This window comes from Neltuma alba, unplaced genomic scaffold (genome assembly GCF_004799145.2).
Source record: "Neltuma alba isolate B1F8T4 unplaced genomic scaffold, ASM479914v2 tig00000327_pilon, whole genome shotgun sequence".
In the NCBI taxonomy this organism is placed as follows: Eukaryota; Viridiplantae; Streptophyta; class Magnoliopsida; order Fabales; family Fabaceae; genus Neltuma; species Neltuma alba.
In genome coordinates, this window is record NW_021632008.1 from 291,144 (window position 1) to 363,232 (window position 72,089).

The 72,089-nt window shown below is 33.0% G+C and overlaps 2 protein-coding genes and 1 pseudogene across 5 annotated transcripts in view; all 3 read right to left on the reverse strand.

The window, feature by feature from the left end:
* Nucleotides 1-15,791: 15,791 nt before the first annotated feature.
* On the reverse strand, nucleotides 15,792-24,638 carry LOC114723050 (cystathionine beta-lyase, chloroplastic-like; annotated as a pseudogene).
* Nucleotides 24,639-44,730: 20,092 nt separating this feature from the next.
* LOC114723834 (cystathionine beta-lyase, chloroplastic) lies at nucleotides 44,731-52,729 on the reverse strand. The gene is made up of 13 exons (XM_028910105.1): nucleotides 52,668-52,729; nucleotides 52,129-52,246; nucleotides 51,898-52,010; nucleotides 51,729-51,799; nucleotides 49,940-50,031; nucleotides 49,293-49,380; nucleotides 48,643-48,754; nucleotides 47,820-47,916; nucleotides 47,642-47,723; nucleotides 47,088-47,205; nucleotides 46,187-46,294; nucleotides 45,967-46,069; nucleotides 44,731-45,050 (listed from the first exon to the last, which is right to left on the reverse strand). Exons 1-13 carry the CDS (start codon nucleotides 52,722-52,724, stop codon nucleotides 44,875-44,877), a joined length of 1,335 nt encoding a protein of 444 aa, XP_028765938.1. The 5' UTR covers nucleotides 52,725-52,729; the 3' UTR covers nucleotides 44,731-44,874.
* Nucleotides 52,730-64,714: 11,985 nt separating this feature from the next.
* LOC114723561 (cystathionine beta-lyase, chloroplastic) overlaps nucleotides 64,715-72,089 on the reverse strand; it is a 10,041-nt gene continuing 2,666 nt past the window's right edge. For all 4 annotated transcript variants that reach the window (XM_028909939.1, XM_028909862.1, XM_028910008.1 and 1 more), the window contains 12 exons: nucleotides 71,922-72,087; nucleotides 71,724-71,836; nucleotides 71,543-71,613; nucleotides 71,367-71,458; nucleotides 70,425-70,512; nucleotides 70,174-70,285; nucleotides 69,146-69,242; nucleotides 68,756-68,837; nucleotides 68,221-68,338; nucleotides 66,782-66,889; nucleotides 66,584-66,686; nucleotides 64,715-65,255 (listed from right to left, as the gene is read on the reverse strand). In XM_028909939.1, coding sequence (XP_028765772.1) covers nucleotides 65,080-65,255; nucleotides 66,584-66,686; nucleotides 66,782-66,889; nucleotides 68,221-68,338; nucleotides 68,756-68,837; nucleotides 69,146-69,242; nucleotides 70,174-70,285; nucleotides 70,425-70,512; nucleotides 71,367-71,458; nucleotides 71,543-71,613; nucleotides 71,724-71,836; nucleotides 71,922-72,087 — 1,326 coding nt within the window. In that variant the 3' untranslated portion in view covers nucleotides 64,715-65,079. The remainder of the gene's footprint in view (nucleotides 65,256-66,583; nucleotides 66,687-66,781; nucleotides 66,890-68,220; nucleotides 68,339-68,755; nucleotides 68,838-69,145; nucleotides 69,243-70,173; nucleotides 70,286-70,424; nucleotides 70,513-71,366; nucleotides 71,459-71,542; nucleotides 71,614-71,723; nucleotides 71,837-71,921; nucleotides 72,088-72,089) is intronic.

Below are 72,089 nucleotides of genomic sequence, written 5' to 3' on the forward strand. Positions count from 1 at the left end.
TTAGCTGCAGCACAAAGACCCAGCCAGGGGATCTTCTGTAATATAATAATATCCTTCCATACGATATTATAATTATAATATGAATGAAATAGTATCAAATCATATCACAAGGAGAGATACGAAGAGCTCTGGAGGAGTAGCAGCATATCATGTCATATATTTTCAAGTTCGATTTGGCACCCCTTGTAGAATAAGGCCTAATGGTATGAGGCATGATACGATATAAGGTCAATTAGGATAAGGCTTGATAAAAATTTTAATATTCTGGCAAAAGAAAAAGCATAAAAATTTTAAAATTATGTTTTTTAAAAAAACTTATTTATAAAATATTTTTAAAACTCCTTCGTTCTTTTTGAAATTACATTTTAATAGTTTGTATTTTATTATTTATTTATTTTTATAATTTAAAATTAATAAGTCTTTTTAAAACTAACCATTAAAATATTGATCTAAGAATTAGAAAAGAAAGAGAGAAGAAAATGAGAAGGGAAGAGGAAAGGTCCATAATTGGCGTGGAATATGCGTTATGACAAATATATATATATATATATATAAAATGCATTGTATAAATCAATAATATCATATGTTTGGTGATATTATGATGTGACATATTTGATAAAAATATTTTTTGAAAAAAAATTTAGATAAAATATAAATAAAGTTAGTTAGAATTATTATTATTAAATACCAATATTTAAAAAATAAGATACGACCATGATTGAAAAATTTAACATAACATATATAAGTAACTTAATATAAGTATTGTCTTTAATAGAAAAACTTCTTTCAATGTTTTAATAATGACAGTGGCTTGTTGATTAAAAAATAATGATAGTGGCTCACAATGACGGTGGTGACTGGATGCAGAATAAGATGGGGAAACGGAAAGAGAGGGGAGCATAGGAGAGAGAACATGAGGGAAGGGGGGGAATAAATACTAGTACCAGATAAGGGAGATATTTTGGAAGCATCCGGGGGGAAAAAAAAAAACTTTTGTGATTTACAAGACTAAATAGGCACCGTGAATTCTTGAAACCTTGTAGATATCTTAGTGTGGAATTGGTTAAAAATGTGTTGCCTAATGGGTATGGTTAATAGTTGATAAAGTTTATGTAGTAAATAACCAATAATAAAGTATTGTAAATATTCTAAAATAATAGTTTTTTAAATTAAATTACCCAATTATGGAATTTCCTAAAAACGTATTGTCATTTGCTAAGTGGTGGTATAGTGAATAGCTAATGAAGTGTAGTAACTATTTAATAAAGTATTGTTAATAATTTTTATTTGAATGGTTCAATCTGTTTTATCCCAAAAAAGAAAAGAAAAGAAAAGAATAGTTCAACGTGATAGAGATTGTAAGGATCATAGTAAGATACTTTCCATGGTGGTTACTAAGGCTAACTGCTGTGGAAAGTCCTCAACATATCGTTCCGGGCTCAAAACGACGTGTCATGATGAGACTTTTATCAGCGGTCCGGTTACTACCAATAACGGGTTATTCATTTAATCGCTATGAAAAGTTATATAAAAATATATATATATATTCTCATTTCTTATACAACCTTTCTGCATCGAAACAGTTCAAATAAATAGCAATTTTCAGCAACTAGAATGCACTAAGCAGTCAAACTATCGTAAACATTCAATTTTATTTTAAAAACCGATAAGAATATCATTTGGTAACATTAATTAACAACCAAAACCAACAATAAAATAACCAAAATTTCTAATCCTAATTCAAGTAAAGCCTAATCAGCAATTAAAACTAAATCTATTGACCCTAATTCAACTAAACTCCGACTCAATAGTCAATATTAAGCTAAACTAATTGTCCATCAATTCAATTACAGTTTTGTTCCAAATCATCCCTTACTTGGTTGATGTCATTTGGTTAAAATTCATCTTTATTTTGAAATGTCTGCCAGAAGGAACAAAATAATTAACCAAGAATAAAAAAATGTGAAAAAAACTTGAAGAATAAACTTCAACACAATTGTTAACAATTGGAGCAATTCTGTAAAACTAATATCAATCCAAATCATTTCTTACTTTCAAGTTCATCAACTTTAATATAGTTATCAATTTTGTGTAATTGTCTTTACATTCCTAGGCACAAAGGCTTCTCTGAATCATTACGCAAGTTTTTACATGCTGAAGAGAACTATGCGAAGGACTATGCTCTCACATTACAAAAATATCTAGAACTCAAATCACCAAAGTTATCATTCACAACTTTATCCTTTTGGGACAAAGAAATCCTTCTAATTTCACCATACAATAACTAATTAGTACACATCAAATTTATGTCATCACAAATAAGATGCTCTCTTAGCTCAGGAATACTTAGTTGGCTCTTGTTTAAGCAGTTGACACACGGAGAACAATACGACCCATCACTTTTGTTAAGCGCATTTCTTTAAGCAAATTCAATAAATCTTTCAACCCCATCATGATATTCTTTATTAATTCTCCTAACTTTCATTCAACTATGATCAATTGTTTTACATTGTCAAAGAGTATAGTTGTGAAGCTTAATTCTAACAACTTAATTCAAATATTACTTTATTTAATTCAAATAATTAAGTATTAGTTAATAAATGGACTTGACTTGTATTAAAAAAATTAACCTTGTATAAAAAAATAAATGGACTTGACTAGCATTTAGTTACCAATTAAAAGAGTTGCCCTTTTATTTATAAAAAAAATTTAGCAGAGTTCCCCTAAAAGTATAAGAAATCCTAAAATTTCAAGACATTCATTATACAATCAATGGCATCAAGCAGCAAACTAATTTCAACAATTTAAAACTAAATACATATTGACCATATAAAATTTCTTTTTATAAAATTATTAGTTATCTATGAAACTTGACATGCAAGCAAGTTTCTTTTTAACCAAAGTTTTTAACTTAATTTAAAACCTTCCAGATAATTTTCACAATGTTCAAACCAAAAATAACTCAAATTCCAATTATATCTCAAAAATGAAAAAATAAATATAACATGAAAAAAAATCTCATAATCAAGGTTCTAAAACTATTTTAACGATATCCATGACAAATAAATAAGCTATTCACGTCAATTAACAACAAAAAGTTTCAGTCCCAATGATATATTACTCAAAATTCGCTTAAAAATAACACAACATACTTAAACATATAAAATCGTCAAATACATTATCAAAATCATGTCTTAAACTCGATAAAGCATAGCTCATATCATCCATTCAAAGTTTCAAAGCATTAATCAACCCCAAAAAACAAAAGTCAATGTACAAGAAGAATCAAGAAAGAAAAACGGGAAGGAGGGGAGGTTGGTTGGAAACTAAGTAGAAACGCTGATAATAGGTAGATGAATGAGTTTGGAGTGGGGGACCACCATGGCAAAACAAAACAAGAAAGTAGTAAAAATGAATCGCGGTAAAACTTATTAAGGCTTTTTCAAAAGATTTTTTTAATGGGGTTCACAAAGGAATCGCCATTAAAACTACTCACTATGGTGTTTTATGCATTAACCAACGTGGTAAGTGGAAACCATGTAGTCTAAGGAAACATCGTCGTAGCTTGTTGATAAAACTAAATTATTTTTATCTTATACAAGAACTTTTCATGGCAGTTTCTAAGAGAACCATAGTAAAAACTCAAGTGTACAGCTTTATAGTTATAAAGGTCATGGATTGATGACATTAAATGGCTATTTTGTCGTAGTGCTTCCTCATAGAATTTCCTAGATATAAGGGACTAAAGCTAGGGTTTTAAGACTTAAATTAGGGCTTCTTAAGAAAACCTAACTATATGCCTTTCAAGATGAAATTTATTGTTCTTACATGTTATTAAGGGTTAATCTAACACTTTGTTAGTTTCTGTTTATAGCTAAGGTTGATTTCATAGTTTGCCTCAGTTTCACATAAAAACCCTTTTTGAGTAACCTTTGAGTAATAATTTGGAAACCTTGGAGGGAGAGTTACAAGTTGAAATTTAGTACGTAACTTACCCATTAGGTACTTTAGTAACATATATCTTTTTTTTTTGTATATTTGACTTTGGGTTTGATGACTTCCAAATTTAGGGTCTTGATTTGTGACTTATAAGCACTAGTTGGACACTAAGTAACTCTAATTTTCCTATCGTGGCTCTAATAAGTTCATAAGTAATTTCATAAATAACAATAAATTATAATTGACGCACTATGAAGTGAAATATACTTTCAAATTGTAAGGTGTAGGTGGACTTAACCTTTAGAATTATGTAAATGACAAATATTGATGTGAGAGAATGACTGATACATGCTCTAAAACGAACACCGGTGGAGGAGCTGATGACAGAGATCCACGCAAAACTACCAGGATGAGAGGGAAACATGTCAAAGCCTTCGACTTGGTGGAGCAAATATTGGTGGACAAAATTGGTGACGAGCCATCATTTAAGGACAAATTGATGGGGCTCGAGCCCAGCCCTCTTCTGAAGGATAGTAAAGGGTGGGGTGTCTTTGATGATGCATGGAACGAATATATGTTAGAGTTACAGTGCTATTTTAGTGATGCTAAAAACTCCTCTGCCCAGAATGAGGGTGGCAATATTGAGGAAGATGATGAGGACTACCCTACCCTAAGGTTCTCTAAGGAGGAATATGAGCTATGGTGTGCCCTTTGGCGGAAATCGCTAATCGTCCACTTCTTGGTAAGTCTGTACCCCATTGGGTGATGAAACTGAATCTAGAACGCCTTTAGAAAACAAGCAAACCTTTCACAGTATGAGACGTCGACAATAGCTTCTTTGTGGTCTCTTTTGAAGAGGAAGACGACATGAACTACATTTATCAAGAGGGACCATGGATGCTAGATGACCGATATATTGTGATACAATATTGGCAGCCAAACTTTGATCCATGGAACGTAGAGACACAGAGGAAAATAGCTGTGTGGGTACACATTTCCATTCTACCCCTTGAGTTTTTCAATCTGGCAAGCTCAAGAAAGATTGTTTCTCTCGTTCGGAAAACCTTGAAGGTGGATTGCATCACCTACGCAAGTGAACAGGGGCGGTATACACATATATACGTGGAGATCAATCTGCAGAAACGTTTAAAATCAGGCATTAGGATCTTAGGGAAGAGACGCTGCGTGGAATATGAAGGTTTTAATTTGATCTACTTTTGTTGCGAGATATACGGTCATCACAGGGATGTTTGTCCAGATAAAACAATTGCACAGGGCACCAAAAACAAGGATGAAGCTTTGACGAAGACGTAAGACCATGAAAACGTTTCTGCATAGACTCAGAAGGGCACTAAGAAATCACCCACACTTGAAGAGACAACCAAAGGTATTGATGTGAACCATATGGGAGAGGCACAGAAGACATGCAGGGATCACTTGGCTGAATGGAATATTATCGGCAATGGCTCCCCGGTGGTGGCAAAAGCTTTTGTTGTTTGGAACCTGGTGCAACGGCACTAAAGACACCCTTCAAGAAACTCCATAAAATCAGGCACAATAAATCAAGGAAGGGAGTAAATCTCATGATCTAACAAGAGCATTAAAGCACCCTGAGATCCCCACTCATATTTTCAAGGTAGAGCAAAAAGAGGAATTAAATATGAGCTTAAAGTTAGCGAACTAGGAGATTCCCAACAATTTTGGAAAGGCACCGAGAGTCTTTAGGAAGTGGGTCCTAGTAGGGTATGACCACACAATAGATAGGTCTATAACTCATAATATTAATGCGAGCAACGTGGACCCACAGAAAACTTCCTCTTCTAGAACAGGTCCTTCTAACACCAACGTCACCACAGGCAGCCAGCACTTTTTGGAATCGTCGAATCCTTTCCATGCTCTCTCACATGTGAGCACCAATACCTTAATGGAGGAGGAACGTGAGACAAATAATAACTCTGTTTTGAATATCAGTGGAGATAAAACCAGCACGAAGGTATCCCTCCCTAATGTAGCCAATAATACTTAGAGCAACAGTACTCAGGAAATAGCTAAAATAGGAAACATCAACATGGGAAATCAATCTAATTCTGTGTCTGCAAATAACATAAGGGGGTCTATAAGTACTATTACCCCCTATTCAGGTGTCCAATGAAATGCTTATTTTGGAATTGTAGAGGAATTGGGGCAGGAGCTTTCCCAGGTCTAATAAAGGAAGTTAGCAAATGTTACTCGGTGGACTTCTTGGTGCTCTTTGAAACTAAATGAAGTGGCAAGCTAGCCATTAAACGATGCAGAAACTTGAGTTTTGATAAATTTGAATTAATTGATGCCGAGGGCCAATGAGGAGGTATTTGGATTGCATGGAATGAAAGGAACTTTAAAATTTTGATTGAGAAAAAATCAAACCAGTATATACATGTGATGGCTACACACGGACAAGATAAAATATATATTACCTTATTTACGCAAGCACAAATATCAACAATCATAGACTTTTGTGGGCGAAACTTCAGGATCTCAAATCGACAAAGGTTGGCCTTATTGGTGGGAGGAGACTTTAATGCAACTCTGTACCATCATGAACGTCGTTCCACTACTCCTCATCCTACTTTAGTTTACTAGGACTTTATTAGCTGGTATGAAGACTTGGAGCTCGGTGACTTGGGTTGTGTTGGACCTTTCTTTACTTGGCAAAGAGAAGGGTGTGAGAGCCGGATTGATCATGTTGTGGCAAACAATATATTCAAGGACCTGTTCAAGGATGCTTCAATAAAAAACCTTCCTTGGTTTAAATTCGATCATAGACCCCTCCTGCTGAATATGACTATAGTGGCACCAAGATACAAACAAGAGCGGCCTTTTCGAGTAGTTGCTTCTTGGGTCTTATATGATGACTTTCTGAGGATGGTTCAAGAGGCTTGGGATCCTGAAGCCAGCTGGGAGGCGAAGGTTAGCAACTTTACATCTGAGGTGGATTCTTGGCGCTTTAACATTTACAGCCACTTGGGCAAACAAAAGAGTAGAATTCTGGGTAGACTTGAAGGAGTCAACAAAAACGTTAACTTGTATGGATCTTCTTCTTCCATAAATCAACTCCAAAAAAAGCTTTGGCTTGAGTTGGAAGAGATACTTATCCAAAAAAACCTTATGTGGGTTCAGAAAGCTAAGAGCGACTGGTACTTGTTATGTGACAAAAACTCTAAATACTTCCATGCCAGAGCTAATGACAGAAGGAAAAGAAATAAAATTGAAGCCATTAAAAATGAGGCAGATAAATGGATTGATGATGTTACATTGATCAAAGGCATCGCTATTGAATTCATCAAGTCTCTCTTTAGAAGTGACGATAATGCTCCAATGCCTACATGTAGTCTCTACTCTTTCACCTCCTTTGGTGATGCTTGCATTGCAAATCTTGCAAGAGATGTTTCTAGTGATGAAATTAAGTCTGCTATTTTTAGTATGGGTGCTCTAAAGTCTCCTGGTTCGGATGGTTTGAATGCCTTGTTCTTTCAAAAACAATAGAATGTTTAAGGGCCTTTGGTTATTAAAGTGGTTAAAGATATGTTTAGGGACCTAAGTACCATTTGAAGACTTAATCATACCTTTATAGTGCTCATTCCTAAGAGGGAGTATCCGAAAACCATTTGTGATTTCCGGCCTATTAGCCTTTGTAATATGATTTATAAAACTGTTACTAAAGTTATTTCTAATAGACTTGAAACTTTTCTTCCACAGGTTGTTTCTCCTAATCAATGCAGCTTCATTCCTGGTAGAACCAGCTCAGATAATATCATTGTTGCCCAGGAAGTGATCTACTCTATGAGGAACATGCAAGGGAAAAGAGGATTTATGGTGATCAAGATTGATCGTGAGAAAGCTTATGATCGGGTTCATTGGGAGTTGTGATAGAATTCCTTGATAAATTTAATCTCACTCCTTCCATTACTAGTATAACAAGAGAATGCATCTCTTCCCCTTTGATGCAAATACTATGAGAAGGAAGCAAGGCAGACGTCTTCTACCCGCTTCGAGGATTGCGATAGGGAGACCTAATTTCACCTTATCTCTTTGTTATATGCATGGAGAAATTAGCTCTCCTAATTCAAAAGGAAATTGACGCGAAATACTGGAAGCTAATCAGGCTCGATAAGAATGGCCCTCCTATTTCTCACTTATTTTTTGCTAATGATCTGCTACTGTTTACAGAAGCTAGCATGGACTAAGTGGAGACTATCAAATGCTGCTTGGATAATTTCTGCCAAATGTCTAGATAAAAAGTCAACACCAATAAAACAAGGGTCTTCTTTTCTAAAAATATCAACCATGTCAAAGCTAATCAAATGAGTGAGGAGTTGGGATATGCTAGTACGATGAACCTAGGCAAATACCTTGGAGTCCCTTTATACCAAGATAGAGTGACCTTAGGTACATACCAATTTGTGCTTGACAGGGTCAAAAACAGATTGAGTAGATGGAACCTTTCAAGGATTTCCTTTGCGAGATGTAACACTCTTGCTAAGTCTGTTATAGTAGCCATGCCTATCTATACCATACAGACAGCAAATATTCCCTCAACAACTTGCGAGAACATTGAGAAGAAAGCCCTAGATTTCTTATGGGGTTCTTCAGACGAGAAAAGAAGAATGCACCTTATTTTGTGGGATACAGTTTGTACAAAGAAACGTGCTAGTGGTCTTGGCATGAAACATATGAAACAACAGAACTGTACCTTTATGATGAAGCTAGGATGGGGCCTTGTTAATGACCGAAACTCTCTCTAGCCCACAGTAATCAGAGGTAAATATGGATGTGAAAATGACTTAATGCCAAAAATCAATCCGCTTAGAGCGGGCTCCAATATGTGGAATGGGATTAAACAAAACTGGAGCAAAGTTGAAGCAGGTATTCAACAAGTACATAATCAAAACGGCAATGTGAAAGTACAATAGAAATGGGAGAAAAGTGGCTTTTTTCGGTATGCTCAGCTTATCAGTCTCTTGAACCTGATATTAAGGACATAACTGTTCGTTGGAAGGATATTTGGAGATTGAAGATCCCCCAACGATGCAAAACCTTCGATTGATTATGTTACATGATAGATTTACGACAAATAAGGTTAAGCATCATAGAAATCTTTATCCAACTGGTCTTTGTGACAGATGCAAGAAGTGTATAGAGGATAATCTACACACTCTCAGAGATTGTGTTGATATTAAGAACTTTTGGAGGGCTCTCATTAAACAATCCTTATACAACATATTCTTCTTTAGTACTTTAATAGTTTGATTTAAACTGAATATGAAGGCCTAAGTGAGTTACCAGACAAGCTATTAGAAAGGACTCTTCGTCATTATTTGTTGGCTGATTTGGCAAGATCATAACAATCGGATCCATACCATCTCCCATGTGGATCTGTCTAGCATACAAGCTAGAGCTACAATGATTCTGAGTAGTTTGGCAAGCGCTAGGACTAAGTTGAAAGGAACTAGTCTGTCAAATAAACTGCCTCTTAAAAGTCATTGTCATACTTAGCGTAACGATCATGAGGTGATTATTAAAGTGGACGATGCTTACTCTCGGCTTAACCAAAGTGCTGCTTGTGGTGGCATACTAAAAGACAAGAATGGGCTTGTTACTGAAGGATTTCAGTTCAAATGCCAAATGCAAGACTCACTTTCTGCAAAAATTTGTGGTTGTCTTATTGGCGTTGAGCGCGCATGGGATAGCAGCTTCAGGAGTGTTCTTCTGAGGAGTGATTCACAAGAAGCTTTGCAACTGGTTCAATAGGAACCACTAGAGCTACATGAAGATCTCCAACTGATTGGAGAAGTCAGAAGCATGCTGTGATGGAACTGGGGAGTGGACCTGGTGCATATAGACAGATATGAGAATGGATTTGTTGATCAATTAGCAAAGGTTGCCTTGTTGAATAGTTCTGGTCTCCAAATTCTTGCCCCAGAGGCTGCCGCTTTCCTAACACAAGCGGGCACTGGGGCCTAGTTTCATTTTGTATTTCATCTTTTTTCCTTCCAGAATATCAAAAAAAAAAAAGAAGACAAATATTGATATGAGTTGGCTTAAGACTGGATACTTATAGCTGAAAATGATAAATCCTAACCTGAGATTGGATTTATGCTTGAATTTGATTTGGTTAGGTGACAAAAAAATTAATTTACCGTTTCTATATCCTTTGTTGTGGTGAAGGATGTGATTTGTAACGGTAAATGACCCAAGTTGTGGAATGTTGAGTCTGTTGTTTTCCATGATATGCTGAAATATGATATTTGACTATTCTATGGATTCCTTATATCGCTTGGGGGTTATTAAAGGAGTTGGAGATATTGTGATATTTTATGACCACATGGCATGACTGCCATCTAAAGCTTAATAGTTGGCCTTTTTTTGTCCTATATAGGAGTATTCTATAGGGACTATAATAACTCAGGGGCAGTATTCCCTTTTATGGGGGCCATGGCCCTTATGTTGTCTATATGACTCTAGGTGGTTTACGTCCCATGAGGAAGGAGTTTATCATGGTGGTCACTGGCATGACAAACACTTAGCCTATAGGTTTAGTCGGTAAAGATCAAAAGGGATTGGGATTAGGCACCATGTTATAGTACAGTGAGCTACATCTCCTAATTTTTGACTATACTTATTGTGTGGTTTATGGTATTATAAAATGTTTCATGTATAATTGATATTGCACATATTGCTGTCAGTTCTATTATACTATTCTATATGTGCTAAACTATTTTGTGAACCCTCATCTCCTAAACACATTATGGGTTGTACTAGTAAATACAATGGGTAGGATTAGGGTTACTAAGACATTTTTCTCACTCATTTCCTTTATGTACTTTTTAGGTGAGAGCTTTAAAGGAGAACTAGTAGGGGAGGCATTAGAGGTCTACAGGCTACTTGAAAAGTAGCTTCCCCTCCATTTGATTTTATGCTTTGTGTTTTATTATAGTATTACTACATTAATTAGGACCATTGGAATGTTGCATGACTTTTTATTTAAATTGGTTATAGGTTTTGTGTTCTTTATCATAGTGAACATTAATGAATATTGTTTTAGTTCCTTTATGTTCAAAAATGCATGTTAATATTCAGTTAGAGGTCTTATCGCTACTACAAAATTTATCATATTTGGTGCTTAATACTTGACGGTTAAAAAGTAAGTGTCAAATAAGATAAGGTTAAAGAGTTTATTTGACGGTTATTTATAAAAACCGTCAAATATTATATGCATATATTTGATAGTTGAATATAAGAAACGTCAAATATTTATTATGATGATTTTAAAACATTTATTTGACGGTTCAACTTACTAACCGTTAAATAAATTTATTAGTTTTATAATATATATATATATATATATACTTCTTATATTGTAACCGTTGATTTTATTCTCACTTTTACCACCTCCTCATCAAAGGTCCTCTTCTTCCTCGACCTTTAGTAGGAGCTCGATCATCTTCGGTCTCTGCCATCCTCCTCTTCTTTCTCCTTCACCATTTGCTCCCTTTCTCTGCTCTAGCGCTCCTCCGATATGGTCTCCAGTGTGTCCAATGCTTGCATGGTGTAGATTGTGGAAGTGCAAGGTGATTTTACAGAACTTAGAGTACTCCTAGGGGATGACGACAAAGAGAGGGGAGAAACTTGGGCCATGCCATTAACTACTTACTATGGTCAGGTTCTTATTCTCTTTCTTTCTTATCTTTGATTCAGTCTTCTATCTCATTCTAGGGTTTATTGAGGGATTTCCATCTCTCTTCTAGAACTGCTCTGTTTTGGTCTGCATAAGAACTTAAGGCTTGCTTTTCATTATCACTGAGGCTTCTTCGCTGAAACTCTTGGTGGATTTTAGCGAGGGCTTGCTTGGATTTGGCTTTCATGGCATCCACCATGATGAGAGCTAGTCCTGAGATGTCAGCGTCAGAGCTTTGAGGGTCTGATTTGAGACATTGCTGATAAAAGGCTCTGTTTGGGGTGTGCTTATAGGTTTGTTGTATGCATTTGGCATCGTTGAAAGAAGATGAAGTTGCAAAAAGAATGAAAAAGAAGAAAATGAGGGGGAGAAGGAGAGAAAGAGAGGTTGGAGGTTAAAGTTGGTCATTTATTTGTTTATGTGAAACTATATATTGTACTGAGAATTCAAAGATGATGAGTAGATTTTTATGAATGCGATGAGTTCTATATACAACAAGGAAGAATGGAACTATGGCGTGTAATTAAGGAGGGAGTGAGTTATAGTGGGCTTGTTTTGTTGGTTTGAGACTGATGAAATAAAACCCGATAAAAATGTTAGGAAATAGTAAAACTTCAGTTAGAAATTGTCTTATTAGCTGCATTATGATGATGAAAATAAAACCCTCAAATTTCATTAGGTTATTGTAATGATAAATAAATAAAAAGTTCAATGGCTTTTCATTCCCTTGCTGCTTTTGGCAGTCCTAAAGTTGAATAATTAAATAAATATATATTCACTTAAACTTGAGTAGTGTTGTAATGATCAGCTTTGCCCATATTGGAAGAAGATTTCTTATATGCTCATATTTCTGAGATTAATAAGAGCTAGGTGCTGTTAAATTTTATTGTTAATTGTAGTTTTGAAACTTTTTTTGATATGCTATTATAGGATTTTTGCATAAGTTTACTTGTTAACTCATGCTTGTAGTGTTTCCTTAGCTTTTCTTCACTTGATAGTATCTCTTATGTGCATGACCTTTATCAAATTAGTACTTTGGTGGGACTTGTTTGAGCTTGCCCTTTCATTTGCTGATGATGGGGAAGTGTTTTTAAGGTACCTAAATTCTTGTTTTAATATGAACTATTTTGTCATTTGGAGAACAATTGGATATCTATTATAAGAAGAGTTCTTATTAGCTAAATTCATTTTCTCCAGGCTTGCACGTTCAAGGGAGATGAGATGTTCTTTTGGTTTCCTTTCCTTTTTTTTCTTTTGATAGCTAATACATTGATTAGATTTAGATGTAATCTAAGAGGGATGAATGCCATAAGTATGATCATGCATGAGATATTGATGCACAAGAGAAAACTAGCTTGACATGAAAGTGCCTACCATGAATAGCTAATACGTTGTTGGTTTTGTACTTACTTAATATATTGCATCACCTATGCAGCAGTGTATCTGTTAAGAGTTGGCAAGAATGATGAACAAAAGTGGTACTGTATTTTTTTTTTTAATATCAAGTGATTTGTTTTTCTTTATTGTAATTGAGTGACAATTTTAATGATTTTCTTGTGTTTAGAGAAAGCACTTGTTGTACAATTTTCCTGGTCGCAATCTGTTCTAAAATTAATGATATTATTGTTTCTAATTTATTCGTGTGTTAGTGTTGGTTCGTACTTACAGTTGCTCATCGAGAATGGGAATTCAAGGAGCCAATGATTTAGAACAATGTTTAATGTTGCTATTTTGCAGTTGGACGATATGGAGGATTTGCGACTAGAAGCACTGATGCATGATCTATGGACAATCTATAATAAAGGCATCCAAGAATATTAGGTCTTACGCACCCTAAATGTGTTCTAGTTTAGTTTTTCACCGTTTGGCGTTCTAGCCCCGTTGTATAACCAAAAAAAAAAAAAAGGCATCCAAGAATATTGTGGCAATGTTTCTAGACAGAATTTTTTATTAGTAGAATTTCTTTTAGAATTCAAAAAATTTGTAAGACAATAATGTTCTATTGTATAGGAAGTGCTTAAGTGATTGATTTGTTCTAAATTGTATGATGTCCATGTGATGTATTGGATTTTGAGTTCCATAAATATAAATGCTTATTTAATATTATTCTTTTGGTATTATTCAATAATTACATTGTGTATTATAATAAATATTAACAGTAAAAAGTAAATAAAAATAAATAGCAGAAAATAATTATATGTAATAAAAAACAATAAGACCATTATATTTGACAGTTTTTACATGACCTTATTTGACAGTTGCAAAGAACTGTCAAATAAGGTGACTTTATTTGACAGTTATTGGTAAAGAACCGTCAAATATTCTCTAAATATTTGACAGTTCAAAACCGTCAAATATTCACCCAGATCTTATATGACGCCTTATTATTTGACGGTTCAGAACCATCAAATATGACTAAAAATAACCGTCAAATAAGCTCATTTTTGTAGTAGTGTATGTACTATTTGTGATTGAAGTTTATGTGGATTCACACGTACTATGACTTCTATTTCTTTTTAATAATGCAATTGATTGAATCTTTAAGTAAATAATGCTAAGGGTAAAGGGCCTACTTGAGTTATGATTATCTGTTTATATACATCATCAATCAGGGGCATGAAATCTCAAATAACCATCTTCGATAGGCAACATTCCTATCTAATTAACATGGTTTGCATTCGACTTGTTATATTTTTGTAATTTATCAAGTAGGTGAATTCTTTATATTCATGATAGGCCTTACATTGTATGTTCAGTCCTTTCCTATCATGGATATATTGTTGATGTGGTTAAGTCTTGATGATGTTATTAATTTCTAATATCTATGATAGTCCCTACCCCTATTAGTTTGATGTTTTCCTCCATCATAGGTAATGACTTGCGGACCAAGTTTGTTTCTTTTCTAATATGGATAGAGTATGTATATATGTACTGGTTATCTTTTCTATCAAAATTAGTCATTGAGTAGTTGTTGTAAAACCATGGTATGTCCTAATTAGTAGGAGTAGAGTTACAATTGCTAACCTATAAGTTTGTTATATTACATAATCGCATGCTTTGATTAGGAAGTTATGTGCTGATCTTTTGATTAGGTGATTACTCTTATGTGTTTATACCCTAACCATGAGTATGATATGATATGATCTATTTGATTTAAAGTTCTTGGCAATTATTTTGATTGGTTCTGTTTTAAGAATACCTTATGATCTAAGTTATGATTATGGATGAGAGATTATCAGATGAAAAGTATTAGCCTTTTTTTTCAAAATGAACTAGTATTTTTTTTCCATATAGAGGCTTTCAACAACTTTAATTAGAGACTTAATCACCCCAAACAATTTTTTTAAAATTAATAATGATTTTGTAAAGTCGAATAATACCAAATATAATGAAGACCCTTGAGTATGGATTACACTCCCAATACTCAAGCCAAGACAATAATGACCTTTACAAGGTGATAATTTGACTTAATTTATCTCTACATGCACTCAAAGACAAAGGCAATAAATTTGATGTTATTATATGTATGTGTTGTGTGCAAATGGAATGATGATGAGGGGTTTATATAACCATGAACTAATGCCATGAAGAGATACCTCTTTAATTAAAAGTCATAACCATATTAAATAACCAAAAACTATTTAATAACTTCTCCATGTTTTAATATATAAGGTTGTTTGTAGAAAACAACACAATTTTTCACCAGGTGTTAGTGAACATATCTTTCCATAGATGTCTTTCGAAATCAATCTTGATATCTTTTAGTGTTATAACTTCCTGCATAACCCTTCTTATAAATATATTAATTTATATGGGAACACAACCTTTCATATAAACATCTATATTAATTTATATAAAAACACAACATTTAATCTAAATATAATAATTTATATGAGAACACAACTCTTTATATCCAACACACATTATAAGATTAATTAACATCAAGTGATCATTATATAATTATCATTACAAAACCAAAAGGCATTGATTTACGCAAGCAAGTAGGTCGTGGAAGGTAAAGAGTAACGTCAAAAATGCTTTTCTTCATCAATAGAACCACCAAATCATCAACATCATCCTCGATCTTATTATTATTTGAAGCAAGCTAAATAAGTTGTACGTTTGGCATATGAAATTAGAGTGGTACAATTAAGAATGCATTCTCTAGATCTTTAATAAGATCTTTAACTTTGGTTAAACCCATGAGTAGTTTCTCTTGCTCAGGTGTGGTGGAATGGGATGTATATCAAGGTAAGCATATGGAAGAACCTATACCACCTATACCAAAATTAAAAGGATTAGCATTTTGTGGAAAAACATTCATAGCTAACTCTAACATATATATATCTGCAAACTTCTAATTATAAATTGTCACCACCACATTTATCCTTGGAACTTCTAGTAATTTATTACTTCTTCTAATTCTTATTATAAATTTCTTTCATGCTGCTTATAATATTAATTATAATTTGAATTATTATTTTTTCTTCCCTAATTGTCTTTTACTTTGATATTCCCTAAGTAAACAAAATTGTAACTAATCAAACAACACAATATCCTCCCATTAACACTTTAATGGGTGATTTTTAAATTTTGATAGCGTTAACTAATTTTAACCAAATTTCTTCGTCTATATAAAGTGATTAATAGATTCTCATAATTAAGACAACCTTAGAGAAAGGAACACTAGACCAATAATGATTGACATGCTAACTACTACGTCAAGTCTTTAATATAAAAGTTAGATAACTACTTTGAAGATATTAAAAAATTAGTTAATTTAGTTATTTGTAACAAATATGTGTTGACTTTCCTAAATTACTCTATTTAATTATATGCATTAAAACTACCTCTTGATGGAAATTCCTTACAATTAATAGGAATATTTTGAAAAAAAATTATAAATTTAGGAGATAAAATGGACTGAGGTCTTATATTTAGACCAAATTCAACCCTTTAACAAACTTTTATATTAAGGATCAAAGGTAGTACTAAATTTATCAATAGCAACAAGATTCTCTATCACACCCTACCTTTTTACCGGTTTGATTAAATGATATATAACTCAAATTAAAGTAAGGAAATATTTCTAAACGATAACAATTTACATGACAAGGTATATATATTCCCCAAAATACTCACCAAAACTAACAGTCATGCTAAAGTATTTAGTCTTTTCAGCAATCTGCTTTGAGAGTGGTAGTGAGCCTGTTTTAAAGCTAATCACAGATCCTGGCCCTGATGACTGCAAAATAGATAGGAACTCAATGAATGGATAAAATCATTTAGAACATATATAGAAGCAAATATTAATGTTCACGGTGTATATAGCAACGCAATGAGTGGATAAAATCATTTCAAACATATATATAAGCAAATATTAATATTCAATATAGATTATATACATGAGACCTGTGTAGATCGTATACTGGATGACTCTTAAGACCAGGATAGTTTACTTCGTTAACTTTAGGCAGCTGTTTGGTAAGAAAATCAGCAATAATTTATGCATTTTTCTGCAAAATATAACATGTTGGCTCTAAGTCATTGTTTTTTTAGAACTAAATAATATCAGTATAAAGGAGTTATTTAGCACTTAAATTTCAAATCGGAAGGTTATTAGCTGTAGAGATCCCATCTAATTCTAAAAAGCACAACTACACACACATGCAGTGTGTGTAAACAAATGGGTTAAGGTTAAATTTTTTTTCAAAAGTTATCATTCAGGATCTCTAAGCATGCGAAAGTTTTTTTTTTTAAGTGCAAATTTGTTTTAAAAGTTTACAATCATAACAATTTTGCCTCTTGCCGTTAAAAATGTTAATAATTAATATCACTATTTTAATAGTCAACTTTAATCTTTTAATGGTAAGGGGTAATTGCTACAATTTTAAACTTCTAGAATAAACTTGTATTCAAAAAAAAATTTTGGGCATCCAGAGCTCCTGGTTGAAAATTTTCGTGACAAATTTACATTTTAACCTTATAAACAAACCATAATTCATCAAAGGAATCTTACCCAAGTTGTATAAATTAGATGGAAAATATGGAATGTTTCGTTAGGCACCTGTTTCTCCTCAACTCGTTGTGCCATAGTTTTGATTCCTTCCAAACATATCCAAGAGTCCAATGGAGACAAACAGCAACCCGTCGTATTTTTAAAATCGTTTATGTGTTTTGCCAAGCTTTACGGGATGATGATCAAAGGCAAAAAAAGAGGGAAACACAAAGATGCACATTATTCATCAAATGAAAAAGTATAAAACAATTGGAAAATAAAGAAAAAATACCATAGAAAATAGACCACAACATGATAATATCCTTAGCACACGAAGAAAGGGGTTTGGACCCTTTAGTTTCCTAATAATCTAATTCTCCATCTTCTCATATTTATTATTAACACTTGATCATTGGCTTAGGTAGGGGAAAAAAAAGAAAAGGAAAAGACATTCTGGTGTCTAACATTCATAAAATCTTGCAGTTTCTTATTCCTTAAGATTTTTTAAAAGGAAAACAATAAAAATGCACAATTTCATGATATTTTTCCAATGTAAAATCCTTAAGAAACATAAAATTGTATGATTTCATAACTGCAAGATATCAAATGCTTCTCATTTGTCTATAAACCAATGATCAAAACCAAAAAACAATGTTGGGAATTTGTCGTATTATAAGAGGCATTGAGGGGTTGAGGCATCAGAAGCACTAATCCCTGAACCTAAGGTATTTCAAAAGAGAGAATAAAGTAAGTATGCTCAATAAGAGCCTTTTTTTTTTTTCCTTTTTCATTCTTAATAATACTAGAGATCACAAGCACATAAAATGTCATGCACCACATACCCGACAAAGAAAAAAAGTTTGCCATTGAATTTAAATTTAATTCAAAATTTCTGGACATATATGAAAATATTGGGTCACAAATCTTAAACATATCTTAAGTCTTTGAGACACAGAGAAAGAGCTCTTACTCTTCTCTATCCGTAGCAGGACTACCGGCCAGGCAACTACTGTTTCCAGCAACAAATTTTGTAGCTGAATGCATAACATTATTTGGAAACAAAAAAAGAAGTAAGTATTACTTAATAGAAATTTCTTTTTGCGCCCTTTCTTTTATCATTCTGGCTGAATCAAGAGAAGATATTAACTTTAAACTAGAGTCATGAAGAAGGACCTTGGAGTCAAAACATTTTCGCTATAAGACCAGCCATGTTATATGGTATTAAATGTTGAGCTGTAATAGAAAACTGAGCATAAAGTTGAGATAGCAGAACTGAAAATGTTAAGATAAATGTGTCGTCATATAAAAAAGATAAAATTCAAAATGATAATATCAGAGGAAGAGGCATGGCACTATTGAAAAAAAAATAGTTAAATATCATTTGAGGTGGTGAGCATGTGTAGAGAAGTTCATTGGATGCGCTAATTGTCACATCCCAAAAATTTTCACCCAGCTATAAAGGGTTAAGGATGAGGGTCAATGTAGAAACTAAATGGAAAGATGAAACAACTTTTAATGTGAAACCCTGAAAAGGTCTCGACTGGCAGTTTCATAATTATTGGTCTAGAAAGAGTAAAACGGGAAAATTTGAGAAAAATTCTAGAAAATTCTCAAAAAATGGAAAAATTATAAATTGGAAGTTTTGAAAATTTGGTTGAGGCCCAAAAGGTGAATTTACAGTTAAAGAAAATTATTACGGAATTTCCCGTAAACGGAAGTTTTTCGGGAAATTATTAGGAAATTAAAGGAAAATAATTATTTTAAGTAGTGGAGGCCTCAATAAATTTGGGAGAAAGATGGATAATTTGTATAAATATTTATTTGAATTTATAAAATTGGTTCTAGGCCTTGAAAGCTCAGAAATTAATTTTAGAGAATTTATTTTCCTTAGATTTACCGATAGAGGTCTAATCGGAGAAAATCCAAAATAAATACCTAGAGGTGGCAAAAAATTATGAAAAATTTCAGATAATATTATAATATTAAAATGTGAATTATCATGAAGAGAAATAAATTTTTGGAGGTCTGAAAAAATTATAGAATGTCACTAGTGAATAGTAACCGATAAAGTTTTAAATTGCTTTGAGATAGTGATTTGGTTTGTAAGCCATCTTTTTGGACCAGTCTAAACCTTTTTTGGGGCCCAAATTGAGCCCAATAAGGCCCAATTTTGTGCATTTTCTAGGTCCCTCTATTTTTATTAAAATAAATGTGAAATTAAGGGATATTTGTGTGGAATAATCTAGATTAAAGCCACTTGTGATGATCTGATTATTTTAACACTTGGTGACTGCCACATACCACCCTTGAGGTGTCCTAGTTCGGCCAAATCAAGAGGGAGGAGGGCAGATGGATTTTTTCTATAAATACCCCTTGGAAGATACAAATAAATGTTGGAAAAATAGGGAGATTCTGTCACTTTGTTTCCAGCACTCACCAAATGAAATATTAAGGGTTTTGTACAAAGAATCATTTAACTTACACCAAGAAAACATTAAGGTATGCTTATGCCTTCCTATTCCAAAGTTTTAAGCTTGGTTAGTTGAGGTTTTTAGCTTGAAAAATTAAGGAAAATGCTGCCAAAATTTTTCTGGACTTGGTGATACTTAGGAAAGGATAGAAACCTTGATAATCAAGTGGAATAAGGAAGATTAAGTGGTGTATGGATTGATTTTTGGATGAAATCAAAGTTAGGGTTTAAGGGGAGGAATTTCGGTCAGCACTGTTCATGCAGGAGCTGATTGTTTTGGCTTGATTTGATTATTTCAATGGCTTTAAAACATGTTCTTTTGTAGGGATATGTTGTTGGAAAGTGTTTAAAATCATTGGAATCAAAAATAGAATTTTTAGAAATATATAACCCGTTATTCGGCCAGTCACTGTTCACGGGGGAGGAGTTTGAATTTTAAAAATCTTATTGCACCATTGGATTCCTCATGAAAAATTGTGTAGGATTGAGCAATGAGGTTATTGATTCTAAAGGAGGAATCATTTTGTTAAAAATCAAAGAAAAAGTGGGAAATTGTTGAGTTAAAGTTTAAGAGTTGTAATTAAGTGTTTAGTTATTAATATGGCCTATGTTTATGCTTGGTTTAATAGCCATTGTGAGGAGGAACCAAGAGGAAGCTTTGCTCTTGAAGTAACCAATTGGACGAGGGTTAAAAAGGTAGCTTTGAATTATAATTTGATTGTTAATCTTGCTTGTTTAATGTGGTTTGTTGTTTGCTTGGATGGAGAAACTTGTGTTGTGGCATAGATTGGTTGAATAACATTGGTTTATGCTTTGGCTAAATGCATTGAATTATGCCCTTGTGGAAGTGTTAATGTTCCTCTTTTAGCATGGCATTAAGCATGATTTTATGTGGTTAATTATGCCTTGAGGTATGATAACATGTCACATGATAACTTGCTTGATTTGCATGATAATTGTAATTCAAATACTACTAAGATTTCATAGAAATCTCATTCCTCCTATTTCAAATTATGTCTCATTTAGGAAGTGGCTCAACTATGGATCAAGTCAAGGAATTGGTGTTGGGATAGAAGAGTTTGTGAATGTTATATTGTTTTGGAATATTATGTGATGTATTATCCAACTTTATGCCAAGTTTGTCATGGATTATAGATGATAATATGATATAACTATGTTTCTATGACATGCTTAAATGCCAAAATTTTGAATGGTGCAATGTTAAAAGAGTGTAGGAAAAAGGAAAAAGAGAAAAGAAATAAAGGAAATAGAGTTAGGGGATAAAAACTCCCTAAAAGAGGCCAAACTTGTGGCACATGAAATAATGAGCAATTGTTGGAATTTGGACATAAAATTTTACAAGCTTATAGATCTCATTTTTAGCTTTAAATCAAGTGGTAAACCATTAAATTTTGAATTTTTTGCTAAGAGTTATGTCCTTCCAAAATTGGGCAAAAATACTAGAAATTGGAAAAGTGACCAGATGAACAGTGTGCTTTGTCAAATTTTCTAGTTCTGTTCTGAATGGAATTAAGCCCAATGAATATTTTTCTCTATAGAAATCTTAGCGAGCTTCGTGTGAAAATTGGAACCACATCGTTTCAATTTTTCTAGAATTAGTTATAAATTTTCAAAGTTGGCCCATTTTTAGATGAACAGTGTACGGACAGAATTAAAGTCAAAATTTTAAAGCTGAAATTTTTTCATCCAGAAACACTGCGAAACACGTTATAATGGTTCCAATTGACTTATAATGGGTTATAAAGAGAGGTGTGACACTAATGAGGAGGGTGAATCAAATATTTTAGAGTCCTTTTAAAAAAGACAGGGAAAGACCGAGAAAAACACTTAATGAGGTCATTGAAATCTTTTTATTGACAACCTATCTTAAAATTTGATTATTAATAGAGCATAATGATATCCTGTGATTTATGTGGCTGACCCCCATCCAATAAAATAAGGCTTGCTGTCGTCGTTTGCATAATGCATTCTGAACAGATTGGGTGTTAAAATAATTTAATGTCCCTTGAAAATTCCTTCAATTGACACAGAAGAACTAAAAAGAAATTAAGAGCAAGAGACCAAATATTCGTTATTAAGTTGTCAAACCATTTGACCTTTTAAGTCCCTATTGCTATATAGCTCATGTAAACAAGCATGTTATTAAGTTGTCAAATCGCGTGTTTGGATGCTACCCAAAACTATATATATGGTTTTGGAAAGAAACCCATGATTTTATATAATTTCATCCAAACATCAAAAAAATTATCAAAAAGTATTTATTGGATTAGAAACCATTTCCCTATCCAAACATGAATCCATTATATATGCAAGCGCGATATGATGATACCTTCTCCAAGTTTCAATGGTTGACTCAACACAGGAGACATTACACTATTGTCAATAAATACAATAGCACTATGTGCATGAGCTATCCTCGATATTTCCTGGACATAAATCAACAAAATAAGATGAAAGAAGTTTTTTAATTATACATAGTTCATAAATATTTTTTGACGTTAGGTCCATGAAAGAACTTGATAAGAGTTTTATAGGCATGGACCCATAATTCTTCTTACTTATGCAAGAAGAGATCCAGGCTCAGAGAGTATTTACATAAGTATTTACAGACCGTTCACTATCAAGGTTCTCATATTAACAACATGATTCGAATTCACAATCGTGTGAGTTATGAGTCTACTCCTTACCAATTGGACCAACTGTTATTAATGAGAAAAGGAAAAACTGATGGGCCATTACAGAGTTGAAGAGAAGAATTAAAAAGAAATTCCACCCCGTAAAGAAATTAAAATTACTTACTCGGATATCAGATATTTTAAGCTGGGTATTGTGAGGAGTCTCTAGCCATACCAACTTAACCTTATCAGACATAGCTTCCTTAAACTTCTCTATATCACTTGTGTCTACTTTGCTGTCCTTGCAAGCAATAATATTACAACCACATTATCTTCTAGGAATCAATCCAACAATAATATTACTCCACAGGCCGAAAAAAAAAACACATCCGAAAATCTGAAAAAATCATACTTGACATTGATATTTTCCTTTCTTGCCATCAGATTGTTTATGAAGTTATATGAACCCCCATAGATATCCTCCACAGCAATGATTTCGTCACCTGCATTGGAACTTTATAAGTAAATGACAATAAAAGTGATGATGTAATAGCTTACATACATACATATATATAGGGTATCCAATTGAAAGCATTATGTGAAGAAATAAGCACCAGGATTAGGAAGTTCACAAACAGCAGTCACAGCAGACATTCCACTGCTGAAGCAATAAGCGTATTTTTCATTGTCAAGCTTTGCTAATAACCTGAGGAGAATACAAAATATTAAGCCAACAAGTAAAAGAGAATGCATAGAAAGAAGAAACAGGTATAGAAAAAAGCAGGACAGCAGATCAGAACATACATTTCCAAAGTGTTTCGGGTAGGATTTCCAAGTCTTGAATGCATATACTTATCACCAAAAACAGGTGTTGCAGAATACTGCATGAAAAACGAAAAAGCATAGAAGAAAATTACAATATAATTGAAAAGAAGATCATGGAAAAGAGATACTAACTATAAGATCCTAGTATGCGATGCGTAGATCAAATTCTCACCATTTCGAAAGTAGCAGTTTGGTAAATTGGTGTGGAGGCTGCATGGAAAGGATCCCAGTCAGCATGGTGTTTCGCTAACACTGTAGACATACTTGGCTCTTCTATCACTTGCTCTGCAGACGGAAGAAAAAACTATTAGCATATAAAACAAAATACACACACGGATTTGGGGTGTTTTACTGCCTTCTTTGCTACTCCTTAAATTTTCCAAGCTTCCCAAATATTTTTTCTGGTCTTTTTTAATCATTAGATTCTAATATAAAATGAATGACATTTTAGTATCTTAAGAGCCAAAAATGGTGCATATAGTTTTTGAAATTTTTTACAATTTTTCAAAGAAAAATGCTCTAAAATTGGGTCTTTCCTTAATAATTTGAGTATTTTTCTTTGAGAAATCATAAACTGCACCATTTTTTGTCCATAACATATCAAAATACTACTCATTTTATGTAGAATCTAATGATAAAAAGAAATAAGAAAAAATAACATTTAAGAAGTTTGAAAAATTTAAGAGGCAATAGACACCCTTAGTCTCCTACACACAAGACATTATGAACATAAGAAACACATCAAAAAGCACCACTAGCTGGAACCGCGGTAGTTTCCACCACAGCCCTTTTGGGGCAGTCTGCTCAATTTTGATTAAACAGTTTACTCTGAAGCTCTTTCCAGCACTTGTGATCTAAACCACAGTAATGAGAAGCGCTAACATAAAACTATAACAGTAACTACTATACTTGCAATAACGCACTAGAACAAGAGTGCATTATTGGTAAATTATTAAAGGTACATAAGATGCTTAAAATAGTGATGGTTATAGTTGTTACCTTAGGGTTGACCGAAGTAACGAGAGGGCTAAGAAAAGTTGAGGATAATGCCATCTCTAAAGAAAAAAGAAAGAGCTGGCTAGAGATTTTGGTTATGCTCTTCGATCGATTAGCCGTAGCAAAGCACAACTTGATTCAAAGCCAAAGATATGCGCGCGCGCGCACACACACTCACATGTTACTTACAAAGAAGCTTCACAGGAACATAGTAACGTGTTGGGGCTGCAAAAGTTCAAAGTTTTTTTCAAAGCCAAAGAGATGCATATATATATATATATATATATATATATTGTTAGGGTGCATCCAGCACCTGAAGTATTTTTTTCAAGTACATTCAACACCTTGAAGTATATTATGATGCATCCAATACTTCCAAATATTTTTCAGGTGCATCTAGCATCCTGAAATATTTTGTGATGCATTCAGTACCCCAAACTATTTTTTAGATGCGTCCAGTATCCTGAAGTTTTTTTTTGCCTTATCAGCACCAAAAAGTTATTTTTGGGTGCTGGACGTATTTAAAAAAAAATACTTTGAGGTGCTAAATGTACAAACAAATATTTCATGGTACTAGACGCACCTAAAAAAAAATCAGGATACTGAATGTACCACAAAATATCTTAGAGTGCCGGATGCACTTGAGAAAATACTTCAGAGTACTGGATACACTTTAACCCATCCATATATATATATATGGACAGACACTCACATGTTACTTACAAAGAAGCTTCACAGGAACATAATAACGTGTTGGGTTGCAAAAGTTTTTTCATTATTCTGTTAGTTGACGTTAAAGTGGTTCCTCCACGCTTTTCCTTCGCACCCAAACTCGACATTTTCTTCCAAGGCATTCCTAAATCCCTGTTTTACTATTTTTTAAAAACCAAAAAAAGAAAAAGTAAGCAAGATAAGCCCAAAAAATAAAATAAAACGAAAATGATCAAAATACTGCTTACTACAACTTCCAAGATATTGACCACAGTGATATAAATGTTTATTTGAAACATGATGCAGATCTCAATCAAGTTTCGGTGGTCGCCAGTCTTTCAATTATTTTCCCTTCCTACTCCTCGTCATACTATGTATAAGGCTAAAATATTACAACCTTCTAAACCTCGAGTCAGTTACATATTTACTTTGTTGGTTAAATTAATTAATTATAGGACCGTGCATCCAATCATGTGAAATCAATAAGCTCGCTGACATAGACATTAGATAGGCAAAATAATAATAATAAGAACAACAACAACGACAAGGGGTTTTACGATCTTATTAAAGTTATTAAGATTTTTACTGTTATTTATCAATTAGAATAGCCTTTTTTATGGCAAAAAAACAGAAGAATGATATTTAAAAGCTTAGATTGATATAGAACATAAGAATAAGTAAAATATGCTTTGCTAATAATGGATAAATGTGAGAAAAATTTATCCTCTAATACAACAGTAATATTTAAATGTTTAATTTACATTGACAATGACATCAATCAATCAATTAATTGCTTGGGATCACTTTTATTAGGTGCTTATACTCACATACTTATCTCATATTTCATAAATCATCATTGAAAAGCTGCTTTTGAAGGTTTCAATTACTATTCTAAACAAGCCCTAAATAAATCAAATATATACTTATACTACTAAAACTCGTAGTTTGCACGCCATTGGTCCAATTCATAGTCCAACTCATACATCTATGTGACTTCATTCCATACAAATCATTGATGATCTCAACGGTGCTAACTGTTAAAATTTTACATGCATTCCCTCCTATATGATTCAAACTTCTTTTTTTAACATCCAATCACCGTATTGCCCGAATATTATAGCGGGCTGTTTAGTTTTTTTTTTTTTTTTTATCTCGTTTGGTCCACCTTAATGGATAATGCTGTCGCTTCTAGCATCCCATTTAAGTGCTAGAGTTCTAATTGCACATCAGCAATATCAATATTAATTATTCAGCATTACTTGAATATACGAGTCAGATAACTAATTTGTAGATACTGAGAAAATTAGTTAAGTTAGTTATGTGTAATACATGAGTGACAATATGTATTGAGATCTTATATATAGGATCGCATTGAATATTCAACAAGCTCTTATATTAAGGACATGAGGTAGTATTTTCAATCATATGGGAATCTTTCTTGTGTGAGAAAAGACAACTCTAATAACCCGATCGGATTTGATCCAATTTTATTCCCAAGACAACATTACTGTTGTTATGAATATTATGTGGATGTCCATTTACTCCTTCCTCTTCATCTTCTCCAAGTAACTTCCACTACCTCCACCATCCATTACTCCTCTACTATCCATTCACTCTTGTAACTCACCTCCGTCCACATTCATGGGATTGATTATCCACTATTTGTCATTTAAGGACAATTGTAATCTATGTGTAAGACTATGCCTATAAATAGGGCATGTCATTTGTGTTGTAATGCAAGTAAAGAAATACAAAAAGTTATCTCATTCTCTTGTCTTCATCTTTCTACTTTTGTGGTTTCATTTTGGTTCTATTTCATAAGACATTATCAGCACGAAGCGCTCTTGTAATCAGAAGGTGTTGTAATAAGGCTAATAATTACAAGGTAAATTTCAATATCACTTCTGTAATAGTTTGTTTTATAATTATTCCATTTTCTTATTCATATTGATTTGTTTCATATTGATTTCTCTTAATATTAATTTGCATTGTGGTTCCATTCTCTTAATATTAATTTTCATTCAACTTTTATATGATAGTGTCATCATGTCAAATCTCATGAAACTTAAGTTTGTAGCTCTTAACATTACTGGAAATAATTATTTATCATGGATATCAGATGTGGAAATCCATCTAAATGCCAATGGTCTAGGAGACACAATCAAAGAAGGCAACCAAGCATCCAACCAAGATAAAGCCAAAGCTATGATCTTTTTACGTCACCATTTGCATGAGGGGCTCAAGATTGAATATTTGACCATAAAAGATCCACTTGTTCTTTGGAACAATTTAAAGGAGAGGTATGACCACCAAAAAACTATAATCCTTCCTAAAGCTCATTATGACTGGATGCATTTATGTTTACAAGACTTTAAATATGTGATCAAATATAATTCTGCAATGTTTAGAATTAGTTCTCAACTGAAATTATGTGGAGAAAAGATTGCTGATAAAGATATGCTAGAAAAAACATTCTCCACATTTCATGCATCCAATGTGCTCCTGCAGCAACAATACTGTGAGAAAGGTTTCAAAAAATATTCTGAATTAATTTCTTGCTACTTGTGGCTGAGCAAAATAATGAGTTTTTAATGAAGAATTATGAATCCCGTCCCACTGGCTCCACTCCATTCCCAGAAGCGAATGCAGTGGCAAGTGAATCAACCCGTGACCATGGTCGTGGATGTGGACAGGGCGGTGGTCGTGGCCGTGGATGTGGCCATGGTTGTGGAGGTGGTTGTTCCTACCAGAAGTGGGCAAATAATGATAAGCATCACCAAAAAGAATCTAGTGGAAATAATAATCATGTTGAAAATCTTTGTTATCATTGTGGTGGCAAGGTCATTGGTCTCATACCTGTCGTACGTCAAAACATTTGGTTGACCTCTACCAAGAATCGCTGAAAAATAAGAATAACAATAAAAATAAAGGCAAAGAACCAAAGGTGGAAACAAATTTTGTTGGAGAAGAAGGCGATTCTGATTATGACAACATGGATGTTACTCATTTGGATGTTTTTGATTTCTTTGCCGATCCTGATGGAAGAATTGATCACTTAATTGGTGATGGAAGTGTCAAAAAATGAGTCATCTTGATGTAATTGAGTTTTTATAATTAAGTATATTTTCATGTTTTGCTTATAAGTGCTTTTTCATCTACCACAATAAATTTTGTACTTGTAAGGTTATTACCCCCCAAAATAAATATAATTATAAGTTTTTATTCATAATAAAAGAATGTTTTCTTTTTAATCTTTTTCCTATGTTTTTTTCATGAAGAATGACCATTATTGCCAATCCTGATGGAAGAATTGATCACTTAATTGGTGATGGAAGTGTCAAAAAAAGAGTCATCTTGATGTAATTGAGTTTTTGTAATTAAGTATATTTTCATGTTTTGCTTATAAGTGTGCTTTTTCATCTACCACAATAAATTTTGTACTTGTAAGGTTATTACCCCCAAAATAAATATAATTATGAGTTTTTATTCATAATAAAAGAATGTTTTCTTTTATTAATCATGTTTTCTTTTTAATCTTTTTCCTATGTTTTTTTTATGAAGAATGACCATTATTGACATCAATAATGAAGACTTGTGTCTCGTCGATAGTGCAACAACTCACACAATACTTAGAAATGAGAAATATTTCTCTTCTCTGGTAATGCGAGAAGCCAATATTCAGACTATATTTGGAAGTATAAACCTCATTGAAGGCTCTAGAAGAGCTGATATATTGCTACCTGAAGGAACAAAATTACATATTGATAATGCATTTTACTCTATCAAGTCTAATAGAAATTTATTGAGCTTCAAGGATATCTGCAAAAATAGATATCATGTTGAAACAATAAATGAAGGAAATCAAGAATACTTGGTTATCACAAATTTAATTTCTGATAAGAAATGCACTCTAGAAAAATTACCTGCCTTTTCTTCAGGCTTGTATTACACACGTATTAGCGCAATTGAAACACATGCTATTGTAAACCAGAAGTTTACAGTTGAGAATAAATTTAATGTTTGGCATGACCGGTTAAGCCATCCTAGGACTATTATGATGTGAAAAATAATTGAGAATTCATGTGGACATTTACTAAAAAGTCAACAGATTCCACAATCACATGTTTTCTCATGTGCTGCATGTTCTAAAGGAAAGTTAATCATTCGACCATCACCAGTAAAAATAGAAAGTGAGTCTCTCACATTTCTAGAATGTATACAAGGAGATATTTGTTGGCCAATACACCCACCATGTGGACCATTTAGATATTTCATGGTTTTAATTGATACATCAACAAGATGGTCACATGTTTGCTTATTATCCTCTCGTAACCTAGCATTTACAAGGTTGCTTGCTCAACTAATTAGATTAAGAGCACATTTTCCTGATTATCCAATCAAAAGAATACGTTTGGATAATGCTGGAGAATTTACTTCGCAAGCTTTCAATGAGTATTGTATGTCTCTTGGGATTGATGTTGAACATCCTATAGCACATGTTCATACACAAAATAGACTTGCAGAATCATTAATTAAACGACTACAATTAATTACAAGACCATTACTGATGAGATCAAATCTCTCAAATTCTGCTTGGGGACATGTAATTTTGCATGCAGCAGCATTAATTCTTATCAGGCCAACAAGTTATTTCAAGTCCTCCCCTTTACAATTGGTTTTTGGTCAGGAACCTAATATCTTCTATCTAAGAATTTTTGGAAGTGCAATATATGTTCCTATTGCTCCAACACAACGTACTAAGATGGGTCCCCAAAGAAAGATGGGAATATATGTTGGATATGAATCTCATTCTATGATAAAATATCTAGAACCATTAACAGGAGATTTATTTACGGCTCGATTTGTTGATTGTCATTTTGATGAATCAAAATTTCCAACATTAGGGGGAGAAAAGAAGCAGTTGGAAAAAGAGATTAGTTGAAAGGAACTTTCATTATCTCAACTTGATCCTCCTACAAAACAATGTGAACTAGAAGTTCAAAAGATAATTCATTTACAAAGGTTAGCTAATCAGTTGCCAAACGCATTTACTGACCTAAAGAAAGTGACTAAATCACATGTTCCAGCTGCTAATGCTCCCATCAGAATTGATGTACCTGTTGGACAACCTGCTATTGTAAATGAATCTAAAACACGCATGAAAGGTGGTAGGCCCATTGGTTCCAAAGATAAAAATCCTCAAAAGAGAAAAGGAGCTAAAAATGTAGATGGCCAAGACGAGGATAGTCAAGAAAGAATAGCAATTCAAGAGGAGTCATTAGATAATACTAATGTCTCAATTCCAAAAGAAACTCAGCTACCTAAAATGTGCAAAAATGATTAGATCTCAATAAATTATTTTATGAATGGAATACAATGGGATCAAAATGAAGTCAACGTTAATGATATTTTTGCGTATAATATAGCGCTTGATGTGATGAATGATGATGAGGATCATGAACCAAAATCTATTAGTAAATGTAAACAAAGAAAAGATTGGCCAAAATGGAAAGATACAATTGAGGCTGAATTGAATTCACTGGAAAAGCGGAAAGTGTTTGGACCTGCAGTCCATACACCTGCAGATATAAAACCAGTCAGATACAAATGGGTTTTTATGCGAAAACAAAATGAAAATGGTGAAATTGTAAGACATAAGGCACAGCTTGTTGCCCAAGGATTTACACAAAGACCTGGTATTGATTTTGAAGAAACATACTCACCAGTGGTGGATGCAACTATTTTCATATATTTAATTAGTCTGGCAGTAAAAGAAAGACTCGATTTGCGTATGATGGATGTTGTTACAGCCTATTTATATGGCTCACTTGACAATGATATTTATATGAAACTCCCTGAAGGATTCAAGTTGCCGGAAGCATACAATTCAAGTTCTTGAGAGCAATACTTAATTATGTTAAATAAATCTCTGTATGAATTGAAGTAATCAGGGTGTATGTGGTATAACCGTTTAAGCAAATATCTATTGGATGAGGGATACAAGAATGATCCAATTTGCCCATGTATTTTTATGAAAAGATCTGGAAATGAGTTTGCTATAATTGCGGTTTATGTTGATGACATAAATATCATTAGAACTCCTCATGAAGAGCTTACAAAAGCTATGGGTTGCTTAAAGAAAGAATTTGAAATGAAGGACTTGGAAAGAACAAAATTTTGTTTTGGATTGCAAATTGAATATTCAAGAAATGGGATCTTTTTGTATCAATAAACCTATACAAGAAAGGTCTTAAAGCATTTTTATATGGATAAATCACATCCATTATGTACTCCGATGATCGTAAGATCTTTAGAGAAGGATAAAGATCCTTTTAGATCTCAAGAAATGATGAAGAACTACTTGGTTTAAAAGTACCATACCTTAGTGCAATTGGTGCACTCATGTATCTTGCTAGTCACACACGACCTAATATATCATTTGCTGTTAACCTACTAGCAAGATATAGTTTGTCACCAACACGAAGACATTAGAATGGAGTTAAGCACATTCTTCGTTACCTCAGGGGTACTATGGACATGGAGTTATTTTACTCAAACATACCCAAGACTGACCTTATTGGTTATGCAAATGCTAGATTCTTGTTTGATCCATATGTCGGTAGATCACAAACAGGGTTGTTCGCATATGGTGGTACAACCATTTCATGGTGTTCTATGAAACAAACCATATCAGCCACATCATCTAATCATGCAGAAATTCTTGCAATACATGATCTTCAAAAGGATAGTGAAATCAATGTGTGACAAATTTGTTCCAATGAAAATCTGACAGATTTGTTCACCAAGTCACTTCCTTGTATAATATTTAAAAAGCTTGTTCATGATATCGGATGCTGTAGACTCAGAGATATCAACTGATATTACCAAGAGGGGGAGTTAACACATGCTGTACTCTTTTTTCATTGACTATGGTTTTTATCCCACTGGGTTTTTCCTAGTAAGGTTTTTAATGAGGCAGCACTGGATAGTATATCGATGAATGTGTACTCTTTTTCTTCCTTTGGGTTTTTATCCCACAGGGTTTTTCCTAGTTAAAGTTTTTTAATGAGGCATATATTTGTATAATGGACATCCAAGGGGGAGTGTTATGAATATTATGTGGATGTCCATTTACCCCTTCTTCTTCATCTTTTCTCCAAGTAACTTCCACTACCTCCACTATCCATTCACTCTTGTAACTCGCCTCCATTCACATTCATGGGATTGATTATCCACTATTTGTCATTTAAGGACAATTGTAACGTATGTGTAAGACTATGCCTATAAATAAGAGATGTCATTTGTGTTGTAATGCAAGTGAAGAAATACAAAAAGTTTTCTCATTCTCTTGTCTTCATCTTTCTACTTTTGTGATTTCATTTTAGTTCTATTTCATAAGAATTGTGAATATTATATGATCCTTTTGGTTGGATTGCATGGGATTACCTATATTCCTGATACATTTAATTAATCATTTTTGTTGTTTGGTTAGTCTAAGATAGGGAAAATGAACATACATTATGCAAGGAAAATTATCTGAAATCATCAACGGGTTGGGTTTAACAAAAAAGTTGTTGCTTATCACATGAATAACTAAAGTTCAAATCCTTACTAGAAGCGGTATCCACATTTAATTCTCGACAGTATCTCAAACAAAATTATTTCCAATAGAAGGATACAAAAAACTATGTGAAATACGATAACTGGGATTACATCACGAAACCTATCTGATCCAATTTTATTGCCAAAGACATTATTGTAAACATGAATATCATAGTAAATAGTGAACGGGACAGCTTCGCCATACAGCTTTTGAGATCTAAAACGATTTATAGTCTAGATACTCTTAATCCAATATTTTCCAAATTGCAAAGCTTCAGGAAGAAATTTTCGGTCTCAAACAAGGCAACCTCACTGTAAGTGAGTACTATACTCACCTAAAGACTCTCTGGGATGAACTATCTAACATTTGGCCGATTGAATCTTGCACTTATGGATCAGGTAATAGTGCTAAAAACTCACCGAGACCAAAATTATGTAATCAAATTCTTAAAGGGACTCAATGAGCAATACGGTAGTATTAAATCACAGATTATGCTTCTTGATCCCCTTCCTTCCATCAATCGAGTGTTCTCTTTAGTTCTTTAATAAGAAAGAGAAATTCATCCCTTTGTATTGATTCCTGCTGATTCCAAGATTTTGCTAGCAAAAGCTCCACACCGACCTCTAATTAAGTCTACTGGTGGATCTTCAAAGCAATGCTCCTACTGTGGGAAACCAAGACATACAGAAGAGACGTGCTATAGGAAACATGGTTTTCCTCTGGACTTCAAGTTCTGATCTGGTTCTCCTGCTATGGTGAATAATTTTCCATCTCTAGATTCTGGTAATGTTCAAGACATTCATATTGCTAAGGCTCCCTTGCTCCCTACACCTTCTACTGCTTTGATTTTACCTCAATTATCTTTAGATCAATATCGGTGACTTCTCGCTTTGCTTGCTCCACCTCAGACTCCTTCTATCAACCATCTTTCTACTTCCTCTTCTCCTCCAAACATAGGTAAATGTAATTCTTTTTCATCTACATCTACAGTTACTTGGATCGTTGATTCGGGTGCAACTGATCATGTTTGTTGTTCATCAGAACTGTTTGCTTCTTATAGTTCCATTTCTCCTGCTCAAGTTAGTTTACCCGGTTCCTCTACCACTTCCACTATTTCTAGCACTGTTTCAATATCTTCTTCTCTGGTTTTACACAATGTTCTTTTTCTCCCTAATTTTTCCTTTAATATACTCTCTGTTTCCTGATTGACTATTGCCATTAACTATTTTTTTTCCTCTTTTTATCTTCTTGGTGCCAAATACTCTTACTCAATCCTTTTCTGATGATTGGTTCAGCTAAACATTTTGAAGGCCTATACTTACTCCATGCAGATATGTCTCCCTCTCATACTCACTCTCATATTTCTATGACCACTACTTCTTCCACCTTAAATAATACTCTTTGGCATTTGGGTTTAGGACATCTTTCTCATTCTGCTCTTTCTATGTTGCATAAATAGTATAATGATATTTCTTGAATTCCCCACCCTCTTATCTGTGATACTTGCTATTTTGCAAAGCAAAAACATCTCTCCTTTCCTGTAAGCACAAGCTCTACTAATAAAATTTTTGATTTAGTTCATGTTGATATTTGGGGCCATTTTCTACTCCCTCAACTCAAGGTTATAAATTCTTTCTTACCATTGTTGATGATTTCTCCCAATATACACGGTTATTTTTAATGAAAACTAAGTCTGAGACTTGTACTCATCTTATTAGCTTCTTTGCTCTATTTCAAAATCAATTTCCCACCTCCATTAAGATTATTCGTTCTGACAATAGTGCTAAATTCTGTATGATTGACTTTTATCAATCAAAAAGTGTTATTCATCAAACCTCCTATGTTAACACACCCCAACAAAATGGCATTGTTGAACGAAAACACCAACATATCTTAAATGTTGCTAGAGCCATAGTTTTTCAATCTAATATTCCCCTATCTTACTAGTCTTTTGCTATCTTGTGTGCCACTTACCTCATTAATAGATTACCTTCCCCTGTCCTCCAAAACCCCACACCTTTTGACAAACTTTTTCATGCACCACCATCTTACTCCCATCTTAAAGTCTTTGGTTTTCTCTGTTTTACTTCCACTCTAACCCATAATTTTTTAAAATTTGACCTAGAGCAAAGAAGTGTGTCTTTCTTGGTTTTCCATCGACTTCGAAGGCTTTTATCTAACTTGATTTACATACTAATCAAATTTTCCAATCCAAAGATGTTGTTTTTCATGAGCTTGTGTTTCCTTTTAAAACTGATTCCACCCCATCTTCCCTTTCCCTACCTATATTACCTTCTGTTCAACCTCCCTCATCTTTCTTAGATATGATGATTCGCCTATATCTCATCCTATGTCTCCTTCTTCGCCTGCTACTAGTATCTCTTCCTCTGAACCACTTTTGCAGCCTACTCCAACTTCCCCTCAAGATCTTTCCTCTCTTCCATCTCTTGTTTCCCATCCTCTTCATGTCTTCACTTGTCCTCATCACCCACCTACATATCTGCATGATTACTATTGTGCCCTTATTTCTACTACCAATCAATCATCAGGAAATACAAACATTCATTATCCTTTATCTTCTATTTTATCCTATTCCTATCTTGCTCTTGCTTGTAAACAGTTTGTCTTAGCTGTCTCCACCACACCTGATCCAAAAACCTATCACCAAGTAGTAAAATTTTCTCAGTGGAGGAATGCAATGAATTCAGAAATTCAAGCACTTGAACAGAACTAAACTTGGGTTCTTACATCTCTACCGCCCTGCAAGAAATCAATTGGACGTAAATGGGTTTTCAAAACTAAATATAAAGCCAATGGTGATATAGAGAGATATAAGGCTTGCCTTGTAGCAAAAGGCTATACACAAACTAAAGGTCTTGATTATTTTGATACTTTTTTTCCAGTAGCAAAGATGACTACTTTGAGAATGCTACTGTCCATTGCTGCTACTAAGAACTAGTTTTTTCACCAACTCGATGTTAATAATGCTTTCCTCCCTGGTGATCTACATGAGGAAGTGTACATGGATCTTCCATAAGGTTTTTCTGCTCCAAAACCTAACATGGTTTGCAAATTACAAAAATCATTGTATGGTCTTAAGCAAGCAAGCAGGCAATAGTACTCCAAACTTTCTTCTGCCCTATTGTCTTATGGAAATCATCAATTGCAACACCTAACTTTCTGTATACTAATAGGATCATTTTAACATTTGTGAATCATTAACGCCAGGTTTCTAACCTGGGAAAAGATAGGAAATTTTTTTTTCCTTCAACATTAGAATCCGTCAATCAAACATTTCAAACCTTTAGAATAATTGAAGAGTGATCCACAATTAGCCATGCTTTCATCTTAATCTATTATCACCTAGAATGATTTCATACTGTGCAATCTCATACTATTATGTTAAAAATATAGTAACCATCTTGGTTAACAGTACATACTTGCACCCGGCAATGCTCTCCTCCTTATGAAGGATACAAAATAATATTTACATAAAGCAAGTAAAGTTACTTGCCCATATGACATATACAATAGTATAAATATTAACTTATCAAAATATTATACTACATAAGTACAGAATATAGTAGGCATCTCTGCTCTTCAACCAGCTCACCTTCTTCTTAAACAACCTCCTTATCCTTCAAGCTACTAGCTTTCGCTGTTCATCATGAATGGGAGGGTGAGATTCTAAAGAATCCCCATAGTAGTAATTTCCATCAAACACATATGCAGATTACATAAAGCATGCAAAAAGAGCCATACGGAACATAACCTTGCAAGCTATGCATAAAAAGCATTTAAGTGCAATGACACATAGTCAGATTGATTAGCTGAATGCGCAATCAATGGCACATAAGGCCGGACATACAATGGCTCATAAGGCTGCGCAAATAATGGTTCATAAGGCCGCACTTGTAATGGCACAAAAGGCCGCACAAATAATGGCTCATAAGGCCCTATATCTTTCAGCTGCGCGTGATCACGGCTAATAACTCATGCAAGGAATTAAAGATTACATGTTCTTATGCTTTGGAATAGCAATATGACACAAACAGACATGCAGCAATCATACATAAATGTAAGGTAGGAAAAAACTACTACCTGGTCCACTTCCCTCCAAATCAAACTTTACCGTTCTCCTTTCTTTCTGCTTCTTGGTAGGTTTGAGCAAATATAAAAACCTATCATATTGGTAAGGGTATATCAATATTTGATCCAACTATAATTCATAAATTAAATAACTCTCTTTAAATCTCAAACCTTCTTTAATTTCTACCTTTATGTAATAGTTGGTCATCCTGGACAATTTTTCTTATGTAAACTACTCTCTTTAGAATGCTTCCTTCCTTATCTCAACCCATAGTATTACCTTACTTAGTAACTGGTCATCTCGGTCAAAGATTTTATATATACATATATATCACTTCTAAGGACAACCAAGTGCCCTTCATACCTCAATCATCCAATCCTAATGAAGTAAAATTAATTAAAATCCAACTTCACTAATTTTCACCCATGGCTGAGACAGACAAATTGATTCCATCTTATTTCCAAGCCAAGTAATTTCAATTTCAAACCATCTATTAATCTTCTTAATCTTTGGCCTAAGATTCCTCTAATAACCTTTCATAATCTGGGAATTATTCCTAACTTCAAAACTATCCTTTAAAACTTAATATAATCAATCTTCAACTATAACTTATATAACAAAGTCATTATTTATTCTATGTGCAAACCTCAAACAATAAAGCATTTATAGCTTCAGGATTAACATTCCTCAAACAATTTTCTAAATAAATTCTAAAACTCAATCATTTAATCCTTAAATTTTCATTATATTCAATCAATCCCTTCATTCTTCACCATTCATCTTACAACCCCAACTACTTCCACTACAAAAAAATTGACTTTTTGTCGCCACTGAAAGTACAAAAGTCGCCGCCGAAAGTTTTTTGCGGCAACAAGTCGCCGCTGAAAAGTCGTTGCTGTAGCAGCCGTGGCTGAAAACTTTAAGTGGCGACTGAAAAGGTCGCCGCTAAAAGATACTTTCAGCGGTGACATTTGTCGCCGCTGAAAGTAATGCCTAAGAAGAATTGGCTTTACCAATGCCACGTCATCGTCTCCGGCTGCCACGTCATCACCGTCGACCTCCACGTCATCGCCATCGGCGGCCACATCATCACCGCCGACCGCCACATCATCACTAGCCACCTCCACGTCATTGCCACATCACTCCTCCTCGCCACGTCATCGTCCAAATATTTTCACCTTAAATGTGTCTTCTTCCAGGTTCGAACTCGTGACCGCCTCCTTTCGTGTCCAACCTTCTTGCCGCTGAGCCAGATTGAATTTGTTTATTAATATTGTAAAATAAAATATATATTATTATATTATACTTTCAGCGGCGACAAAAAAAGTCGCCGCTGAAAGTCTTGGTTTCAATGGCAAACTTTTAGCGGCGACTAAAAAAGTCACCACTGAAAGTCCACTTTCGGCGGCGACAAAAAAAGTCGCCGGTGAAGGTCCACTTTCAGCGGCGACACTTTTGTCGCCGCTGAAAGTCTTGGTTTCAATGGCGAACTTTCAGCGGCGACATTTTCGTCGCCCCTGAAAGTCTTAATTTCAGCGGCGACGAAAATGTCGCCACTGAAAGTGGACTTTCAGCGGCGACTTTTTTTGTCGCCGCCGAAAGTCGTCGCCTAAAGTCTGTTTTTTTGTAGTGTTCTCATATTTAAGTGCAATTCATAAATCCTTCGGTCAAGCCTCAAAATTTCAATGTATGAACTTTCTACATGCTCTTCCAATGATTAACAATAATCTTATCATTCAATTTCCTCTACTCTTAATTCAATACAATCTCTTCCATTCCTTCTGCTTAGCAATTTCTTACACTAGCCACCATCATAGTACACAAGGACCCTTCTCCTTAATTCTGAAAATTATTTCATATCTACGTACGTCAATGTCAAAGTCAACTTTTAAATGCTTCCACTTCAAATCTGGAAATTTCCTAGATTTCAAATTCACCCTAAATTATTCACTAGCAATTGTTGATTATATTCCCTCTTAGGACTGTTACCCAATTTAACTTTTAGCTTAAACACATAAAGTAGTAACTTCTAGATCAATTTCTAGTTCCAAAATTCAATAAATAACTTCACAGTATCCCAGACGGATATAAACCTATATATACCCATCTCTTTACCTTATGCATTTTTTATATTTAAGTGTTTCAATGCTTTTCTACTTGCTTTAACCGATTGAATTAATTGTTCAATATTCAAGCTCCAACAGTGAGCTTCACGGCGTACACACACACACACACAAAATATCATCCTTGATTCTTACAGCGGTAACAAACATACATACATATATAAACCCAAGTACTCCAATTGCTCCTAGATGACAAATCTGGAAATTTTCCTCAAACTAAAACTTTTCTACTTCCATATCCCAAAACCATTTAACTATACAAATTCAGTTCCTACAAACATGACCGAGACGCACATATACATAATTATATATATATATATATATATATCACATTTATCTAAAACGTCTTTTGCTCTTTCTGGTCCTATAAATCGAAACCACTCATCTCCTACTCATATAGTATTCTTTCTACCCATTAAACTATGTTCTCAAGCTCCTCTATATGTTCGTATGTCATTTACAATTCAGAACATAACTCTTTTCACACATGCATGAATTTGACTTCAACTTCTTCAGGTTATGTACTCCTGTTTGGCCGAATTAAAACAGAGCAACCATTCGGATACACACACACACAAAACTACTACCTCTCACTAGCTTCACAACTTGCAGCATGGAGGACCCCCTTAAGTGAACATTGACCCAGATTTGGATAGCCATAACCAGAAGCGAGATCAATCATGCAACTCGAAAATCATTATTAAACAATTCCACACATGTACCCCTTGTTCGGACAGCAGCAAAAAAACAAAGAAAGGAACATGCAAGCTCAAAAACTACTCCTACCAACTTCAGTCTTCTCATGGAATAAGAGTTCACCGGTTCTCTTCATCTTTCCTTTACTTTCTCTCTCTAAAACCCATCTCTCTCTCCTCCATTATAGCTAGAATACACTGAAAAGAGAAAAGAAAAAGACGGAAGATTGATCAGGAGCTTCACCTTGCAAAGTTAATCGGTTTGCATGTGCCCAAGCACCTCCGATCACGACCTTTGCCTTCACCTTCCTCCGTCGCCGTCTCTGCGTCTCTAACTCTCCTCGCGCTCTCTCTCTATTCTCTACGGAAAGCAGAAACGAATCGAAGGAGGTGGATAAGTGATCTGATGGTTAAAAGGGCGAGGCACACGTGTGATTCATGTGAGAAGAGGAAATTACCATTTTGCTCTTCATCTATTTCCTTCCTTTATAATTCTGAAATATTGAGATAAACCCATAAATTATTCTACCATGTTTATATGGATCTTTCTTATCCATTAGCTTGTTTGACACATAAAATAATGTCTATAAAAAGTTTGGGTCAAAATCATCTCCTACCTATTTTTCTTGAATTTTGGAAGAAAATAGCCCTTAAATCCATAAATTAATCGTTAACTCATTTTAAGGATTTTATGCCTCAATAACTTCTTTGCCTCATAAAATAATTTTCCTAAAATTTTCTAATGAATTTTCTCTTTTTTGCTCATTTTGAGTCAGAAAATTTGGGATGTTACATCAATCTTCCTCTGATCATTCCCTGTTTTACAAAACTGATGCTAATTCTTCTTTTACAGTCATTTTCATATATGTTGATGATCTTATCTTAGCTGGCAATGATATGAATGAAATCGACTCTATTAAGTTAAAGCTAGATCAGACTTTCACTATCAAAGACCTTGGAGAACTTCAGTATTTCCTTGGTCTTGAGCTAGCAAGTTCCAACGAGGGTATTTTTCTTTCTCAAAGAAGGTTTGTCCTGGAACTCCTCCAAGACACAGGCTACCTGGCCTCCAAACCGGCTTCTACACCTTTAGATCCTCCTCTCAAGTTATCCAAAGACAAGGGAGTGCCATTAGAAAATCCTCAACTATACAGGAAACTCATTGGGTGCTTGCAGTACCTTATAACAACATGTCTAGACCTCATTTTTGTCACTCAACAGCTCAACCAATACATGTCTGATCCAAGAGATACCCACCTTTAAGCTGCACACAGAGTCCTCCATTATATCAAGGCTTCTCCTGGTGCAGGCTTATTCCTTTCTTCAGTCTCTGATTTAAAACTCAAAGGCTTCAGTGATTCTAATTGGGCAAGTTGCATGGATTCTAGATGATCAGTAACTGGTTTTGCCATATTTCTTGGCTCATCTCTTATCTCCTAGAAAGCCAAGAAGCAGGCCACAATATCTCGTTGTTCCTCTGAAGCAGAATACCGTGCTTTGTCCTCCACCACATGTGAAATTCAGTGGTTATTCTATCTTCTGACTGATTTTGATGTTGCTCATTTAGCTACTGCCCCTTTATACTGTGACAACCAGTCTACTCTTCAAATTGCAGCTAACCCTACCTTTCATGAGCGGACAAAGCACATTGAACTTGATTGTCATCTAGTTCTGGAAAAACTACAAGCAAAAATCATACACCTTCTGCCAGTCAAGTCTGCAGATCAGTTGGCGGATGTTTTCACTAAACCACTTCATCCTACACGCTTCCATGAGCTCATTTCCAAGCTTGGCATGAAAAATATCCTTGCTCAAGCTTGCGAGGGGGTGTCAAGTGTAATGTTGATATTCTTTTATATAATTTATACTGTTGTAAATTAGTTACATTTTTTGTTATGTAAATACTCTTAGACCTATCTGTGTATATATCCCTTTTATCAATAATAAGAGTAAGTCAATTTTTCCAAAGTCTAGTTTCACACCGTACAAAATAAGGCTTGATAACATGAAGTCTCTTAGAAGAAGACTCCATAAAGTTTTAACAGCAATAGCAAAGTCTTTTATACTATGTCATGTTTGTTACAATATATATATATATATATATATATATATGAGTATATATGTATAAATCAATGATATTATATGCTTGTAAAATCTAAATAAATTCATTTTTGAATATCATCCTCTAGTATTCAGATTTTAACATGTCTTACACCGCTAAACTAACTCTTTGTTAATAACACTACTACAAAAAAGAGTTTTCCCGACGCTAATTTACGGCAGTTATTAGAAAAAACATTGTAAAAAATATGACAGTGGCATCTCTATAATTATAGGCGGACTTTTAACGGCGGTTTTTTAAATAACCTCCATAAAAAATACTTTTTTTAAATAACCGTAAAAGTCTATCAGAATTTTAAAATTCATCACGCTGCGCGATAGTTTTCACTTTTCAAAGTCAGAGCTCATGGTCCCCCTACCATTCTCACTCGATTTTCTCCCTCCTCCTACATTTGTCGGCGTTTATCCATTGCTTCTATCATTTCCGTCATGTTCTTCCATCACCATCGCTGTCACTGTTGCTGTTGCTGTCACCATCACCTCGTCCTCTTCATTCTTATTTATGAGTTTTTCACCTCCATTCTTTCCGTGGATTTCATAGTTTTCTTGGTTTGATATGATTATTTTCTTTAGTTAAAAATATGATGCTTAATCTGAGTTTAAAGAAATCTGATTTTTAGCAGATCTGAGTCTTTGATTTTATCAGATCTGAGTCTTTGATTTTATCTTTATTAAATCTTAGTTGCTTCGATCTGGTGGCCGAAGGTGAAGCTAAGTGACGCTATTACGGCGAGAAAGAATCTCTATTTACTCCATCAAAATGCTTTTAACTGGCAAGCGACTTCCTTTGAGGCTTTGTTCTCCTATTCCCTCCTGATCCGTAGGATGAAACGTAGCTTAAAGAAACAAAAATTTTCCACGGCGATTATTTATATAACCGCCGTGAAAAGTCACATACCACGGCGGTTTAAGAACCGCCGTGAAATCCTCTACATTTTACGTCGATGGCATAGACGTCGGTCTCAAAACCACCGTAAAAAGCTTATTTTAACCGTCGTTAAATTTATTTTTTGTAGTAGTGTAAATTCATTTAAAACTGCTATACTATATTTTTAGAGAATTTTCTTAATGTTTTAATAGTGGTGGTAGTTCGTGGCAACACACTGCACTCTCTTTTCCGTTCAAATGTCATCGCTGAGGATCTCTTTGCTTGGACAGATTTCTTTTCTGGCTTTGGATTATGTATTTTAGACTTTGGAACTGCCGCAAAAAATTTTAAAATCAGCTTTTCAATAACAGTGATTTACAGAATAAAGGTACTCCCTCCGGTACATATTATAAGAAGTCTTTTAGAAGGTATTTTTAGTTCATTTTATAAAATATTTTAATAGTTTTAATGAGTATTAAATATTTCTTCCATATGTGTCCATGTTGAATAAGAGTAGTGAGAGAGTAAAAATTAATATGATATTGGAAAACACTCAAATTTTATGGCAAATTTAATACTTTTAACTATTTTTATTAGTATGTCTGACTTCGTTAGAAACGTCTTATATTATGAACCAAAGAGAGTCAATATATATATATATATATATGAGAAAAGAATTTTGTCTTAACTACATGAACGTGCCTAAAATCACTCACTTAACATTACGAGCTCAAAAGAAGCCCAATACTTCTTTCGTTTTAAACTCTATTGCCCTTGTTCTATGATATGGGGATTTATTAATTATGCTTTGTATTATTATTTGATTATACATTTTTTTATTTAAAAAATAAAAAATAATTTTCCTCTATTTATAGAGGTCTAAGCAACCTACACTCTAACTTAATTTCAAGTAAAAAAATATAAAAATTAAACATGAATTTAGAGTAAATTTTATACTCAATTAATTTTTTAATATGAACCGAATAAAACAAAATTTAGTGAAACTAAAAGATGATAGTATTAGTTACCTCCAGTCTTAATTATAAGATTTCATTTATAGAATATAAATAAAGTTTTATAATTAAGAGAGGAGGCAGTATATAAATGCACATCCCCTCATCACTAGGAATCACCGACAACCCCTCATCAGTATTGTCAACTACTCGAATATTAATATAGTGTCTTGTTTATTTCTTATATTTTTAAACACGTGAGTGAATATTTGATCCAATTTTATCCCCGAAGACAATGTTACTGTAAACATTACTATCTCATGTCTTAATTATAAGATCTTATTTATAAACTACAAACAATGTCTTATAATTAGGATCAAAGATAATAATATCTTGGTCAACACTGAACGTTAGGAGCTTTTTAGTATAAAGACTTTTATGTAAGTTGAGACAAGACTTTTTTCATATATTTATATTGTATTCCAAAAATTATGATTAAAATGCTCCTTTTAAAAGTTCTCATCACCATTCCAAATAAGCTCTTAACTGTTAAATATAACACGTCATTAGTTGACAATTCAAAACCATCAAATATAGATGAAAATAACCTCAAATATATCAACAATTTTACACTATTTCTGAATGAAAAAAATTTTCCAAGTCAACGGGTGACATCTCTATTTCAGTGCAGTTTTGAACTTCAAGCATAAAACTCTGACGCCAAAAATGAAATTAACTGGGAAATAAAATCTTAAAGATTGATATAGAGGTAGAAACCTTGGGGTTTTGGATGTTTTATGTAAATTTTAAAATTCCGCTAAGCGTGCAAAAAAGGAAAAAAAAGCCCAACATGAGGCAAAGCACATCATCATCATTAAATAATTATCATCGATAAATTAAAAATCATTAAATTAAGCAAGAAGGTAGAGAGGAAGGTAAAGACACCAACCTTATTCCAAATGATGAAATTGAAGCGTTGATGGCCATTTAATAATACAATTCAAATATTTCACTCCAAAAAAAAAAAATACAGTACAACTAAACAACAACAACAAAACACACCATTGCGCACACACATTATTTGAAGCAACCTAGCCCAAAAACACACTAACTAACATAGGAAGTTCAATTAGATTGGGCCAGATGAGAGAGCTTTATGGAGATCAGCAATAAGATCATCAACATCCTCAATCCCCACAGAAATACGCACGAGGTCTTCAGTTAAACCTCTGGCCAAACGATCTTCTTCAGGAATGCTAGAATGAGACGTATACCAAGGCAAGCATATCACTGAACTTACACCCCCTGCCAACAACAACATTTCACAATATATATATATAGTCAGCATTTTCCAGGAAGACATCATTCACAAAATTACTTGATCAACGTGTATATATGTGTCTATCAACTACTACCTATCTCTGATAATTAATATAAGAGCTAGATAACTTATTTGTGGATATTCAGAAATTAGTTAAGTATTTATGAAAAATTTGATTTACTATCTCTGGTCCTTAACATTTCTTCCGGTTCAAATTATAAGATCTCATTTATAGACAACAAATAAGGTCTTATAATTAGGATGGGAGGTAGTATAAGAATTAGTTGGGAATTGGATTTGGTCCTAAATATGATATCTCAATCCATTTTATCTTCTATTTTTCCCAAAATATCTCTATTGATTGTAAAAGGTTCTCTTCAAGGAATAATTACAATCATCCAACGCACATGATTGAAAAGGATGGTTTAGGGACACCAAAACACATTTTTGAAAAACAACCAATTTAACTAATTTTCTTAATATCACTAAAATTAGTTATCTAGGTTTCATACTAAGGACAGGAGGTAGTATTAATTTTCCTAAGATTTCATATTTAATCATGTCAAATTATATCCTTGATAAAAACTCCCTCTGTATGTGTAATCAATTGGAATACTTTGAAAAAAATTATAAATTTGAGAGACAAAGTAAATTGAGATCTTATATTTAGGTTTAAAGAGTGAATCTCTTGTCCAGCTATTATATTTAGAACTAGAGGGAATACTAACAAAGTATTGACAAGGTTATCCTTGAAAACTCCAACAATTCCTTATTACACAGTTGATATATACGACCTTGGAGACAGGAATATTAGACCAATAATAATCGATGACAATATATGTAATTGATAATTAACAATTTACATGATGACAATAATTAATATTCCCAGAAAACACTGACCGAAACTAACTGTCATGCTGAAGAATTTGGTAGTTTCAACTATATGCTTTGACAGTGGGAGTGATCCTGTTGTGAAGCTAAGCACAGATCCAGCTCCTATTGCCTATGAAACATGAACGAAAACGATGAATAATGGATAAATTCACTTTAGGCTTATATTAATTAATTAGCAAAAATTAATAATATTGAATTTAATTTCAACAACTAAATTAAATCATACTTGAGAGTAGTGTAGGTCATGTCCAGGATGTCCAGGAAGACCAGCATAGTTTATTTTCGTTACTCGAGGATGGGAGGCAAGAAACTCAGCAATCTTTTGCGCATTATCCTATAAAATATATAGTGTTATTCTCTCTTACTATCGTTGTTCTTTTATAAAAATAAATGGGCAAATATAGGGTTAATTAATACTATCTCAAATTCTTTAAATTTAACCTCTTTTTGATTTTGGTCTTTGAAATTTGAAACCAATAACTTTGTTTCTTAAAACCCTATTTCAAGGATTGAATTAAAAACACTGCTTTATGGACGAAAAATCTTTAAGCGAACTAAAATCATAAAGTCAAAATTTAGGGAATAAAACTACTAGTTTCAAATTTTATTGGCTAAAACCAAAATAAAGTCAAATTTTAGAGACTGAAGATAGTATTAATCCAAATAAATAATAATATCATTAAAGAGTTATGGTATTAGCACTAAAACTATAAAATGAAAACTTAATTGTATAGATACTATCAAGCTAATTTTGAAAAACACATTTCAAAATTCATTAGTCTATTGGACAATACTACTCACATGTGGTCCAAATTAATAGGATAAAAATACAACGGAAAATCATAAAAGGATCACGAGCATTCAAAAGTTAAACCATTATCTTAACACATTTACAAGTGTACGTTTCCAATAACTTTCTTTAATTTATTTTATTTTGGAATCATATATATACAGATTTACAGGTGAATATGTAAAACAATTCAATATATACTGTACTCATGGTGAATCAATTAGAGAGGAAAACATAATAACAAACTTAGAATCTATCAATAACCATGTCAAAATCAATCGCAGATCAGAAGAGACTTGAATCTATCAATAACTTAGAATGTTTCATGATAAGCTACCTGTTTTCTCTCAACTCGAAGGGCCATTGTTTTGATTCCTTCTAAACAGACCCAAGAGTCTTGAGGAGATAAGCCGCAACCCACTGCATTTTTATAAAATTGCAGTTGCTGGTCCAAGCTTTGTTTACGTGATGATGACCAAAATTAAATAAAAAAAAATAGATGCATTATTAATTAATTGAATAAAAGAAGCATAAAACATATATAGAAGATGAAAAATGAAATTAAAGATATAGTAGAAAATAGTTGACGACATAATAACAAACGTAACACATGAAGAATGAGGTTTTGGGTCTTTTAATGTCCCAACCCTTTGATACTTCTTGTAATGCTCCAACTTTTCATTTTTTTGTGTGTGTCTATTTTGCTTTTTTTTTTCCCTCTCTTTATTATTAGCTTAATTAGGGATAAAATTTGTCATTGAATTGAAATTTAATTGATTCAGAAATTCCCAGTCTATAATTAATGGATTGAAAAAAAATGGCTAAGAAACAAATGAAATCATTGTCGCCAAATAACTTATGTGTTTGAGACACTTTAAGAAGAAGAGCCACCTTTCATCTTTCACAGCAAGGATACCAGCCATGACATTGCTATGCCCAGCAATAAATTTGGTAGCTGAATGCATAACAATATCTGAAAATAAAAACAACCAAATCGCTAATTATTAAGCTGTTAAACTTATATTATAGTTCATTATATCTTGCAGTGGTTAATTATACAATTAAATACCTGCTCCAAGTTCGAGTGGTTGACTTAGCACAGGAGACATTATACTGTTATCCACCAATACAAGAGCACCGTTTGCATGAGCAATCTCCGATATTTTCTACATATAAATTAAATCAACAAAATGAAAAAAAAAATTCTAAGGTTGAGCTATAAACCATTCAAAATTACATATTTAGAGTTCACACTACCCTGATCTTTAATATGAGAGCTAGTTAGAGATTTAATTTGTTCTAAATATAAAACCTCAACTATCTCTACTATTTATCTACTTTACCCACAAGTAATTCATATATTAATTGCACATGTTAAGGAGTTTTCATCTAGTTTCAATATATATGATTAACAAGAATATTTTAGAAAAGACGACAACAATTAGTTATTACAAAAAACTGACTTAAGTAATTTTTTTTAATATTCACAAATTAGTTATCTAGCTCTTCGGTAGTATAATACTACCTCCGATCCTTAATATAAAAGCTCGTTTGACTTTTACTTCAATCCTAAATATAAGACCTCAATCCAGTTTATCTCTTATATTTATTCATTTTTTTCCAAGATAGCTCTTGTAATAATGTTAGTTCTAACCAATATACTTGATTAGTAATGATACTTTAAGAAAGATAACACTTATTTATTGCAAATAAATAACTTAGCTAATTTTTTAATTTATTCAAATCAGTCAACTAGCTCTTATATTAAGAACTAAAGGTAGTATAATGTATACATGAACAAGAAGTGGCTAGATGAGAAAATAATAGAGGAAAATAAGAGGCCAAGAAACTACCAATAAATTGTAAAAGACAATATTATTTAATTAGCTTACTCGAATATCAGATATTTGTAGTTGAGGATTGGTAGGACTCTCCAGCCACACCAACTTAGTCTTAGGTCCAACAGCATCTGCCACTTTGTTAAGATCAGTTGTATCTATTCGTCTACGCATGCACAGCCAAGCATTACAAATTTAGGAATCAATCCAACAATAATTTGTCTTCATCATCTATTCATAAAAAGTGTATTTTTGGTCTTCCAGCTTTATAAAAAAGTTTTAGTTTAATTCTTTAATTTTATAAAGTGCCTTTTTTAGTTCTTTGCTATGCATAGATATCCTCTTATTAGAAACAATCATATTCAAAATACTGTCGGGCATTAAATATGGATACTTCTCCCCACAGGATTTAGTCTTAGTTCATGTCTTTTTCAATTCTTTAACACTAACACCGTTTATTTCTTTTTTCCCCCTTACCAACCCAACACCGTTTGTTTCAAACGATGAATTTTTTTAATAATTATTATTATTTTGAAAATTAAATTTGATATGTCAGTGTTTAAGAATTTTTTATTAATATTTAAAATTTTAATATTAGCATTTCTTTTGTCAACGGTGTTAAGATTAAAGAATTGAAAAATATTTTATAAAATTAAAGAATCAAAATAAACATGATATGAAGATAAAATTAACATCGCACTTACTTCACTGAAACTCCCTTCATTGCAATTATTTGAGTAATTAATCTTTCTGAACCACCATAGAGATCGTCTACAGTAATAATTTCATCTCCTGCGTTGAGGTTATGTAAATACAATGACAATAAAAGCAATCATGTCATCACTCATAATTATCTCAAATGAAAACTTCGAAAATAAAATTATATGAATTTCAATATGTGTAGGTTATTGGGGAAAATATTTGAAGAACACAAATCTAAAACCTTAATATATCAACTCTCATAAATTATTAGCGAAAAATGAAGGCAATATATAAAAAAAAATCATTTGATGTTAAAAATATGTTAAGAAAAAATAATAATTAAAAGGCTGGAATTTTTTTTAATTTGACTTTTTATTGTATTATTAATTACTATTATATACTTAACTGTTGCACATAATATTTGAATCTAACTAAATATAATAAAAAACTTCAAAAATTACTTTTCAGACTCAAAACTGTTACGCGGTTGTTTTTTTGGGGGGGGGGGTTAATCACAGGTATCTATTGATTTAGATTTGATTAAACTTTGATTAGGATTGACTTTGCATAATTTGGGAAATTTGACTTTGTAATTATTCTGTATTTAAATTACAAAAATAAAATAGACTAACAAGATGAGGAAATGCACCATTTTGAACAAGTTGAGAAACAGCACTCAAAGCAGCCATTCCAGTGCTGAAGCAAAGGCCTCTACTTGCTCTTTCAAGTTGTGCTATTAACCTGAGATTACAAATAAGTCAAATGAAAGGCGATGAGATTCAAAGAGGAAACCTATATAGACTAATAGGGGAAAATATATATTATTCAAAGGTCTTCCAACAACATTACTTGTGTATAAAAATTTTGCAAGTTTCATAAAATTTCAATCAAGGACTAAATAACTCCTTAGAATTTTTTTTCCCTTTTTCTGAGTTGATCTTTTTCAGTGCTTCTTTTTCACGTTTCAGTAGCGATCAGCTTTAATTTCTTTTTTCAATACTTATCTTTTCAAAAGAAAATCCAAAAAAAAACCCTTGGAATATGGGAAATTTCATATTGGGTCTTGGAATTTTATAAATGACAGAAATGATCAATGACCCAATTTGTCATTTGTAAAATTAAGAGGAATTGACAACTTTGCCCTCATTTGTATTCATTCACTACAATGATTTAAGGAATCACTATAAAGATTTAGACGTTATCTAGATTCGTGTAGAGAATAACTACTCACTTTTTCGTAATCAGGTGCCCTGTTATTAACTACAACTAATTATGTAATCACTAGAACTGTGTAAGTGTTACCTAGATTCGTGTAGAAAATAATTACTCACTTTTTCATAGTTAGGTACCTTGTTATTAACTACAACTAATTATGTAATCACTAGAACAGTGTAACTGTTACCTAGATTTGTTTAGAGAATAACTACTCACTTTTACTTAGCTAGGGTAAAATTGTTAATTCCTCTTGATTTTACAAATAACAGATTGGATCATTGACCCTTTCTGTCATTTACAAAATTCAGAACCAATATGGAATTTCCTATATTCCAAAGGCTTTTTCTGGAATTTTTCCTCTTTTCAATTCTTGCGGCACTCAATTTTGACATTACAGTTAAGTCCTGACAACTTTCTATAAAAACAATTGAAAATAAAAGTTTTACTGTTACAAATTGAGTACCCCTTCCTTTAAAACTGAAATTGATTATTAGTAAATAATTTGTTTAAAAAGTTTGTCAAGGACCTACCTGTCATTAAACACATCACGTTTGCATTGGAAGCCTCAAAAGCCATTTGGAACAAATTAAAAGCCGGCCGATGAAAAAAATGTTTGGCATCACTTTAAAAGTAATTGACTTTTTGCACAAAAATCAAATTAAAAGCAATTATTTGTAATTTTGACTTTTGGTTTTTCTTCAAATTTAAACCTCTTGAAATTGAGTTTTCAATATATCATAATCAATCAAATGAGTTTTTGTTAAACTAAAGTTTTTATAACAATCTACTACTATTTTAAATAAATCGCATTGTACTAATTAAATTTTACTCCAATTTCAATTTGCAAAATTAGTTAGGATAAAAGTCATCTTTATCAATATTAATCCGAACAAGCTCTCCTGATACCTACATATCATTCTTCCATTTCAAGTAGTTCTCTTCAATATTTTCAATATTACAAAAATGAAAAATGATAATTGAAAACACCAAAAGTAAGTATTTAAAAATAATAATTGAGTATTAAAAATAATAAAAATGAGTAATACAAATATTCAAGATGAGCACTAAAGAAATTTAAAATGAAGTTGAAAAAACGAAAGGTAAAATACTGAAAGAATCAACTCTGAAAAATTATAATTCCAACTAAAAACCTTAATTTTCCATTACAATTTTCAAAATTTGTTGTCTTTAATTGTAATTTTTCCCCAGACAACAAATCAAACCTTTCCAAAGCATCACGGGTAGGATTTCGACCTCTAGTATAACTATAAGGACCAAATTCTGTTGCAGAAATCTGCGTGAAAAGAAAAAAGTATAGATGATAATTATAATATAAGAAGAATATCATGGAATATTAAAGAACAATAATTTACAAATCAAATGTATATTCACCATTTTAAAAGTAGCAGTTTGGTAAATTGGAGTACTTGTTGCATTATAAGGATCAAACCCATTTTCGAAATTCACTAATGCTGTAGAAATACTAGCCTCCAGGGTCTCTTTTTCTGCAAATAGAAGCCCAAAACTATTTACACATGTATGGAACAAAAATCATCATATTTATAGTGACAAACAACGCTCAGCATAAACCGACTAATTATAAAGAGCACTTCGTCTTTATACCATCCTCCACAATGACTTTAGTCACCTTCTCCTTTTTGATAGAACAATTTAGTCTAAATCCTTTTCCATGATTTGACTTCAAATCGGCCGATTTGTTGAATCCCGACAAACTCTTCCTCTATAATACAATAATGAGAAACTTTAACATTACATGCTAACAATAACAATAGCTGCTAGTTGCCATATGTCTAAAGGAGAATTACTGTAAAGTTCTAAGGAAGAAATATAATAATTATCAAAAAAAAAAATCTCAATGACAAGTAAATAGATAGAATTTTTTGTCATTTATTCCTACGTCAAAACTTGTTATTATAAGTTGCTCAGTTATTACGAAACTTTTCAGTAAATACATTCCTTCCTTGGGACCTTATAGTAAGTCTCCCTACCTTCAATAACTAGAACAATTAATTAAAGATGGATTAGTGGTAGAAATATGCCTCCAACTCAGCGAATGGTAGCTCTTTACAATTAAATATATATATATAAATATATATCTATAAGTTACAGTGTTTAAAACAATAAAATGATCGTTAAGTTACCTTTGTAGTAGGAACTGGAGTCACGAAAGAGCTGAGAAAAGTTGAGGCCAATGCCATCACAGAGGATTAAATAAGGAAAGAACGAATATTCTAATAATGTAGACCCAATTTCGTTCAGAATCAGAGGGAGGCATGCATATATACACGCGCGTACACAACTAACATTCAAGAAAAAGGTTAGATGAGGGAAGACTCACAGATGCATATATGGCACTTCCTGAAAATTGTTTCCATCGTGACAGAAATAGAATCAACTAAAATCACGGTTTCAATGCATCACCAGGGGTCGTATTATTTGGTTTAGGTTATTTGTAAATGAATTTAAATATTTTACAATTTTTCTTAGAAAAAGTCAAAACTGCACACATTTAAAATATCTTTCTTTTGAAAAATCATTAAAAAATTCTAAATTACATCATTTGATATTGATAAGATATCAAAATGTCACTTATTTTCTATAGAATCTAATGATTACTAGGGGGAAAAAACATTTGAGAGTTTGCATCACAAGGGATATTAGAAAACGTGATATTATTAGAGGTCATTTTCCCTTTGTCGAATATATATATATATATATATAAAGAGTTTTATCTCATAAAATATAAAAATAATTTTTGAAAGTATTCCGAAACTCACCAAAGGTTCTCATCTTCTCATCACTAACTAGGAGCAATGCTTGCATCAAAAGCTTTCCAACTGCTACACATATAATGTCGACCCTTGCTCTCCTCTCCGCCTGTCTCCCCTTCAATGCTTACACACTCATCACAACAATGACATCTTTGGTGTCACATATTTACCCAGTACATCTTGTTAGTGTTCGGACTATAGAACAGTGATGATAAGGGGTTTTCACATAAGAACTATTTAACTAATTTAAATAAGTCATAAAAGTTAATTAAATAAGTTAATTACAACAAATGTGATGTATCTTCCTAAAATATTTTTCATAATATTAAGACTAAAATATTCTAGTCACCGTTTTGTTTTGTGATAAGAATGGACATTTTGATGAAAATAACAAGTCAACGCTATGATTTAATGATTAATTAAAGGTTGGATGGATGAAAATTGAATTTTAAAACTAGAAAAGAGATTTGTACAGCATATATTATTATTTTAATGGAGTTACATATATGTTTTCAAAATAAAAAGAATGGCTCTGTAATCTAGATTAAATAGATGGGAGGTTGATGTATTTTACTATAATAAATTAGTTCACAAGTTAAATAAATTAGTTTTAAAAAAATAATAAATATGATGGATAATATGAATTGAGGTATTGTATTTTTGACCGAATCAAACTATTTAACCTTCAACTAATTCCTGTATTAGATGCCAAGGGGATTAGTATTTTTGTTTTCTATTGTTTTGTTAAATTATGTTTCCATTTGTTTTCAATTTTTCGTTTCCCACTTGTTGATTGAAAGGTAAAGTAGCATCCAACACCTGATCTTATTTTTCTAGTGCATTTAGCACTCAGTGTTATTTTTTTAGTTACATCTAACACTATAGTTTTATTTATAATTTAGGATACTGAATGTAAAAAATAATAATATGAATGTGTTGGATATACCACAAATCACATCAAAGTAATGAATGAACTATAAATAAAATAAAGGAAACAGCTTTAACTATGAGGAACAAGCAATTATTAGCCAGGGTCAAGCCAGTTCCGAAATCTACAGTCACCAAAATATGACATTAAGGATATTGCAATTTAAGAATCGTAACATAAAAAAACTATCTAAATTTCCGTCCTCTTGTCTTTTAATTGAAAGGCATCAAATTTTTCAGCCAATAATTAGCTCATATTCTAAGTAGATTTTCTTTTTTCACTGCTGATATAATGTGCGGAACATAATTTTGGTTGCCAATTATATTTGTACAAAATCAACAAAAAAATTTTATAAGGGACAATTGTAGTAAAAATTAAGTAAAACAATACATAAAGAATGTTTCAACAGCCTAACATAATAGGAAAGATAACTATGAAGCCCGGCAATAAAATACAACAAAGAAAACGAGGACATGTAAAGAAACATGGGGCAGACAGTAAAAGCATCGAGGCAGAGTGTAAAAAGACAATTGAAAAAGAACCTTACAAAACACTCCCTCCTCACTTTAAATGTAACAACTAATTGAGATATTTAATCGTTCACCCAAAAAAAAAAATAATTGAGATCTTCGGCCTTTTGGGACCCGAGAGGCTTGAACAGACGACTATGCATAGGAAGGTGGTTGGACCAAACTACAGATGGATATGATGAAGCTGGGACCAACTTTCGTTACTTCGCCATCATTGCTAGTCTTATCGTCTTAGATCTACTTTTTATATATATGCCTTCCTTTTTAGGGTAAAAAAATATCGCAATGAGGACCTCCTGGTCTGCTACACTAGCCTTATTGGCAATGAAAGACATTAAATATTGCTCAAATAACTAAAGAGTCTGAGAGAAAAACAATTAAAAAAAATTATGTAGTCAAAATAATTATTTCTTAATGAAATAAAAGGAAAAAATATTTATACTTTAAAGAGAACATTGAAAAGCATAAAATATTAAATAATTAACTAGCTATATAATTATTATGTGATTAGCATTTTAAAAAAAGTCAAAATCATATGCCAAATCAAAAAAATAATGAGGCTCTCTGAGTAGCTTAAAAAAATTAACAAGCCCACCTAATGTGAAAGCTATTTCTTACAATATCTTGTGGCTATGATTATTTATATATCCTGTGGATTTGGATGTCGATTTCTTTGAATTTCAAAACTAAATGAAACAATCTATAACTACTAGCGAAGAGGCAAATTCAGCTATTGTCATGTCATATGAAAAAAGAATGCCAGGCATCATATGGGTACCAAAATATAATAATTGAGATCTTCGGCCTTTTGGGACCCGAGAGGCTTGAACAGGCGAGTATGGATAGGAAGGTGGTTGGACCAAACTACAGATGGATAGGATGAAGCTGGGACCAACTTTCGTTGCTTCGCCATCATTACTAGTCTTATCGTCTTGGATCTACTTTTTATATATATGCCTTCCTTTTTGGGGGAAAAAAAAAATCTCAATGAGGACCACCTTATCTGCTGCACTCGCCTTATTGGCAATGAAAGACAGTTTGGATATAACCAAATCATAGTTTGGAGAATAGTTTCTGAAGAATAGATTCTGGGGAGAATAGATTTTTTGAAGAATAGATTTTGTGGAAAAATGATTCTGAGAAGTGAGAGTGTTTGGATAGTTGTTACCAAAAGCACTCTTTACATGTACAAATTACTAAAAAAGGAATAAGTTAATATGATAATTACAGAAAAGATATATTTTATGATATATTTTAATTTGAAGGAATAAAATTGTTAATAATATATTTTTTATTAACATAATTAATAATACATAAGATAATATAATTAATAAATAATTAATATGTATATATATTTATAAGATATAAGATTAAATATATTTATAAAAAAATATGTTTATAAAAAAAACAACAACATACATATCCTATAGGCTTTCACACTCTCCTTTTTTTTTTCAAAAGCAAAAAATTTTTGCTTTTTCCAAAACCATGATTTTGGAGCCAAAACCATGGTTTTGGTTTTTTTAAGGGTATTTGGGTGATTTTTTCCCAAACCATGGTTTGGGAAAAAATCACCCAAACATCCCCTAAATATTGCTGAAATAACTAAAGAGTCTGAGTGAAAAACAATAAAAAAAAATTATGTAGCCAAAATAATTATTTCTTAATGAAATAAAGGGAAAAATATTTATACTTTAAAGAGAACATTGAAAAGCATAAAATATTAAATAATTGACTAGCTATATAATTATTATGTGATTAGCATTTTAAAAAAAGTCAAAATCACATGCCAAATCAAAAAAATAATGAGGCTCTCTGAGTAAAAATTAACAAGCCCACCTAATGTGAAAGCTATTTCTTACAATATCTTGTGGCTGTGATTATTTATATATCCTGTGGATTTGGATGTCGATTTCTTTTAATTTCAAAAATAAATGAAACAATCTATAACTACTAGCGAAGAGGCAAATTCAGCTATTGTCATGTCATATGAAAAAAGAATGCCAGAAATCACATGGGTACCAAAATATCCATAAACTTTTTAAAACGGGCACAAATACCAAATCTGTTAAATCCAACAAATGTCATTACTTCTTCTGTCCATGGGGCCCACTTTGCCACATGTGAGTTTTTGGCTTCTCCTCATAATCAACCATCTCATCCTCCTTATCTCTTTATCTTCTCTCTTTCCCTTTTTACCCTTTGTTTCTACTTCTTTTTTAAAAAATTTTTATTTTTAAAATTTATTTACTTTAAAAATATTTGAATACAATAATAATTTCATAATTAAAATTTTAAAAAATTTTAATGTGAAAGGTAATAAAAATACATTCTTTCCTATTTAAAAGTTTGAAAACTCTCAATTTTAAATTAAAAAATTAAGTCTTTTTTCATAATCTATTCACTATTTAAAATATACAAATAAGAAAATCACTTGGTAATCCTATAAGAAAAAATTATAATATTCTAAAAGATTATCTTTACGGAAAAAGTCATAAGATAGAAATAGTTTTTTTTTAATAAAAAAATTTATCATTGCCGAAATTTATAACATGGGTTGCCTTCATAAATTTCGATGGCGATAAATTTTTTCATAAAAAATTTTATGCCCATTAAAAAAAAATTATTCCCATCTTATGACTTGCAGATGCTATTGATAGATACATCTTAAATAGTAAATAAATTAAGTAAAAAAGACTTATTTTTTATTTAAAATTGATAGTTAAAACTTTGTAGATAGAAAAGAATGTTTTCTTATTTTTATTACCTTTCACATTAAATTTTTAAAAATTTAATTATAAAAATAGTTATTTTATTCAAATATTTTTTAAATAAGTATTTTTAAAAGAATTACTTCATCCCTTTTTATAAGCAACAAGTCAACAAATATCATTCCTCTCTTATCCTTAAATACAAGTAACATTTGCAAGTTATCCTAAATTTTTGTAGCAAATTTTTTATTTTGTTCCCATTAATTACTTATTTTAATACCCAATATATTTATAATTTCATTTTCAAACCATTATCTCTATCCATCTACATTCTCTCTCTTTCATAATTCTCTTTATTATAATAATTTTTTTATTCTTTTTCTTATACTCTCTGCCTATAAATAAGGATATTTTGGATTAAAAAAATTCTAATTTCTACTTATTTATTATTTTTAACTAACTTTTTTTAAGCTACGTGATGAAGTTTAAGGTCGCTTATAAAAAGAGACAGAAGAAGTAGTAAATTAGCTTGCTATCATGCTCAGGCTACATCAATATAGGCGTGTGTTGTAGTGATTTCTCACGGAAGTGCTACAGCATATATACATTGCTGAAGTTCTTTTAAAAAAATTACATTTTTAAAAATTAATTAATATTCTGTAACAGAAACGCTACAAAACATATATTTTAAAAAATATATACATACTTTTACATAATTCTTTAGAACTATATTTACATAAGCTTTATCTATAAATTTCTCCATCGGCAATAAAATTCAGAAAACAAATACAAACAAATATCACCAAACAACACAACTAAGTTACTGTAAGTAATTAATTAACAAATCTATATCACTACTGTGTATAATTACAATAGTAGTGAATGAATTAATTAAATACTGGTTGTAGCACTTTCTCAAGTAAGCACTACAATACATTTATTTTTGGAGAGATTTGTCAAGAAAGCACTGCAGGTAAACTTTTTTTTATTTTTTTATAATCAATTAAATACTAACTATAGTGTTTTTTTAAGCAAGTCCTGACTGTAGTGCTTTTTTAAGTAAGTACTGCATTATTTAATAAAACAACTAGGAATAACTTCTCTTTGTTAACATTCTAGTGGTTCAAAGAACATGTTTCTTTTACTTACATTTCTTTGTTCAAAATTTCATCTATTTTTTAATTTAAAGCTCAAGCCAACTTCACCTCATTAATTAGGAGTGAAAATAGATTAGGCTAATTTTTAGTTATGGCTTAGGCCTGCATTATTAGAGTCAAGGTTGAGCCTAGCTTGGTGGCATACATAATGCATTTTTTCAAGGCCTTAGCCTGATCAACAGTACCGAAATAAATGTTTAGATATATTTTTCTTTTACTTTCAAGATTAACTTTGTGGAAGATATAAGAAATAAAACATCCTTCCTTTAACCCTTCAAAGTACGTGTTTGGAAGCATTACGGTTTAAGCGATTCATGAAAGAAGCCTGTAGATTGAACTTTGTGATTGGTTATCGGGTTACTGTTTACTGGTTAAATTCCAGATTTTCAATCCAACTTTAAGCAATCATAACTCTTAGCACACACATCCGTTTTAAGTGATCCACCACTTGCTTTAAAGCTCATGATGTATACTTTAATCATGCCAAATTTTATGCCTTAACTCATTCATTTGATAGGTCAAACTAAAGCTAGAAACTGACTACTCCAGGACCTACGCTTTATCCGTTAAACCATTCTTACTTTAATTCTCTCTTCATTCGAACATGCAACAACGAGCCTTATGAATTCTCATTCATTCATATACTATGAGCTGCATGCCATTACATTATACATCAAACATTACATCACATTTCATGCTTGACATATCCACAATTAATTACATAATTAGCGATGTCAATCATTACATTGAAACGCATGTAAATTCTCCACTTTCTTTGCTTCCATCTTGTTGCCCTTCTTCATGCATGCCTTCTCTTTATCATTTGACCTACTATGATTGGTTAAGGGAGGGTGAGATTCGGGAGAATCTCAGTATCAAACAATAACCACCCAAACATACATGGCCAGCTTGACATTTATAACATGCTTGCAACTTAATATTTCTATAATACAATAATATGTTTGGAAATCATCATGCATTAACCCTGAAACACATAGGCCTATGAAACATTTCAAACATATTCACAATCACAATACATTAGTTCATAAAATCATATAACATAGAAACATGTCATACATGCAAGCAAATACCAAACACATAAGAGTAAAGTCAAGTTTGCTACCTTATGTCCTTAAGCTTTCTTCTTACTCCTTTTTGCTTCCAACTATTGAGGTTACTTGCTCAACCCCATCCAAACCTTCTTTTGGATGCATCAAGGTCCTAATCACAACCACAAGAGTCACATTACTCATTAGGACCAAGAATTACACAATATGGAAGACTTATGTCCTTAAACTTAATCCCCTTCTTTCTTAATTTATAATGTAGTGTTCTAGCTTTGTAAAAATTGTTCTCTTAGGCAAATCCTACACAATTTTACCCAAGGAATCCAAATATGAACTTAGATTCATCAAAATCCAACTCCTTCCCCTGGTTCTAGGCCAAAACCAAAATCCGCCACTTAATTTCCAGTTTTGATTCTAATGCTTCCAACTTCATTCTTTCATCTTATCCCTACACAATTTTTCATTTTAAACACATTGGAAGCATCAAAATCATCAAAATCATATCCTAGGTACAAGAATCAGGTCTGGTTGAATTACTACTCCAGTTGCACCATCATGAAATTCAACCAATTTCAATATAAAACCACTTGATTCATGTTCCTTTCAAGCCTTTGAATATTAATCTAACATCAATTTCATCTCCCTTCACACTTAACAATTTCGTGCAGGACCTCCCCCAACCAAGCTCAACAACAACAACAAGAGTAGTGAAAACTACATCAAAAACCATGAACATACCTTGTTTTGGAACTTGATCTTGCATATGACCACTTGGCCTTTCTTTCTCCCTCTTCTTTCTCTCTCTAGAAATCATTTTGCTAGAGCTTTCCTAAGGTTTCCATAGCTTAGGATGAAATGAAAGGGAGGGGAGGGGTATTTATAGAAAATAAGACTGAATCTGGGCCATTGATCTTAAAAATACATGACCTAATCTAGACCGTCCATTTTCTCTTTTAATCTTATGGTGACAAGTGTCCCGTGACATCATGCTTACCTCATCATAATGACATCATGCTTACATCATCAACCCACATGCTTTTAATTCAACCGTACACATGTCTTGCATCCAACTGTACACGTAATATCTTCTTTTCCCATTTAATTGTACACTTATCTCTTCCATTTTTCTTCATCATTAAGGCACTAAAATAGGAAGAAAATTAATATAAAATTCGTGCAAAATAAAACCCTAAGGCATTCCTCCACCTATCTTGCCATTCTGCACCGTGTATAGTACTTTTTGGGTCTTGACTTTTCTGGGACCACTGGGGTATGTTCTGGTACCTTTTTCTCACCTCAAATAAATCCACATGAAATTATATAACATGCCTAAAGAGAGAGTGATGCTTTTTCCTTGTTCTTCCATTAAAATAATTAATAATAATATTTGTTTCAGAGTGAACTTGACCGAATTCTTTCTACTGGTCCATAACTCCGAGAATCTATCTCCGAGTACCAATACTATTTATTCATCATGGGGAATTCTTCTAATTTTTCTTAAGTTCAAAGTCAACCTCTAGACCTTTGACTTTCACTTTTCCTGGATAGTATGTAAACAGGCTTTAAATTACATTAAAACCAATCTCTTCGCTTTTGGGGACAAAATTATTTTTAAAACCTGTGATAATTCCCCAAGTATTTTTTCTCATTTTCTTCCAATTATCTAAGGCCTCCCTATATTTTAATAATTTATTTTTTGAAAATATTCTAAATCAGTCAAAACCCTGGGAATTCCACAATTCCTTCCAAGGGCATTTTGGTCATTTTTAGCCTCATATAGGCCTCTAAACCTTATTTCCATTTTTCTGAAATTTTTCTGAAGTGTTCAGGCCTTAACCTACCATTTGTAGGGGTGTTCATGAAATCCAATTGCCGTTATGCCTGTCCAAGCCCGCAAAAAAATGCCCTACTCGCCCTAAAAAAATTGGCCTGAAAGAACTATTGGGCATGTTCGGGTTGGGCAAATTTTTGGGTAGGGCTGGGCATCGAGCATGGTATGCTGCCCTGCCCGCAAAAATATATATAATTTTATTTATATTTATTTCCTGAATCAAATGCACTGTTGCATTGTTCATTATACTTATTTATTTTTGAATGGTTTTGAGAGTTAGAAACTAGAAAAATAATTAAGTTTAATAAAATATACAAACAACAATTTTTTTTCATAGTCCACTCCTCCTAGCTACTACAAAAAATAGTTTCATAGTATATTAATTAGTAATAACAAAATTAAGGCTAAGTTGCCATTTTAATATAAAGTTACATTAGATTATTTAGAGGAAGATAAATAATTAGTTAATTAATATAGTATATTGATTTGTTGGGTATAGAAGCCCGCCCTGCCCAACACGTATTTGCCCAACCCAAACTTAATAGGGCTTTTCATGGGTAGGGCCGGGCAACGGGCTGCATTTTTCAGCCCGTTCATCCTTCGAGCTGGTCATCGGGCAAGGGTCTTACCCTGCCCAACCTTACCCATGTGCAGCCCTAGCCATTTGCCATTTTCTAGGATTTTTCTAGAATTTTCGGGCATAATTTCTATTTTTGCCCTAACTAGCCCAAAACTTTATAAAATTACGATTTTACCCTTGGTTTGGCTTAATCTCAAAATTCATCTCATTGAGACTTCCAACATAACTATTGGCCTACATTTACCTCTATTTTTTATTTCTGGGCCTCGAGACTTCACTAGAGTCTTTAACTTTCTCTTAGTCCCGGAAACTTTTTCCCTTTGCAATTTAGTCCCTGGGAATCCCTCTGTCATTCTAGAGAATCTCTAGGACCTCTGCCAAAAAGGAGTCTAGTAGTCTACCCATTTCAGGCTAATTCTAGTACTTCTAGGCCTAAAATTCGGAATCTAACAAGAAAAATCAAACTCCAAAGTATAGTAAAATATACTAATTACTCCTTTATTTTACCTAGATTATAAAGACATCCCTTTTTATTTTGAAAATGCATGTTAATGGAACCATCCTCTCTATTCTTCCCCTTAAAGAACTGAATCACGAAAGCTGTAATTGAAACAGATTGTGCAGAGGTGTTTTGGTGTTGCAAAAGGAAATCCAACTGAAAATGCTAAGTGGAGGGGTCGGTGGGAACTACAATCTATTATTTCAGTTCTAGCTGCAACTGTTTCTGCTAAAAGGAAAAAAGGCTCAAGGGTGGAAGAAGGATTAGAGGATGGAAGTTTTGATCAACGTGGAATTGGTTGAGGATCTTAACAAGATGTAATGCTTGGTATGGTTTTGTATCTGGTTTATAAACTGTAATAGGTATAGGTTATAGTTTGCCACTGAATATTCTTTTATGCTTGAAAACTATTATCTTCTTTTCTTCTTGTTTTTTTTTTTTTTTTTTTTGCCGATTTAGCTGTATTAACTTGTACGAGTAGGTTTTTCTTTTAAGGTTTTTGTTTTAATCTCTTGAAGACAAAGGAGCATATTACAGTGTCAAACTTTCAGGAGGAAGGAAACAGAGGCCTGATTTTATGGACTTCATCACTTCAGGTTTTGAGAAACTACACAAATAATTATATCTCATACTACAATAATACACATCTTTTTACAAAAGCTAAAGCTGACTGACATAAAGCAAAAGTACATGACATAAAACCAAAGTAAGACAACCATACTTTTACAAAAGTCAGAGGCACATGACACACTAGGACAAGCCTACATTCTGTAAAGGCGATTGAGTAGAATCCGAAGTATCGGCAGTTTAGAGTGTTGGCTGCTGACTATTACCGGTCTGATTTGCATATAGGTTCCTGATCATAGGATATGTTGGAGCACTTCTTTTCTTCTTTCTGTTGTGTTTTTAATTTTTCTTTTTCTCAGTTTTAATCACATTTGTCCATTTGTCTCTTAAATTCGATGGGTTTCTGTCGCAGCAGGTTAGGATCCGGGAGATAAGGAGGAAGGCCCTAGGACTCTAAATCCATTTCTGACATTTATTTAGGAGTCCAGCTCATAGGGGTCTTGTGAGTGAAGGGGGGAAAGGATGATTTAGGTCTTCTGTAGCAGCAAACTGAGTTTCATCATGGGTTTGGGTTGCAGATCCCAGGGTGAGTTCAGTGTGGCAAGACAAACTTCGCTGGCTTGTATGATCCAGATCTACTTGTATAATCTTGCCAATGTTATGGGGGAACAGGGCCAAGTGAGGTGCATGTTAAATCAGGATTAGTCCTAGATGCTTATTCAGTTCACATAAAAATTGTCTTACTGGATGAGCACATCTGTTCCATGCTGTTTCCAGTTTGCTAAGGTGTGCCAAAGACAAGCTTGCTCTGCGTATACAGTCGCCCTAAAGGAGTAAACATGATGAGGCCGATGCACAACAAAGATGGAATAAACATTTTTATTTTGTTTACCTTTTGAAACATCCCAAAGATTATAATGGTTAATGACATTGCAAAGTTTTATAGGGAATCTTTCAATTGAGAAATACTATGACTCGCTCAAGGCAGGGGGGGAAAAAAGAGAGGGATGTATCCATTTTATTTAATTATTCACTTAAACAAATGATTATTAGAGCAGGCAACAACCATTTCATCTGGCATATGTGTTTTTCATTTTTCAATAGATTTGCATCTTTCATTAATGAAATTTTTTTGTCAAAACTATTTTTTATTTTTTTTACCGTCTTCTTTTAAGGCCGTGACCATCCCAGAATAACGCATCCACTGGGCTTTCAGACATACTTGTAGCATCAAAGTTAACTAAGAAGTACTCCGACTCGGCCACTGATATAGCAAGATCGTGCATTATGCATTTCATTAATCCATAGTCATAGGTTATACGTTTTTCCAGTTTAGGATTTCAAGAATAATTATGGCACAACTGAAAATTAACAAGACAATAATCCAATCCGCCTACAGGACAACATCGTTGGAGCTCCTACTATTTAGTGATATTACCTCCAGTCATTAATATAAGATTTGATTTGTAGTTTGAAACCTTATGTTGAGGGCCGGAAGTAGTATGTACATCGTCATAATATAATCATCGTCACAGAACCTATAAGCATTTAAGCAAGAATAAAAATTCCTTGCAATTTATACCAAATGTAAAGGAATATGTAAAATTTAAGCGTTTAGAGCCTAACGCAAATATATAACAGAAAAAAAAGGATGGAAAGATAATAGAACAACTTAATCATCCTCTTAAATCAAAATCCAAATGATACTACATATTAGAAGCAAACAAACCACCAATGTTGCAGACAATTTCTCTCCACTAACTGGATGGTTTACTGCAATAGTGAGTCATTTGATTAAATTTGGCGTTTTAGACCCAATAGATTTTAGAAGTACAAATCAATTTGTACCGCAAAAATTTTATTTGAAGAGTTTCAGACTCATCAATGCTTGAGGATGTTGACACGGATGAAATTAGAGAGGCCCAGATGCGAGTGCCTTGTCAAGATCAGCAATAAGATCATCAACATTCTCAATCCCCACAGAAATACGCACAAGATCTTCAGTTAAACCTCTGGCCTCTCGAACTGCCGCAGGTATGCTAGCATGGGACATAAAGCAAGGCATGCTTATGAGGGATTTCACACTCCCTAACAACAAATATCACAGGTCAGCATTTTGCAGGAAAAAATTCACAGCTCAGACATATGCCTGTCAACTACTCATAAATTATCAAGGTTACCATTGAAACCTATACTAGGTCAGCAATGATCACTCAATGAATAGTAAAATCACATGGTCAATGTTATGATATTGGAATAACAAAGAGGAAGGGAGAAAGAAAGAAAGGGAAACAGAAATAGGGAAGGGAGGATCTGAGAGAGAGAAACAGAAATAGAGGAGAGATGAGATGAGAGGAATAGAAGAGACGAGAGAACTAAGCAACATGCTAATCCATATGATTCATAATCTACCTTACAAACGGGGTACTTAGGATTTATTTATAAGGCCACAAGACTTCTAACTGTCTCACATTCCTATAACTAGCCATTCTGTTATGGTTGTTTTTCATTTATTGCTATTCTATAAGAGTCAACAAGTAAACCATACAAAATGCTAACATGCTAACTGCTGAAGTTGCCGTTAGCAACATGTAAATGATGAATTCAAGTAAACGAACAATTTACATGACAATGCATATTTCCAGAGCATACTTCTTTATTAGACAAATGAAAACAAGAAGATTGTGCTTGACAGCAGATAAATGAAACATGAAAATTTAAGAACAGTTCGTCTATAACTCATCCCTTACTAGAATCTTATGTCGTTAATGGTTTTTTAATCACATTTTCCCCCCTCATTATCTAAATATCATTATTTTTTGGTCAAATTTTTTTTTTTTTTTATAAAAAAAAGACTCATTATTTTTTGCCTTCTTTTCCTTTGTTTAAGTCTCGGGAAGCAATAAACTAAGGTTTTAAAATTGAGCACCGTTGAGTAACAGAAGACGGAATGGCCCATAAAGCCATAAATATCGCCACTTAACATAAATGATCATATCATCGAGCTTCGTAAAGCTACATCGTCATGACAGACTGAAAGATACCATCACAAGACAGTTATATACTTGTAGGCTTAATTTTGGTCCTTTGTTCAGCTCACTAACACGATATTGTGCATCTACATTAGTCATGAGTGCAATTCAGTCCCTTTAATCTCAATTAGAGCATTGTACCTAAAAAATTGGAAGGGCGAGAGATAACCTTTGTTAAGAAAATCTGGAATTAAGAAATTAAAAAATTGTCCTTAATTACTCTTCTTATTCATATAATCGGAGGCAGGATCACATAAATTTGAACTATATGGACTAAATTGCTTTAAAAAAAAAAAATTAGAGAGACCAACAATACATTTAAGCCTATTCTTTTATTAGCAATTCAAAACTCCTTTGTTAGAGTACATGGAGAAAAATATTTACCGAAGCTGACAGTTATGCTAAAGTATTTGGTAGTTTCAACAACATGCTTCGAGAGAGCCAGTGAGCCTGTCAAAAAGCTCAGCACTGATCCTGCCCCCTTAGCCTGCAAAACAGGATCCCAGTGAACGTATAAAATCATTTCAGGCTATCAGCGCCCCAAAAAAAGAACAAAAATGAGTTTCAACACGTAAACCATACCTGAGAGTAGTGCAGGTCACGTCCAGGATGACCAGGAAGACCAGCATAGTTTACTTTCTTTACTCGGGGATGGGAGGCAAGAAACTCAGCAATCTTTTGTGCACTCTTCTGCAAAGCATATTGGCTCTAACTATTACTTCGTTTATAAAAATAAACAATGATACCATATAGGAGCTATCTTAGCACTGAAATTTACAGTGGAAGCTTAGCTAAAGACACAATCTGATTTTGAAAAGCAAAAGATTCAAGACATCATTCGAAATTCATAAGTTTATGAAAACCACAAAGCATATAATAATCCAGCAGGGATGTAATAATTAAAATAAAAGATGGACTAGGAGTATACATAATAAAAGATGGATTCAATCACTTGTCTCAATGTCACACCCAGCCTGATAAACATGTGGCATGTTGGAACATATTATGGAAGTTGAAGCTTCCACCTAGAATCAAAAAACTGGTCTGGAAAATCATGCGAGGGATACTATCCACAACACAAATTCTGCATCAGCATCACCTTAATGTGAAGGAGGTACGTAGCTTTTGTGGTGAAGACAGTGAATCTTTTAAAACATAATTTTTTGCATTGTCCTTTTATAAGGTCTGTTTGGTTTGTCTCAAGCCTGGGACTTAGATCAGATGCTAACTTACAGCGGGGCATTAAAGAGTGGTTGCAGGTCTGGATTTGCAGACATAGGATACACAAGAAGGATATCGATTGTAATTTGTTTCTACCTTCTTTCATATTAGATACAACCTTTTTTTTTTTTTTTTTGGAGACCAAAGCTGTTTTGCAGGAAAGTCATACCAATAAAGGGAACCAATCATACAAGCCATAAGGAAGTGTGCAACTTTCTTTTATGCAACCTGAAGGAATGAGGAGACAGAAGCTAAGAATAAAGCAGCAAGAGCACATTTGGAGCATCCACATGGAATCAACTTCAGGCAATATGAAGAAATACAAGGGGTGCAGCAAGGTTGGAGAATGTTATTCAAGCCTCATCGAACCAGAAGCAGAATACGAGAGAATGAGTATCAAAATCTCTTTTCATTGGCATGAATATCAAAATCGGAGGTACAAGCTTCATATCAAGATTGAGACTTCAGGTACAACTTCAAGCCCTATGTGATGCGCAGGTTTTCATGTAAACGCAATGCTGCATCCAGATATGTCATGATCATCCTCTCAAACTACATGTACCCAAAAAAATTTTCCTTGTGTATTATACTGTGTAGGCATCTTATCCTCAATATATGGAATTGCTTATCATCAGGGAAAATGTGGCCAGGTAAACTAATCAATTTATCAAATAGATTGTACTCAAAGTGAATAAATTAGAAGGAAAACAGTTGTAGTATATTCAGATAATCCAATAATACATTCAAACATTCCTTAGACTAGAAAGTATCGACCAGTAACTTAATGTCTCATAAGGCACCTGTTGCTTCTCAACTCGCAGCTCCATTGTTTTCATTCCTTGCAAACAGAGCCAACATTCGAATGGAGCTAAGCCCGAACCCACTGCATTTTGTAAAAAATACATCTCTTTTGCCAAACTTTACAAGATGACAATCAAAGGCCCAAAAAAAAAAAAAAAAAAAAGAAGTCGAGGAAACTCAGTGCTGATCCACATGATTAATTGAATAAAAAATTATGAAACAGATGGAAAATGAAAATGAAATAAAAAATAAAATAGAGAATAGCTCACAACATAATAACAAACTTATCGTGTGAAGAGTGACTTAGACCAGGCCATTTGAAAACAAGGAATAACGCAGGAAAGAGCAACAAGAGTATTTCATTCTTAATTATAAGAATCACAAGAACACCAATCATCAGCAAAATTTGCCATTGAATTGAAATTTAGTTCACAAATTCCTGTACATAACTAACAGATTGACAAAAGTGGCGCACAAATAAATCAATATCTTCAAAATCATAAATGTGTCAAACACAAGAATAAGAGACCCAACCTTTCGCCTTTCACAGCAATGACACCAGCCATGAGATAACTATGTCCACCAATAAATTTGGTAGCTGAATGCATAACAATATCTGGAGAAGGGAAAAAATTGTAGCTGTCACTTAATTGAAATTTCTTTTTCCTTTTTTGTTGTTAAATGTAACATACATAGGGTGTTTTAAACAAATTCTTAGCATAGCTGAGTTTTTAAAACATATCTATATATAAATATATTGCCCCCAAATATTGCTTCAATTCACACAACAAGTTAAAAGAATTAAAAGTATCATGAGACCAAATGTGACATTTTAAGTACTCCCAGTGGCTAGTTCATTTTAACAAGCATGCAAGTTGTTAAATCTCATTATACTTCATTATATTGCAATGGTTATATGAATACCTGCCCCAAGTTCCAAGGGTTGGCATAATACAGGAGACATTATACTATTGTCCACCAATACAAGAGCACCATGTGCATGAGCCATCTCTGCTATTTTCTGGACATGAATCAGCAAAATGAAGGAAATTTTTTAAGTTGAATTAAACCACCCAAAAGAATTCCATACTACATATCATACATGTTGTTTGAGGTGAGCTCCATGCAAGAAGTAGATAAGAATTTTATAAGCATAGGCCTTTTGTTCTTCACTTATGCAAGAAGAGACAACAAAAACTACTGATTTAATAAATTATGCCAGTAAGAACAGTTGAACGGCAAAAGGAGGGATAAGTCCCGAGGGCTCAATGATATTAGAAAGGGCAAGAGGCAACTACTAACCCTGTACTGTCCAGGCAGTTAGAGAGAAGAATGAATTGGGTAAAATACAGGATGGTGGGTCCAATGAAAGGGATAGGAGGTATAACAGTGTTGGAAAGTCTAGCCGCTCAAAGTGCAAGGAGTGGTCTCTGTGAACGTGGCTGTTTTACCTTCATTTTCCACACTTGTAACTGTCTACCAAGACTTGAAATACAATCTATGCTGAAACGCAATATTGTGAAACTTAAAATATTCAAGTTCAAATACAATATATACCAAAATAATAATGTGCTTTTCTTTATAATATTTGAGTTTATTTTGCAAATCGAGAATAATCACATCAAAGGTGAGTAACAAACAGCAAAATCCAATAAACTTCTCTAGCCAGAAAAATTGAGACCAATCACATTACCAAAAAAACTAAAATAACTGCAGCAGCAGCAGCAATAATAATAAAACAACATAGTTTACACAAAAAATAGTAATCTAGACCTCAACTATATATTGTGACAAAAGCAATCACTCATGCTTCAACTTTCTGTATTTGCAACAAAGACAGTGCCTTAGCAAATAACTAAAGTTTAATGTAAGATGCTTAGGCCTTATAACGGCTCAAAAGAAGACAACAACAAAAACAATACGCTTCCAACTTATGAAAGAAAGCAGCTTACTCGAATATCAGATATTTGTAACCGAGGATTGGTAGGACTCTCCAGCCACACTAACTTAGTCCAAGGTCCAATAACAGAGGCTACCTCCTCTAGATCACTTGTATTTACTCGTCTGTGCATGCAAGCATTACAACCTCATTATCAATGGAGGCCATAGTTCTTGGAATCAAATAAGCAATCCAACAATAATTTGCTTCATAATTCAATACTCCACAGGAAAAAACATATGAAAAGATGAAAATCACACTTACTTCACCACAACTCCGGACTTTGGAATTACACGGGACAGTAGTCTATCTGAACCTCCATAGATGTCATCTCCAGCAACAATTTCATCACCTACATGACATTATACAAGTAAATGACAATAAAAGCAACCAGTCCAGAATACATAATCTCCCATGAAAACTATGAGAATATATGCACAAGTTGTCTCCGCCATATCCATATAATGAAAATAAAATTAGATGTATTCCAACATATGTAAAGTTCAATAAAAAATTATATATTCACAACCACATAACACTATAATCTCAGACCACAATAGATGCTTAAATAATGTAAATGTCATCTCTAGCATGGTATAAGAAAAAAATGAAGACAAAATGTAAAAAAATCATTTGATATCAATATTTAAAGAAGGCTTAATAATTTAAAAGCTTGAATTTTTATTAAAAAAATGACTTTGATTTCTTGTACTGTCATGTACTTATTTATTGCACATAATATTTGAATTGAATATATCTACAAGCTTCCAAATTTACTTTTCAGCCTAAAAAATGCTGAAGTTTATTGCTGACCATGATGAGAATTCTTGATTGAGTGTTGATTACGATTGATTACATTTGATTAGGAATGACCGTACATAATCGGGGAGATTTTATTTTGTAATTTTTCTGTCTTTATTAGCCATTATTATGTTGTATTAGGATTGCATTATAAATAAGAGGCTCCACTAAGTCAAAAACACACTGAATATTTTTTCCTCACATTCTCTCTTTTCTCATACTCTCCTATGTGGAGCACCGAATGGCTTATCTTGTGAGACATATTTGTACATATAGACAGCGCCAAAAAAGACAATTCATTTAACCAATTTTATTACAAATTACTTTAAACAGATATACTTTCACGCTTGCATATTTTACAAGCTGAGATACAAAAACAAAACAGACTAAGATGAGGAAATGCACCAGATTTAAAAAGTTGACAAACGGCACTCAAAGCAGCCATTCCACTACTGAAGCAAAAGGCTCTATCTGCTTTGTCAAGCTTTGCCAGTAACCTGAGGATACAAAATATACGAAGTAGAAGAGATGGAACAAAGAAACAGATAAAGACAAAATCAAGACAACAAATCAGGTCAAACCTTTCTAAAGCATCTCGGGTAGGATTTCCACTTCTAGTATAATCGTAGGGGCCATTTTCTGTTGCAGAAGGCTGCATGAAGAAGTATAGAAGACAAGTGCCATATGAAAAGAGTATCATGGAATAAAGATACTAAATACAAAATAACTAAAGAGCTCAGCATGTACAGATCAAGTTTTCACCTGCTTAAAAGTAGCAGTTTGGTAAATTGGTGTACTGACCGCTTCATAAGGATCAAACTCATTATCAAAATTCATTAAAACTGTAGAAAGACCAGGCTCACAGGACTGTTCTTCTGCCAAAAAAAAAAGTTGAAACTATTTACGTATAAAACAAAATATATACACACAGTATCAACACAAGAAACATAGCAAAACTACTTGAGCACTCCGCAATACTGTCCACCAAAGCCGATGCGCCCACAGCCATTTCTCTATCAAGTGAACAACTCAGTCTGAACCCCTTTGCACAAATCAGTCGGTTTGACTTCAAATTTGCTGACTCGTAAAATCCCAAGCTCTCCCACATATTTCCAGCAGTTGTGCTCT

Excerpts from the sequence above, each read along its gene's own strand:
- LOC114723834 (XM_028910105.1), bottom strand. The coding sequence starts at position 52,724 with ATGGCATTGGCCTCAACTTTTCTCAGCTCTTTCGTGACTCCAGTTCCT. Across the intron at positions 52,247-52,667 it reads CTCCAGTTCCTACTACAAAG|AGGAAGAGTTTGTCGGGATT; the intron begins GTAACTTAACGA and ends ATTGTATTATAG. Across the intron at positions 49,381-49,939 it reads TTCTCAACTTGTTCAAAATG|GAGATGAAATTATTACTGTA; the intron begins GTGCATTTCCTC and ends ACCTCAACGCAG.